This window comes from Jaculus jaculus, chromosome 3, assembly GCF_020740685.1.
Source record: "Jaculus jaculus isolate mJacJac1 chromosome 3, mJacJac1.mat.Y.cur, whole genome shotgun sequence".
In the NCBI taxonomy this organism is placed as follows: Eukaryota; Metazoa; Chordata; class Mammalia; order Rodentia; family Dipodidae; genus Jaculus; species Jaculus jaculus.
In genome coordinates this window covers 32,390,330-32,462,418 of record NC_059104.1, presented here as the reverse complement: position 1 = coordinate 32,462,418, position 72,089 = coordinate 32,390,330, and the positions used below count along the sequence as shown (strand labels likewise).

At 39.7% G+C, this 72,089-nt stretch overlaps 1 protein-coding gene and 1 pseudogene across 1 annotated transcript; one reads left to right on the top strand and one right to left on the bottom strand.

The window, feature by feature from the left end:
* Positions 1-31,400: 31,400 nt before the first annotated feature.
* On the bottom strand, positions 31,401-59,624 carry Ednrb (endothelin receptor type B). The gene is made up of 8 exons (XM_045145781.1): positions 59,376-59,624; positions 58,232-58,756; positions 36,892-37,004; positions 36,569-36,773; positions 35,442-35,591; positions 34,800-34,933; positions 33,926-34,034; positions 31,401-32,327 (listed from the first exon to the last, which is right to left on the bottom strand). The coding sequence occupies exons 1-8, from the start codon at positions 59,607-59,609 to the stop codon at positions 32,193-32,195; spliced, it is 1,605 nt and encodes a 534-aa protein (XP_045001716.1). The 5' UTR covers positions 59,610-59,624; the 3' UTR covers positions 31,401-32,192.
* Positions 42,837-43,323, top strand: LOC105944434 (annotated as a pseudogene).
* Positions 59,625-72,089: the final 12,465 nt, after the last annotated feature.

The following is a 72,089-nucleotide window of genomic DNA, read 5'->3' as shown; positions in this document are numbered from 1 at the left end:
CACTATGGATAGTATGCTTACTTATTTTTAAATTGTTTTCCCATTTGGTTGATTATGTCTATTGATTTTTTGGGAGACAGACTTTCATGTATCCAAGATTAAATATCCTCAAGCTTGTATGTAGCTGAGGCTACGTTTTAATTCCTGATCCTTCTGCCTCTGCCTCCCAAGTGCTGAGATTATAGACACGAGCCTCAATACTGGGCTGTTTATTAATGCTTCTTTACTGGGAGTCCACATTGATTGGTGACGTTATCAATGCTTTTGTAAAGTGAGAAGTAGTAGTATGGCTGATAATTCGTTTTGGGACATGCTTCAGCTAGTTCTGTAATACCTACCGAGGAATTTGACTAAAATAATTTTAGTAATTGACTATTCAGTATCTCTTAGATAGCTTTGGCATAAGAGTAGAAATATAAACATTATATCGCAATTATACCAATAATAATTTTAGTATTATCATAAGCATCACCTCAGCAATTCCACAGCAGGTATACCTGGCTTTTGTTCTCTGCTGTACTTCCCTGTTGACAATTTAACTTCATAGCTTTCATTCTTTCCCCCTCACTTTATTAAATGAGTATGAGTAGAGCCTAGATCTTGCTCTGTCTCTGCACCTCATCTCAATTCCCTCCTTTCTCTTTCTCTCTTCCCTCCTTTCTCCTTCTCCCTCTCTTCCTTCCTTTCTTCTTTCAATCCTTTCCTCCTTTCTTTAATCTCCCTCCTTCTCTCTCTCTCTCTGGGAAGATAATCATGCTTAGAGGTAAATTAGTTTAATAGTAAAAATATATACTACATGTTATGTTGCTTGTTTAATATTTTAATATTCATTAATTTCTTTTATGTTTCCAATTTATACCTTTCAGATGCTAAGAAATATGAACACATAAAAGCAATCCTGGGGATGACACATGTTTCTTCTGTTATGTGTCAAGAGCTTTCTGGGGACTTAGCTGAGTCTCAGTGTTTAAAAAGTGATCTAATCATTCCTGAAACAAAAGCACATACTATATCCTCAGAAGATGGAATGCAACAATAGTAAAACACAGGCTCAGCATTCATAACATCATGTGTCAGTCCCACCTGGATTGGGACTATTTGTTCCTAAAGAAATCATGCAGAATAAAATCTGAAGTAAATGACTCTGGGGGGAGCTGTATGCAGAATTCGTATTGCAAATATTCTTACAATGTTGGTTCTGAATTTTTTTATTTTTATTTATTTATTTGAGAGCAACAGACAGAGAGAAAAAGAGGCAGATAAAGAGAAAGAATGGGCAAGCCAGGGCCTCCAGCCACTGCAAATGAAATCCAGATGCATGCGCCCCCTTGTGCAACTGGCTAAGATGGGTCCTGGGGAACTGAGCCTCAAACCGGGGTCCTCAGGCTTTCACAAGCCAATGCTTAACTTCTAAGCCATCTCTCCAGCCCCTGGTTCTGAATATTTGAATTAATCCAAAGCCTAAGTACTGAGATGTGGATCTAAAAGGGAGCTCACAATGGGAAAACAAAGACTCATCTAGGAGATGATTGAAACTAAGTTGAGTTTGTGTGATCCATCCATAAGGACCATATTGTCACTGTGATGGGGGATCTTGAATGTCAACTTGCCTGGATTTAGAATCACCATAGAAACATAACTGAGTATATGTATGTGAGTTCTTCCACTCAGCTTATTGTTGCCAGACAAACACCACACGAAAAGCAGCATATAGGAGGAAAAGGTTGATTTCAGGCTTACAAATTCCAGGGGGACACCATCAGTGTTGGAAGAAACAGGCTGATTTCCATAGATCCATGCAAAGAGATGCCACCAAATAGCCTGCATCACTAAACACTAATAGTCAGAACTCAAACTTCTCTCTACCCACGTTAGGGCTGGACTCAAGATCCACCCCTAAACACACCTTTGGTCTGGACTCCAAGATCTACAATCAGTGACATATCTCTTCCCCTGTACAGTTTGTGTCCTGGAGACTCAAGATTCAAGCCTGAGTCTATGGGGCCATGCATTTAAACCACTGTAAGGATGTTTACGGCACTGCCCTATGGCCCCAGATTGCTCGTTGAATAAAGAGAGAAAGACCTGAGTGCCATCATTCACGTCTCTCTGCTTTATGACTGTGGATGCAACATGAGGAGCCATGACTTCTGCATCATAATGGGCTATATGCTTCCTTAAGATGGACAGTGAAACTAGCTGATGAGTTCTAAAAGGTATTAACACCTTAGTTTCATTCTTAGAGATTATGGCTTAACTGGTTACGGTGAGGTCTGGGTATGGAGACTATTAGCAGCCCCCCAAATCATACTAGTGGACATGCGAGGGTGAGACAGACCACTTAGATGTAGATCTGATCAGTACTGCAAAACTGATAATTTATGCATTTATATTATAATTTTTAAAAAAATAATTTGTGGGGATCACTCAGTAAAGCTATTGCTCTGTAAGATGAGGGCTCAACACCAGTCTCTGTAACCCACATAAAAATGCCAGGCTCCATGTCAATTGCCTGCAATCCCAGTGCTTGAGGAAAAGAGCAAGAGAAGCTCTGGAACTCACTGTCTAGCCAGTCTAGCCTAATTAGTGAGCTCCAGGCTAATTAAAGTCCTTGACTCAAATACAGGTCAGTGTCATAAGTGGGAATGACCACCAAGGCCTTTACTTGCACAGGCACATACATGAAGGTGCACCTGCACACACTTATGCCCTCACACATACAAAAATGCAAGCATGCACATCACACACACACACACACACACACACACACACACACACACACACACACACACGTACATGCACATGCACACACACAAAAGAATGTATGTGAGTTGCAATAAATGTTATGGTATGAATAAGGCAACTGAAATGAATGCAAGACAAGTCACAAGTACCTTTCAGCTCTCACTTGACACACTTTGGAGAGTATTTGAAATATTCTTCCCTTATATCTGAGTTGTGCTCCATTCCAGACAGCAGGTATTTTTAAAACAGAGAAGACCTTTATTGAGCATGAAATGCTGATAATTACTGAAGCTACCTGAGACATTTAAAAGATACTAGCAAGCACTCAAGATAAACTTATTGTCTCATCTGGGCATTAACTTGAATTCAAAGTCCCTGGCAACTAACCCAAAGAGGAAACACATGACACAACTTTCTTTTATTGAATGAAGAAGCATACCAAGCTGTTCTTTAGAGATGACATATTTTTGGAACGAAATTGTAAATGGAAATTTCCTGGAGTGACTGTCATGAAAGGTCTTCAGCCAAAGCCTTACAAAAGACACTGGCACACTACTGAAAATGAATGCTTCTTGTAGGGACCTGTTCCGAATGCAGAGATCACATCCTCCAAGTAGGTCAGGGAAACACATTTTAGCCAGATAAAGAACTGAGTCCTGAGAAGAGACTTTTCATTCTTAGCCTATTTTATATATAAATCAGCTTTCCCTTAAATTAGTTTTTACGTGTGGTTTGTGAATTTTGGAAGGTCCTGGATATTACTGAGATCTGATTTGCACAGGTGCCCCAATGTTCTAGGAGAATAATTGTAAAGACTTATGTTTCCACTTTGACACAGTTTCTTAGTGACTCAAAGTTCATTTTTCTGTCCGGGGAATACTGTTGAAAGTAGAGTGAGAAATACAGAGGGAAAATGCTACTTCTAAGACATAAGGATCTCACTCCTGCCTTAGGGCATAAAGAGTACAGAGCAGAGTGGTCATCTGGAAGTATGACGGGAGACCTTACTAGGACACATGTGCCTGAGAGCGTACCTTTTGTTGTGATCAGTATAGAATATCTTGTCTATAGGTATCAGAAAGAGAATTCATTTATGACATAACTTTTACTCAGAACTTGATAGAATGAATTAGGCAAGAATTTAACAGACAAATTTGTTTAGGAATGAATTAGTTCCTTCAGTTTTGTCCCTGCTGGAGTGCAGTCAGAAAACACCCGACCAAAAGCAGCTTGTGGGAGGAAAGGGTTTCTTTTGGCTTTAGACTCAAGGAGAAACTCCATGATGGCAGGGGAAAATGATGGCAGGAGCAGAGGGTGGACATCACCTCCTGGTCAACATCAGCTGGACAACAGCAGCAGGAAACTGTGCCAAACACTGTCAAGAGGAAGCTACTATAATACCCCTAAGCCCACCCCTAACAATGCACTGCCTCCAGGAGGCTTCAATTCTCAAATCACCACCTGCTGAGGACCTAGAATTCAGAATACCTAAGTTTATGAGGGATACCTGAATGAAACCACTATATTCCCTCAACAGGTCTGTTGGTAACACCTTGCTTGTCTGGTTGCTGGTGGGTCTGTGTTAATTGATTCAGGAATCTTCTGAGTTTGTGAGTAACTAGATATACTGAGATTAGTGGTAGAAAACTGTTAAATTTTCTTCATAAGGAAGAATAAGAAAAATAAATGAATAATTTCCACCACTGTGAGGGTTCATATTGTGCATCCTTGTGTTTCTAAATGAAAGTTTGTAGTGTCAAGTGATTTAACTTCTTTTGCTACATCTATAATGTGGAGATAAAATTTGGATTAGATGATAATTATTTTTTAGAATAATTTATTTTTTTCAAGTGTTTTACATAATTTTTGTTTGTTTGTTTTTTCAAAACAGGGTCTTGCCCTAGCCCAGGGTGACCTGGAATTCACTATAGTCTCAGGATAGCCTTGAACTTATGGCAATCCTTCTACAATTGTCTCCCAAGTGCTGGAATTAAAGGTGTGCACCACCATACCTGAACTTTATATAAATCTTAATCTACAGTAACCACTCAATAAAATGTAACACATTCCAATGGTCCTAGCTACTCAGGAAGCTGAGGCAGGAGGATTGCAAAGTCAAATCCAATCTGATAAACTTAGGTCTTACCTAAAAATACAAGGTATAAAAGAAGGATGGAGAGTTAGCTCAGTTTTGGAGTTCTTGTAAGCAAGCATGTGGATCCAAGTTCAATCTTTAGTACATAGAGTTAGAACACACACACACATACATACATACACATACACACACACACATGCACACATGCAAAGAATACTCATAGAAAGAGAGATGCTAGTTACTTTATTTTTTGTAGTTAACATAGTTACTGCCTTTACCATCACTTCCTCCTCATGCTTTTTCCTCTTGATCTTCATCCTTAGAGTGATAAACTTTTCTCAGGAAGGAAACACAAAAGGTAAACAAGATTCCTATATCAATATGATTGAAGGATTGAGTTGGGGAGATAAACATTCTTCATCATGAAAAGCATAAATGTATTATGATAAATATTTGAAACAGTACATGAATTTTTCAAACCTAAACTATGAAACATCAAAGAAATGTGTGTTTGCAAAATTTCCTAAATGTGAGCAACTTCATGTTAAGCCTCAAAACTTTGGAGGTTATATATATCTGGTGTCAGTGGAATTTTTCTGGAAAACTTGGGCAAAGACATATTACAGCACTTCTCTAGGGTAACTTGCATCTTAAATACGCTCTTTCTCTAGAAGATGCAAGCACCTTTGCACTTCCTACTGTGAGCAGTACTATTCCAGTCTGCAACAGTAGCATTGACAGAGTTCTTGAGGAGACATCTCAAGAAACAGCTGAAAAGCCTGGACACACATGCAAAATCTTGTCATGTTGATAAAAACTTCTGCAAGGAGACATCTGCTGGTGCTCTATCTTCCTGAGAACAGCTGGAAGAAACCATCAAGTTCTCCACCATCAAGCTAACCTCAAGGCCAGCACAGGAACAGCAGATAGAATTAATCCCGAGACATGGTCCTCCCAGAATTCTGCTATACCTCTGATACTTAGAATGTCACTAGAAAGTGTGAGTGTGAGTGTGCATGTGTGTGTGGGTGCATGTGTGTGTGTGTGTGTGTTTGTGTGTTCGTAAAGGAGGGGTCTGAGGAAAAGTTAAATTGGGATTTATGAGGGTTTTGTCTCATCATCATCAAGGAGAAGGACTGAGGGTGTCTCAGGCACATCCCTTAGGTACCAGGTGCCTGAGAATTTACAGTGCACCCCTGAGACAAAAGAGATCCAATGGTTAAAAAAAAAAAGGCAGTAAGGCTCTAGGTTGGCCACCAAAACTAGATGGTAAGACCCTATAGCTGAAATTTCACATGCTTGGGCTGCAGTTCACTGAGAACTCAATCTGGAGCTGAACTGGAAGCCTTCTCCCTGTTGACTAGCTATCAGGGTGCTCAAAATATATGCAGTGCACAGCCTTTGGAAGGAGAAACATCATCAATGGTCTTAATGAGCAGTGGACCCTGTAAGCTGGATGAATGACCAATCAGGCCAAATCTACCAACTGGTGCAATGATTGCATATCTGTTTGGGAGGAAATTAATTATTCTCAGAATGGATTTGAGGTCTGCTCCACATGGAGACAATTCATACCTGATACTGAAATTCTAGTAAAAAACTGGCTAAGGAGGTCATAATACCTAGAGGGGAAATTACTACTGTTGTCTGGATAAATGAATATGTTATTATCACCAAACTGCCCTCTAAACATTTATGTTTATGCCCATATGTTAATGTTACTCTCAATTTTTATTAGAGAAATGTCTCTTTTCACATGGTGGTGACCACTGGGATGGCTCAAAACTAGCCAAAGTGCTGAGAAGAAATGACAGTGGAGTGTTCAACAGCAAGTGTGACATTCCTATCACCACCTCCAAGGCTCAGGGACCATTGCAGAAGATGTAGTGGAAAGAATATAAGAGCCAAAGAAACAGAGGACATCCTGTGCCCTGGTCCAGGTTCTCTGCACCAGATGGTGTGTGGGCAGGTGTGGCATAGAGTGAATAGGCCAGATTCCTGCTTCCCAGCTCCTCCAAACTCCCTGGACACCTGGTCCCTGTGTGGACTCTGGAATCAGGCCTTTTGCTCTAGTATCCTGACTGGTCACTGCGTACCAACATCTCTATTCTCCTGAGTCAGAGGGTACAAGAATGAAATTGAGGACTTGAGAAGATGAAAAGATCTCCTATGCTCCTGGATAGGTAGAATTAATATTGTGAAAATGGCAATCCTATAAAAATCAACATATAGATTTAACATGGTACTAATAAAAATGCCAGCATCAGGCTGGAGAGATGGCTTAGCAGTTAAGCGCTTGCCTGTGAAGCCTAAGGATCCCAGTTTGAGGCTCGATTCTCCAGGACCCAAGAGGGCACATGCATCTGGAGTTCATTTGCAGTGGCTGAAGGCACTGGCATGCCCATTCTCTCTCTCTCTCTCTCTCTCTCTCTCTCTCTCTCTCTCTCTCTCTCTCTCCCTCTTTCTCTCTCTGTCACTCTCAAATAAATAAGTAAAAATGAACAAAAATTTTTTTTAAAAAAATGCCAGCATCATTCTTTACAGAAATTGAAAAGAAATATCTCAAAATTTATATGGAATGGCAGCAGGCCTTAGATATCCAAACATATCCTCAGCCAAGAAAACAAGTCTGGAGGTATCACTGTCCCTGATTTAAAGCTATATTACAAAGCCAAACAAAAACAGCATAGTACTGGCATAAAAACAGAAAAACAGACCAATGGAACAGAATTGAAGATCCAGACCTTAGGTCAAGTAATCACAGCTGCTTGATCTTTGACAAAGGTGCCAATAATGTACACTGGAGAAAAGACAACGTCTTCAACAAATAGTTTTGGACAAACTGATCATATGTAGAAAAATGAAAGTAGACCCACTCATTTCGCCATACACAAAAATCAAGTCCAAATGGATTAAAGACCTCAATATAAACCTGAAACTCTTCAATTACTGGAAAAAAATATAGGAGGCACTCTCCATGACATAGGACTCAGAAAAGACTTCCTAAGAAAAACCCCAGTAGTCCAGGAAATCAATCACTTAACCAATGGGATCTCATGTAGCTAAAAAGCTTTTGCACAGACAAACATACCATAATCAGAGCCAATAGATTAAGCACTGAATGGGAGAAAATCTTTGCCAGCTATACAACTAATGGAAGCCTACTATCTAGAATCCATAAAAAATTAGACACTAAAAAATAGAATCAAACAACCCACTCCAAATTTGGTTGAAGAGAACTGAATGAGGAATTCTCAGAGGAATAATTACAAATGGCTAACACACACTTAAGAAAATGCTCAAAATTCCTAACCATTAGGGAAATGCAAATTTAAACAACTGTCATATTCCACCTTATCCCAGTAAGAATAGCAAACTTTAAAAAAATCAAATGAAAAGAAATATTGGCAAAAATGTGTAGAATTAGGAACACCCATTCACTGTTGGTGAGAATGTAAGCTGGTCCAACCACTATAGAAATCAACATAGAGACTCCTGAAAAGGACGAATATGGAGTTATAAACAGACCCTGTAATTCCCTCACTGGGCATTTACCCTAAAAGCTTCATGTCTCAGTTCAGAGATATTTGCTCAACCATGTCCATAGCTGCTCAATTCATAATAGGTAAGATTTGGAATCAACCCAGATGCCCATCATTAGATGAATAGATAACCAAAATGTGGTATATCTATACAATAGCATTCTACTCGGCAGTAAGAAAAAAGGACACAATGAAATTTGTAGAAAAATGGTCAAACTTGGAGCAGATCATTCTAAGTATACTCACACAATCACAGAAAGACAATCATTGCATGGTGTCACTGTTCTGTATTTCCTAACCTGGATCAGCCCGAGTTGCTGAAATATTTGAATGGTGTCTCAAGGCTTGGACATAGGGAGGGTAGGGCTTGAGGGAAGGGGAAGGGTGGAGAGGAACACAATACTGATCCCAAATTGAACTGGTACCATAGAATCCTATTTCCTGGAAGTTAGACTAAAAGGTGTAACCCTCAAGAGGACTTTAGGGGGAGCACCTGATTGAAGGGCCATGGAAAGGGTGAGGTCAATCCTAACCTTAAATTTCTCCTATTTCTCTTTGTTTTCTGTCTTTTTCTTTCCTTTGGTTCTGGCCTATAATTCCCTGTACCAGGATATGGTTTACATCCACAACAACCTGTTGATCAGAGAGATCTACTTGATCTCCCAAAACAAACAAGACAGACTTCTGTCAGAGCACTTGATTACCCATCAGAGGTTAATGGTAGATCCTACTGCTAAAGACTCCATGTGCTGTTGGCATGGACCATGAAGAGACCTGGTTGGAATCTGGAAGAGAGCCAGTCCACAGACAGTCAGGCCATCTAGTGTTGGAAGGTGATATATGAGCTACCCGGGAAAAGTGGCCAAAATCTGTCTGAGCATCTCAAAGTCAAACAACCTGATGTGATGCTCACACAAGTGCAATAGTGGCACACAACCATGCTGGATAACCAACTGCTCTTGGGTTGGCTAACAGATCCATTCAGTGGAAAGGAAATTATATGTGGAACTGGGAAACAAGTCAGAGTCATATCCAGATAACGACTGCTTTCCATTGTCAAGCTCCCACTAATCTTGGGCTGTAAGATGGCCTATACCCTTTAAAGTCTCTCTAAATTAGTAATTGTTATCCCATTTAACTGGTGCTGACTTCACTTTACATTGGAGAATCTGCTTCTCATTTTCAGGTGGGAGCTAGACCTAAAGAGATAAACAACCCAGTGCACTTCACCGAGGCCCAAGCTGAAACCACAGAGGAATTGGGGAAATGTGCAGGAGTGCTGCTTTCTTAGTGAATCTTATATCAGCACAAGGGTGAAGGAGCTAGACACTGAGGACACTCAACACTTACCAAAGCAGAGATCAAGAGGCTCCTAAGTGCTCATCACTGAAGTAGACTTAAAATACACCCAATATGGCTCAGGGAATTTTATGGAACTGGGGCCAGAAAGATTGTTAGAGCCACAAGTTGGGGCATTTTGCAGAGAGACATTGTCTTACCTCCATAACTGACTGCTGTACCATAATGCATACCCACAATCCCCATGGGGTTGACCTGCATCCCCAGTGGGGAAGACCTCTTCAGAAAAGGGGCAGGGAGGAAGGAAACGATGGTACCAACCTGTGTTGTTTACATACTAAGTATGTCCATATCTAATAAAAAATTATTTTAAAAGGAGAATATGGGCCTAATTTGTCAATGTGTGCTTCAGTAAACTATGGAAACTATGGAAAGAAATTCAGGAAACAGGTGAATCCAGCCAGGAAGGACTCATAAACTATTGCCAAGATGATAGCAGAGGGAAACACATGTTAGCCTGTCCACCAAGCCACCAGTCCTGATCTGCTTAGAAGTAGAATAGCTGCAAAGCAGTAATAGAAGAGATTGTCTGGTACATTTGACTACATTCACAGGATTTTTGTAACTCTTTGGCAGCATGTAAGGATAGATGAATGATGGACACATAGAAAAATAAGCAAACAATGAATAGAAAAATATGCATTCATAACTGCATATTTGGTTATAAGTAAATTTGGATATAAGAAATTTACCTCATGAAAATAACTGTTTTAAGCAAAACTGTGATATATAATAGTTACATATAATGTAAGATAAATAAACAATTAGAAGAAAAGGGTGCTTGGTGGTTACTAGGTTAAAAAGCTAATTCTGAATCTTCCGTAGTAAAAATGAAGCATCCACTTTAGGATACACTTGGGAATTTGTCTAGGAAAGAGGAAGGTAATTTTATCCTAGCAACCAAAGGTTCCACTTGTAGAGAAATAATTCTTCATGATTCCATATGCAAACACCAGAATGTCCACAGAAGTATTGTTTGTTTCAGCCCTCAAATGGAAACAACTCAAATTTCAACAGCAATAGTTTAAATGACTTACTTTTATGCCACATCTATAAAATGGGATGCTCTCCAACAGGTCGTTTAACCTTACCATGATAAATATTTTGGTCCAGCAAATTTTCATCTCTATTGTTCCCCCACACTGTAGCAGCATCCCCAGCCCCTATCCACTAAACACTACTGCATCCTCACAAGTTGTGAAAACCAAAACGATTCCAGGCATTGTCAACTATCTGTTAGGAAGAAAACATTTCATTGCAAAACTAGTTTTCCACAGTACAATTGCATTAAACTGAGGCTCCATATATGACAAAACCAACCTATAGTTTACAGAGATGCATGCACCATTGATAAAAATATAAGAAAGGAAAGCAAGAAATCATAATACAAATACAGTTGACATTCTTAGGAGATAAGGGACAGGTGTGACTTGGTAGACATACTGATGTCCTTTTGCCTTTGGAGTAGTATTCACTATGATTATTCATATAAATTTATATAGTTCTTTTATATATAGAGAAAACATAGGTATATTAGTATATCATACAATGTATTTTATATGACAAAATCCAAATTATTTCTTTAAGTTTATGTATGCCCTTTCTGTATATTTCATAATTTAAACAGTGAAATAATTATAGGAAGTATATAGCTACATCTAACTGAAAACTTGAGAAACAGTAATTTAGTGCTTACAAAACCTGAGGACCCAGGTTTGATTCCCCAGGACCCACATAAGCCAGATGCACATGGTGGTGCATGCATCTGGAGTTCTTTTGCAGAGGCTGGAGGGCCTTGTGTGCCCATTCTCTCTCTTTCTATCTGCGTCCTTCTCTCTCTCTCTCTCTCTCTCTCTCTCTCTCTCCACACACACACACACACACACACACACACACACACACACACACACACGTTTGCTTCTTTCTATCACTCTCAAATAAATAAAATAAAATAAACCTTGGATTTCCTTTTTAGGCTATTTTGATCCAGGGCCTATGTATCTGTGTGTATCTGTAGCTGGCCTAGAACTTATTGTGTACACCAGGCTGTCCTTGGGCTTTATGTAATCCTCCTGCCTCAGCCTCCCCAAGTGCTGGTCTTATAGGTTTGCACCACACTACTCTGGTTAGCATATGGTGTGACATTTTAATACATGTTATATCATGTGCTTTCTTCTTTTATTATTCCCCTCACTGGCCTCCATAATCCCTTCCTTTTCCTCTAGCTAAAGGAAGGGAAGGCTGATTTGGGGTCAAGGTTAGAGAGATGCAGCCCATCACAGAGAGAAGGCAAGGAGGCACAAGTACAAGATCGCCCGTGTCCTCAGATAGAAAGCAAGATGAAGACGAATCTTGTCACTCAGCTAGATTCCTCCTTTCCCTCTTTTTATTTAATCTAGGACCTGCCTCCATTCAGAGTGGGGTTTCCCTCCTACTGGAACACCCTATACATGCCAGAAGCAAGTATCCTACATGAGACCTCTGATCAGGCTGACAATGAAGATCAACATCACTAACTTCTCTTTTGTTTTTACTTGGCAACCTGAATACTTAGTTCTCTAATGTTAATGTCACTAGATGCTGATTTTTTTTTTCAGTGTAGGAGTTAATGTAGATATTAACTCAAGGAAATTAAATAATGCCTCTGTAATATTATATTTGAATTGAAAAGATAAGTAAGAACCCACAATGGGTTTTCTCTTAAAAATGTTCTATTACTATCCACTAAAATAGTCTTCCAACATGATAGCAAGATACACCTCAACTTCTACAACCTTTGGTTTCTAAACAACATTTGCCACTGGAAACAAAACAGGGCTATTTGGAGAAGTAGATGATTCTAGATCTGTGACAAGAAATTTGCAAGATGTGTCTGGAACCTACTGTGGTATCAGAAAGTAAGTAAACTATCAAAGACTTCTAAGGTTATGTCAAAAGACGTAGGAGTGGGCTAGAGAGATGGCTCAGCAGTTAAAGCACATGCATCTGGAGTTCGTTAGCAGTGGGTGAAGGCCCATTATCTCTCTCTCTCTACTTCTCCCTGTCTCTGTCAAATAAATTAAATGAAATTAAATTAAAAGAAAAAGATATAAGCCAACTTGAAGAGATTCCCACTGGCCAAAATAGGGACATTTGAGCATCAAAGAGAACAATTACTGCAATGAATCAAAGCATGCCGAGCTTATCAGTTCAAAAATAATATGACAAACCACCAAATAACACCAGGGCACTTTGTTAATATTTTTATGATTACACTTGTCACATGTTGGCCTATGTAAGTGACTTGGAATTAAACAGCAAGTTCCTACAATTACCCTTTTTTAAAAAAAATTTTATTTATTTATTTGAGAGTGACAGACACAGAGAGAAAGACAGATAGAGGGAGAGAGAGAGAATGGGCGTGCCAGGGCTTCCAGCCTCTGCAAACGAACTCCAGACGCATGCACCCCCTTGTGCTTCTGGCTAACGTGGGACCTGGGAAACCGAGCCTCGAACCGGGGTCCTTAGGCTTCACAGGCAAGCACTTAACCGCTAAGCCATCTCTCCAGCCCTCCTACAATTACCTTGATGAATTCATTATTGTTTCACCTCAAGAATGTAACCAGCCACAGCTCTGTTAGAGCACTGACACAGTGTCTAGCAGAACAAATTATTTATGCTCCCCCTGTCACATGACCTTCTTGAGAGACACAAAGCATTGGCAAGATTTCCTAAATCCTTGAAGTATAATAAAAGGGCTACATGGCTTCACTTGAGGTTAACAATAAGAAAACATTGTCAACATTGAAGGAGAATAGGAGAAGGGTAGCTTCTTTTGGATAGTTTCAGTTAGAGATTAAGGACCACAGAGAACCAGCAGATGCCATCTTGCCCTGGCACAAGAATGGAACATCCAAGGTAAATGTACATTGCAGTACACTATCAAGATGATACTAAGATGTAAAAGTTCACACTTACCAACTAGAATGGCTTTAGTAAAAAACACACAACAGAAAATCTTGGTAAAGACATAGAGAATTTAGGACTGTCATATACTGCTGGAGAGAATGTCAAATGGTGTAGCCACCTTGGAAAATATTTTCGCAATTTCTTAGAAGTGTGCACATATCATTTGAGTGCGTCTAAGTCAATCCACGTCATACCTATCTGAAAGAAATGAACATAGATAGTCACGTAAGGATTTGTATAACACATCCATGGCATCTTTGGTCGTAATATCCTGAAACTGGAAACAAGTCAAATATCCATCACATAGATGGATAATCCAAATGCAGAATATCCATGCACTGGAATTCTATCACTGGGAGGGAATGATAAGTGCTGCACATGGATGAACTTCAAAGACATTGTGCTAAGTCAAAGCCAGATTCAAAATCCAGATACAAAGACTACTTCCTACATAGTTTGATTTATATGAAATGCCTAAACCTATATGTGATGGCCCAATCCTGTTGTTGTCAACTTGATCAGATTAGGAATCAACAAGAGACATACCTGTTGGGCAGATCTGTGAGGGCAGGAAGGACTGATGGAGGGAAGAGTGGGCGGTCCTTCCAGTGGAGGGCTGTATTTAAAGAGGCTCTAAGAGGTCTGCAGAGATGGCTTAGTGGTTAAGCGCTTGCCTGTGAAGCCTAAGAACCCCGGTTCGAGGTTTGGTTCCCCAGGTATCACGTTAGCCAGATGCACAAGGGGGGCGCATGCGTCTGGAGTTCGTTTGCAGAGGCTGGAAGCCCTGGCACGCCCATTCTCTCTCTCCCTCTATCTGTCTTTCTCTCTGTGTCTGTCGCTCTCAAATAAATAAATAAATAAAATTATTTAAAAAAAAAAAAGAGGCTCTAAGAGAACACAAGGCCTTTTGCCTGGCTGCCTATGCCACTAGTTGGTACACGCATCTACCCTACGGTTGCTCTCCTTTGCAGATGCTGGAACCCAGTTTCATCAGCCTTCTAACACGGGCTGAAGACTAGCAGCTCTCCAGGAATCCTCAGGCCTTCAGTGCCAGGTTGAGACTGATGAGGTATCCGGCCTTGTAGACTGAGCAGCTACTGGGCTCTTATGCTGTCCAGCCTGCAGAAACAGCTGTGGTTGGACTGCCCAGCCCATTTCCTGTAAGCTAATCTAACAAATCCTCTGCATAATGTATATTTATTCTCTCATACTGTTCTTCTAGAGAACTCTAACAAACGTACTATATAAACAAAAAGTATGTTGGTGGTGGTTTAGGGACTAATGGATGCTGTGTATCTTCCTGGTTGTGGTAGAAATGTTCTCTAAATGGATTGTGGCATTGGTTGCACAATTACAAGTTTTCCTAAAATTGTCAAATTCCAAACTTAAGTCAGATAACTTTTGTACTGTAAATTGCATCACCATAAAGTTGTTCTTAAGAAAAAAGAGTCATATTGCAGAGATTTTGTACCACAATCCAAGGTCACATCAATTAAAAAAAAAAAATCATTTTGTCTTTACTATGTACCTTTCAGAACAGTTGTGGATGGACGTGAAGTTGGTCCTGGTAGGAACAGGCCTGTTTTTCAGCTGCCTTAATAGCGGCAGGTTCTCCCACTTCCTTACAGTGCAAATGCTGCCTGAGAGCCCAATAGGGGGCTGAGCACAGATGCAGAACAGGTTTTTACTTGTTAGTTTGTTTAATACCACCATGACCTACTTTTCACACCCTGACTAGAGGCCAGATCAAGTCCATGCCCAGCCTCTACCCCTTGTCCTGCTCTGCCCTACTGGCCTCAGGGCTGGCCAGGCACTAGACAACTAAGGACAGTTTCTATGCCCTGGAGCCTGATATTATTCAAAGGAGTCAACTTACAGGGTGCCTAGTATCCAGGAAAACCTCACTAATTGGTCATAGGGAAACTGCTTCTGACTGCTCCAGCTTGCTATGGAAGAGCAGTTCACTGCATGGGGCCTGCCTGGTGGCCTTGTCTTCCTTATGGCTAGATGTAAGGAAGTCCCTCATCTGGCCAAGTGTCAGTGTGTTATGTCCCACCAAAAGGATGTTTAAATAGTGTGAAACCAGAGTCTTGGTCCCCGAGGAAGAAAGGAGATATCATCATGGGACCTCAGTATGAGCAGGACTTTAGAATGAACTTCCCAAATGTTAATTTGCATCATGAAATCAGTTAGTCCAGACAAGTCTGGAAGTATCTGCACTTGATTTTCCTCCAAAGTCAATGTATCCAATTATTCTTTCTGAAATACTTACTGATTGCTTGTTTATTCTCAGACAAAAGGATAAGTAATTGCAGAGCTGACTTTTGACAAAGAGCCTAACAATGTGTTCTTTTCTGCTTAAAAGACTCACTACTTTCACAGGAATTTTGTTATATGTTAGGCTTTGGACAAAATGAGAAGTCACCGAAACGATGGCAACTGGAAATGTGTTTTCATGCCTATAAAATTCAAACATGAACTGTAGACTTCCAACCTGACAAGCAAGTTGATTTCCTTTGTGACTGACTGATGAGCCTGCAAGTGAGGGGTGAGGGAGAGTTTGGATAATTAAAAATATTCTTCATCCGACCTCCTTCTGACTTCCCAAAGGCTGGATGTTATGGTTATAAGGTACGGGTTGAGCAAGTGACATTAGTGTTTCCAGATTTTCTCCTATAAACTCTTGAATAAAAAAAAAAAAAAAAAAAAAAAAAAAAAGAAGAAGAAGAGCAGTGTGACGTACTTCAGTGCAAAGGAATGTGTTGTTTACTCTCTACTTAAATTTGCCTGGGACACAGTTTCATGGTCTCCTCTCACTGTGGCCAGAGCGTCAACAGGAAAAGCACCTAGATGGGAAAGTGGGTATCTATCAGAAGTGTGTCCTTCCTCACACACCTCCTTTCCTCCATCTCAACTTGTGCATATGGAACTGTTCTTTACCCCTTTCAGACTAGCTTCCCCACACTCATTTATGTGATGTCAGGAGATAGGGGATGATACTGGACGTCAGGATGCTCAAAGACCGAAGTGGCCTTGGGGAAGTTAAAGATCTTAAGACCCATGGAAGTAAGGGCTACATTTACAGAGGTTTATTTTCCCCATCAGATAAAATTCATTTACATCACCACATACAGAAATCATTTGCATTTCCATGGACTACTGAAAATCCATTTAATGAAATTATCATGTAAAGTTTCACAGAAAAAAAAAAAAAAACACAACAAAACAAACAAACAGCCAATGCAGGCTTAGAGCCCTCTAGACCCTTTACTGGTTTGTCAAGTGCTATAGCATTTTATGCTGGGAAGAAAAGAGGGTAGGGCCATAGAATGAGGACATGATAGGGTTAAACTTTGAATAGTTATTACCCCCCAAATTTCAATGCCAAAGGGCATCACTGTCTCATATGAAGAAAAAGCATACCACCATAGATGGGTGGGTGTGTGAATTTTCCATCTGACAGAGAAATCAAGTCCTGAAAGAATGTGGCCATGCACAGTTTGGTTATCCAAAATGCTTCTTTGAAGACAGTGGACAGTGAAAGGCCTTGGGCTTATGTTTATCCATTTATTTGTACAAACACTAAAGTATTACTATCACTGAAGCAGTTAACATAAAAAATTTGGCATAACACAATCATGCATGACAGAGACCCAAAAAAAGTCATGTTATTTCTATTTACAACAACTTTATTGCCACACAAAATTTGAAGTTGAATAAAAAAAAAAAACTCTGAAAGAATGTAAGCTAGAGAGAGTGAGAATTTATAAATCATTTTGTTTTTGAAAATAAGTTCTGTGCCTTGTCTATGAAATTGGGCATAGTAGGGCATGAGCTGGTGAACACTCTGGTGTGCATCTTTCAGAATTAGAAAAAAAAAATAAACAAAAATATTTGGATTTCATCAAGAAAGCAAACACTTTCGTTATAAATTATTTATTTATTTATTTGTTTATTTATTTATTTATTTATTTATTTGAGAGCGACAGACACAGAGAGAAAGACAGATAGAGGGAGAGAGAGAGAATGGGCGCACCAGGGCTTCCAGCCTCTGCAAATGAACTCCAGATGCGTGTGCCCCCTTGTGCATCTGGCTAACGTGGGACCTGGGGAACTGAGCCTCGAACCAGGGTCCTTAATTTTTTTATATGAGGCATATTAAGAAGGCATTGACCAACACATAGGACAAATACTTGCAGTAGGATGAGATGGGACTCTTCTGGTGTGGTCACATGGGGATCTGCAGAATCAAGTTTCTCCAATGTTTGCAGAACAATAATTCCTACAATGCTACCAACATCCTGAGTTGAAAATATAAACAGAATAATTGTCCACATGTACCCATTCACCCCCAACAATGTGTGTATATTCTCATGGAAAATATAAACAATTACATTTTGAAAAAGACACATTTAAAAAATATTTTGATTACCTAAAAATCAGAAAATTATACATGAACTAGCTTGTATAGCATCATGACTTTCATTCTCCACAAAATGATTAATGGAAATTGGTCAACATGTCATACACAGAAATAAGTAATATTCAGCCTTGACATGGCAACCCTCCATGAAAGAAAGAACATTGTGCTTTCTTTGAGGCCTGAATTAAATATGAAATATACAAGGAGAATGATATCAGAAGAGACAGTTGGTGAGCTGCAGGTAACAGGTAATAAATATCTCTGCTGAAGACAGATAAACAGAAGTTACTTTGCAGCATTCCTTTGAAGGTAAAATGATTTTTGTCCTTTCCCCTGTCGAGTTTCAGTGTATTCTGATTTTGATTAAAGTTATTAGAATTATACGCTTCATATTAGGAGGCCCACACTTTTACCCTTGGGGTATAAAAGTTCATATTTTGTATAGCCATTTTAGAGAATACTTGAGCCAAAGTCATCTTCTTGATTCATTTTAGACACTCATGGAAATCCTCAGTTATAGCAGGATATTATTCAGATTCTCTTGAGCCCAAACACAAAGCCTCAATGAAAATCAAAGTTTACCTCAGTAGGATATTATAGACTTTAATTTCCTTTCAATTCAGATGTACATAATATTAAAACCTCAATTTAGTCATGCAAATATTTTCATTTAAAAATCATGTTTTACATTTCCTATTAGGAGGCTTTTATTGGATGGTTGTACCTGTTTAAGTAACAGTATTCATGTAATGCACGTAATGATGACCTGAAACAGCTGGAGCATAAACTAGTTGGACTCATGGGGCTCCAAGGAGGGAGTGAGTCCTATGGACAGTCCACACCATTCATAACTCAGCAAAAGTGCTTGACATGATCAAACCTTGGTGAAAAACCGAACTCCAAGTACAGTAGAAAGAAGAGGTCCTGGGATGGAGAAATAGTTGAGCGCTTGCCAGCAAAGCCAAAGGACCCAGGTTTGATTGCCCAGGACCCATATAACGCTGAATGCACAAGGTGAAGTTGGTTTGCAGTGGCTAGAGGTGCTGGCATTCTCTATTTGTCACCCTCAAATGAGCAGTAAATAAGTAAATAAATTAGTTACTGAAAAACGAAGAGGTCTTTCTTTGGATCAAAACTAAAGGATTAAACTTGTCATCCACACAACACACCTCTCCATGACAAGAAACTTGCTCTCTCAAAATCAGAAAGGATTTGATGTGAACAAGCATCGATAAAGATTCCTAACATCTGAGAAAACGTGAGGCAGATCATCCCATAACTCCAGGTTCTTCATCATGTGCCCTCTCACCTTAGATATGAACACTGTTGCCTGTTTATTTTTTTTTCTTTTAAATGACAACTTCCAGAACTATAGACAATATAACATGATCATTATCCCCCCCAAACACTCCCCTTCCCCCCCCCGCTAACCTACCCTCCACTGAATCCTTTCTTTGTTACAGTTAGTTTCTCTTCTATGATTTTTTTTTGTTTGTTTGTTTTGGTTTTTCAAGGTAGGGTCTCACTCTGGTCCAGGCTGACCTGGAATTAACTCTGTAGTCTCAGGATGGCCTTGAACTCATGGCGATCCTCCTACCTCTGCCTCCCAAGTTCTGGGATTAAAGGCGTGTGCCACCACTACCCAGCTCTTCTCTTCTATTGTGATTCTGTCATTTTTGTTTTCCTCCTAATCTGTAGGTCTTGTGTAGGTAACATCACCTACTGCAAGGTCATGAATGTCAAAGCCACTTTGTGCCTGGATGACAGCATTGTAACTCCTTACCTTTCTTTGTTTTAAAATTTATTTTTATTAGATACGGGCATATTTAGTATGTAAACAACACATGTTGGTACCATCCTTTCCCTCGCCCCTGCCCATTTTCTAAAGAGGCCTTCCTTGTTGGGGATGCAGGTAAACCCCATGGAGATTGTGGGCCATGCATTGTGGGGCAGCAGTCAGTTATGAGGGAGAGGCAGTGTCTCTGTGAAAAATGTCCAACCTTGTGGCTCTAACAGGCTTTCTGACCCCTCTTCCACAAGATTTCCTGAGCCATGTTGGGAACATTTAAGTCTGCTTCAGTGATGGGCACTTAGCAGCATCTAGATGTCTGGTTTGGTAGGTGTTGAGTGTCCTCAGTATCTTTCTCCATTTACCTCCTCAAGTCCAGTTCCCAACTGAAAAAGAGAAGCAGATCTCCAACGGAGAGTGAAGTCATCACCAGTTAAATGGGATGACCATTATTAACTTAGAGAGAATTATAAGGGTTTAGACACTATTATAGTGTAAGGTTAGAGGGAGCTTGACAATGGAAAGAAGAATCATTATCTGGATATTATTCTGATTTGTTTCCTTTCCACCCAGTGGATCTATTAGCAAATCCAAGAGCAGCTGGTTTCCCACCATGGCTGTGTGCCACTGTTGCACTTGTGTGAGCATCACCTCAGGTTGTTTGCTTTTGAGTCGCTTAGACTTTGAGTTGCTTGGACAGATGTTGGCCACTTTCCCCTGGTAGCTCATGTAGCACTTTAGCACTAGATGGTCTAATTATCTGAGGACTGGCTCTGCTCTGGATTCCATTCAGGTCTCTTCTTCATCCGCATCAGCAGCGTATGGTGTCTTCAGCAGTAGGGTCTTACCATTAACCTATGGTAGGTAATCAAGTGCTCTGACACGAAGTATGTCTTGTTTGTTTTGGGAGATCAAGTAGATCTCTCTGATCAACAGGTTGTTGTGGATGTAGACCACATCCTGGTACAGGGAATTACAGGAAAGCGCCAAGGGAAAAGAAACAAGCAAAATCCAGAGAAGAAAGAGGAACAGGAGAAACTTGAGGTTAAGTTTTGTCTAACTCTTTCCAGGTCCCTTCGATTCAGATGCTGCCTCTAAGGTTTGCTTGAGGGTTCCACTTTTTAGTCTGATTTCCTGGATATGGGATTCTATGGTACCAGTTAAATTTGGGTTCAGATTTTGTGTCTCCCCCCACATCCTTTCCCTTTCCCCAAGCCCTGCCATCCTATTGTCCAAGCCTCAAGATGTTGTTCAGTTATGTCAGTAATTTGGGCTGACCCAGGTTAGGAACTGCAGATGAGTGAGATCATGCAACAATTGTGTTTCTGTTATTGTGTGAGTTCACTTAAAATGATCTGTTCCATGTTTGACCACTTTTTTTTCTCCAAATTTCAAGGTGTCATTTTTTTCTTAATGCTGAGTAGAATTCCATCCTGTAGTATACCACATCTTGGTTATCCATTCATCCAATGATGGGCACTTGGATTGATTCTACCTTATAGCTATTATGAATTGAGCAGCTGTAAACATGGTTGAGCAAATATCTCTGAACTGAGATGTGGACCTTTTAGGGTAAATTCCCAGTAAGGGAGTAACAGGCTCTGTTGGTAACTCTATATTCATACTTTTCAGGAGTCCCCAAGCTGATTTCCACCATGGTTGTACCAGCTTACATTCCCACCAAGAGTGAATGAGGGTTCCTATTTCTCCACAGCCTCACCAGCATTTGTTTTCATTTGATTTTATAATGTTTGGTATCCTTACTGGGGTAAGGTAGAATCTCATAGTTGTTTTAATTTGCTTTTCCTTAATGGTTAGGGATGTTGAACATTTTCTTAAGTGTGTGCTAGCCATTTGTAATTCTTCCTCTGAGAAGTCCTTATTTAGTTCTCTGCCCCACTTATAGAGTGGGTTGTTTGATTTTTTTTTATTGCTTAATTATTTTAGTTCTTTGTAGACTCTAGATATTAAGTTTCTCTCAATGTTATGGCTGGCAAAGATTTTCTCCCATTCAGTGCTTAATCTATTTGCTCTGCTTATAGTGTGTTTGTCTGTGAAAAAACTTTTTTGCTTCATGAGATCCCATTGGTTGAGTGCTTATTTAATTTCCTTAGGTACTGCAGTTTTGTTCAGGAAGTCTTTTTCCAGTCTTTTATTGTGGAGTGTGCTCCCTATTTTTTCTTCCAGTAGTTGAAGCATTTCAGGTCTTATATTGAAATGTTTAATCAATTTGGACTTGATTTTTGTGAAATGAGTGGGTCTAATTTCAGTTTTTTACATATGGTCATCCAATTTGTCCAACACCATTTGTTGAAGATGCTGTCTTTTCTCCAGCCTACATTATTGGCATCTTTGTCAAAGATCAAGTAGCTGTGGTTGCCTAGCCTAAATTCTAGGTATTCAATTCTGTTCCACTGCTCTATGTTTCTGTTTTTATTCCAGTACTATGCTGTTTTGTGACTGTGGCTTTGTAATATAGCTTTAGATCAGGTATGGTGATACCACCAGAGGTGTTTCTTTTGCTGAGGCTATGTTTGGATATCCAAGCCTTCTGCCATTCCATATGAATTTTGAGATCATTTTTTCAGTCTCAGTGAAGAATGATACTGGTATTTTTATTGGCATTGCATTAAATCTGTATATTTATTTTGGTAGAATTGCCATTTTCACAATATTAATTCTACCTATCCAGGAACATGGGAGTCCTTCCATCTTCTTAAGTCTTCCTCTATTTCTTTCCTGAGAGTTTTTATGTTTTCATTATACAGTTCCTTCACCTTTGTTAGTGTTATTCCAAGGTATTCAATTTTTTTTGTTGTTGTTATTGAAAATGGGACAGTCTCACTGATTTCTTTCTCTGTGTTTTTGTCCTTTGTATGTAGAAAAGCCACTTTTTTTGTGTGTGCATTGACTTTGTATCCTGACACTTTGCTGAAGGAATTTATCACCTTTAGAAATTTTGAGATGGGGACTTTCAGGTCACTTATATATAGGATCATGTCATCTGCAAATAAGGCTAACTTAACTTCTTCCTTTCCAATTTGAATTCCTTTTATTTCTTTCTCCTGTCTTATTGCTTGGGCTAGAACTTCTAGTACTATGTTGAAGAGCAGTGGTAAGAATGGGCTCCCCTGCCTTGTTCCAGTGATCTCAGTGGCAACTCCTTGATTCTTCCACATTAAGAATGATTTGGCTGGAGAGATGGCTTAACAGTTAAGACATTTGTCTGCAAAGCCAAAGGATCCAGGTTCGATTCTCCAGGACCCATGTAAGTCAGATGCACAAGTGTGTCTAGAATTCGTTTGCAGTGGCTGGAGGCCCTGGTGTGCCTATTATCTCTCTCTCCCTCTTTCTCTCTCTCAAATAAATAAATAAATAAAATATATTTTTAAAAAAGAATTATTTGTGCTTTAGGAGCTTTATATCTAGCCTTTATTGTGTTGAGATATCAACCTTCCATGCCTATTCTTTCCAGTGTTTTGATCATGAAGTGGTGGTGTACTTTGTCAAAGGCCTTCTCTGCATCAATTGAGATGATTTTGTGGTTCGTATGATTCAGTTTATTTATGTGGTGTGTTACATTGACTGATTTCCATATGTTAAGCCATTCCTGTATGCCTGGGATGAAGCTTACTTGATCAAGGTGGATAATGCTTTTGATGTGTTGTTGAATTCAGTTTGCAAGGATTTTGTTAGGATCTTTGCATCTAGGTTCATTAGGGATATAGGCTTATAGTTTTCTTTCCTTGTTGCATCTCTGTCTGGTTTTGGTTTTAGGTTAATGATAGCTTTATAAAAGGAGTCAGGGAGGATTACATAGTCTCTGATTATATGGAATAGTTTGAGAAAAACTGGTTTCAGTTCTTCTATGAAGGTTTGATAGAATTCAGCTGAGAAGCCATCCAGTCTTGGGCTTTTCTTGTTGGAAAGATTTTTGATTACCTTTTCGATCTTCATGGATGTGACAGGTTTGTTTAGGAGATTAATCTGCTCTGAGTTTAGTTTGGGTAGGTGGTATATGTCTAGGAATTAATACATTTCTTCCAGATTATTTAATTTTGTGGAGTAGAAGTTTTGGAACTATATCCTGATGATTCTTCCAATTTCATTGATATCTGTAGTGATCTCTCCTTTTTTGTTACTGATTTTGTTAATTTGAAACTTCTCTGTTTTGTGCTTGATCACTTTGGCCAGGGATCTGTCAATCTTTTTATTTTTTCAAAGAACCAGCTCTTCATTTTTAAAAATTGTTTTCCTAGTTTCCAATTCATCAATTTCTGCTCTGATCTTGATTATTTCTTTCCATCTGGAGCTCTTTGGCTTGAATATTTCTTGAATTTCCAGTGCCTTCAGGTGGACAATCAGGTTATTGATTTGTGGTCTCTCTGTCTTTGTAATGAAGGCATTTACAGCTATGAATTTTCCCCTTATGACTACCTTCATTGAGTCCTGTAAGTTTTTGTAGTATGTGTTTTCATTATTATTCAAATCTAGGAATTATATAATTTCTTCCATGATTTATTCATTGTTTAAATGTATGTTATTTAGTCTCTAGGAGTTGGTGGCATTATTGATGTGTCTTTTGTTGTTAATTTCTAGCTTTAAAGCATTGTGATCTGGCATGGTGCAGAAAGTAACTTCAATCTTCCTGACTTTATGAAGGCATACTTTATGGCCTAATATATGATCAATTTTGGAGAAGGTTCTGTGGGCTGCTGAGAATGAAGTGTAGTCTGTAGAGTTTTGGTGGAAAGTTCTGTAGATATCCTTTAGGTCCCATTGATCTATGATGTTGTAGAGCTCTATTATTTCCCTGTTGATTTTCTGCTTGGATGATCTGTCTATTGAAGATAGTGGAGTATTGAAGTCTCCGACTATGATGGTGTTGGTGTTTATTTCTATTTTATTGTTGAGTAGATTTTGTTTTATAAACTGTGGTTCCTCCATGTTTGGGACATATATATGATTGTGATGTGGTCATGTTGGATCATTCTCTTGATGAGTAAGAAGTAACCTTGCTTGTCCTTTTTTTTATTACATTTGGTTTGAAATCTATTTTATCAGATATTAATATAGTAACACCTACTTTTTTTTATTTTCTATTTGCTTGGAATACCATTTTCCAACCTTTCACCCTTAGGTCTATCTTTAGTGGTGAGGTGGGTTTCTTGAAGACAGCAGATAGAAGGGTCCAGTCTTTTGATCCATGCTGATAGTCTGTGTCTTTTGCTGGGTAAGTTAAGACTATTCATATTTAAGGTTATTACTGTGAGGTTTGAATTAGTCCCTGCCATTATGAGGTGCTTTATGTGGTTTGGTGCTTCCTTGTGCTATGTACTGTTTTGTTCCTGGTCTATTTTGGGTATTGTGATCTTCTTCTTGTTGGCTCCTGAGATTGGTTGTTTGACTGTTCTGTGTAGAGTATTCCCCCAAGTATTCTCCGTAGGTTTGGCTTTGTGTTCATATAATTATAGAGTTACTTTTTTCATGGAAAGTTTTTCTTTCACCATCTATTATGAGGGATACTTTTGCTGGGTAAACTAGCTTGGGATGGAAGCCATAGATTTTCAGACTTTGAAGTGTTCCATTCCAGACCCTCTGGCTTTCAGGGTTTCCATTGAGGAATCTGATGATATTCTAATGGGATTGCCATTGTATGTTGTGAATTGCTTCTCTCTTGCTGCTTTTAACATTCTCTCTTTGTTTTCATTGTTAATGGTTTTAACTATGATGTGTTTTGGAGTTTCTTCTTTGGTCCTTCCTGTTTGGTGTTCTGTGGGCTTCTTGTATCTGGATGGGCCTCTGTTTTGCAAGATCTGGAAAATTTTCTTCAGTAATGTTGTTGAGTATGTTTTGTATGCCTCTGGTCTGGATTTCCTCTCCTCTGGTATGCCCATGGTCCAGATGTTTGGTTGTTTAGAGTGTCCCGCATTTCCCTCATATTCTGTTCACTTGATTTTTTGAACTTAGCAAAGTTTTTGGCCTCCTGATCAATTTCTTCTGTCCTATATTCCAGGTCAGAGGTTCTGTCCTCCACATGAGTAATTCTGTTAGTGAGTGGTTCTAGAGAGGTTTTCATAAATTCTATTTGATTTTGGTTTTCTGTTGTGATGTTTTGTATAGTATCCATCTCTTATTTGAGGTATGATTTCAATTTGAGTTCTGATTTTCTTTATGCTTCTTGTAGTTCATTCTTTCATTTGATCAAGTCTTCATTAAGCTTAATCAACCAGTTGAGGTCTTCAATTTATTGACTTATCTTCAATTTATTCATATCTCTTTGGAGTGTTCTAACATTTTCTTCCATCAAGTTAAGCCTACTGTCAAAAGCTGAATGCTCTAGGAAATGGTGCTGATCAATTTCATTGTTATGTTTGTTGGTTCTTTGATAGTTTGCTTCAAGATCAGCAATTTATTATTTTTTTCTATCAGGGTCTCATTGGTTTCTGTGTTTTCAATTTTGGAATGAATTTCTGTTGATTTCTCTATGATTTCATTGGACGCTTCTGTAGTAGGACTAGGCATCCTCAGTGGAGATCTCTCAGTTCTCAGTTTTCTGATTTTCATTGGCTTTTTTGCATTGTTGTCTACCCATTTTAAGAAAACTCTTTATTTTATCGAGGAGAAAGCAAGTTTGTGTCTTTATGCTCATTCACCCTCTGACTCAGGTGAACAGAAATGATGGAACTTAGTGTCCAGGCAAGATACCAGAGCAAAAGGCCTAATACCACATCTCATACAGGATTCCGGACTCCCCTAGCAAGGCACAACGGGACCTACCAGGACCAGGGAACTAAGAGGAGTAAGGGAACAGGGATCTGGCCTACTTCTTGCTGAGCCCTCCAGGACATGGCCCACTGCAGGCAACCTAGGCTGGGAGGTGGGAGGAGCCCACACACTGAATGGGCATGGAACTCAGACTTGGGATGTTGGGGGGAATCAGAGATATGTCTGGCTTACTCATTCCAGACAGTTGAGCCTGCCCATACACTGACCTTGCAGGGAACTCAGACCTAGGTTGTGGGAGGAGGTAGACATGGGTCTGGCCTACTCACTCCAGACTGCTGAGTCCATCCACACACTAACTGCACAGGGAACTCTGGGTGTAGACCCTCTTATATTATAGCCCAAGATTAGTGGGAGCTTGACATTGGAAAGCAAAATCGTTATCTGGATATGATTCTGACTTGTTTCTTAGTTCTAGATATGGGTTCCTTTTTTTTTTTTTTCTTTCTGAAGGTAGGGTCTCACTCTCGCCCAAGCTGACCTGGAATTCACTAGGTAGTCTCAGGGTGGACTCAAAATCTCAAAGATCCTCCTACCTCTGCCTCCCAAGTGCTGGGATACTTTAAGGGATACTTTTTCTGGGTAGAGTAGCTTGGGTTGGAAGCCATAGCTTTTTAGGCTTTGAAGTGTTCCATTTCAAGCTCTTCTGGGTTTCACCATTTCCATTGTGATATCTGATGTGATTGCCTTTGTATTTTGCGAATTGTTTCTCTCTTGCTGCTTTTAATACTCTGTGGTGGTGTGATTCAGGTGTCCCTCATAAACTTACATGGTCTGGATGCCAGGTTCCCAGCTGATGGATATTTGGGAATTAACACCTCCTGGAGGGAGGGTATTGTTGAGGGCAAGCTTATGGGTATTATAGCCAGTATTCCCTTGCCAGTGTTTTGCACACGATCCTGTGGCTGTTGTCTACCTGATGTTGGCCAGGAGGTGATGTCCACCTTCTGCTCATGCCCATTTTTGCCTGCCATCATGGAGTGCCGCCTTGAGCCTGTAAGCCAAAACAATCCCTTTAATCCCACAAATTGCTCTTGGTTGGGTGATTTCTGGCAGCAATGTGAACCTGACTGTGACAGTAATGTTGATAGTGAGGAGTGGTGTCATTTGTTGCTAGACACCTGTCCTTGGTTTTTTGGAACTGATTTACAAGAGGAATGTGGAAAGATTTGAAACCTTGACCTAAGAGATGCCTTGCAGTGCTGTAAGGGAACATTGGCTATAATACCCATAAGCCATATGCCCAACAATACACTCCCTCCAGGAGGCATTAATTCCCAAATCTCCATCAGCTAAGAAGCTATCATTCAGAACACATAAGTTTATCAGGGACACCTTAATCAAACCACCACATTCCACCCCTGGCCCCCATAAAGTGATAAACATCCCTGGTCTCTGTTCTTCCCCATAACTGGGGTTCTAGGCATTTGTGGCCATATCCAGCTTTGTACATGGATTTGGGGAAATCTAACTTGGTGGTATATAGCCTGAGAGGCTCTCATGCTAAAGTGACAAGTGCTCTTAATGGCTGAAGCACCAGTCCATTTTCTGCAAATTATACTGCTTCCTCCATTGTCTGAATATATTCTAGATTGCAAACCATGTCAAACTATCTCACTGGTGGCCATTGAGGAAAGAAAGCAAAAATTAAGATTTTGGGTTTGGAGTGATGTCTCAGTGATTAAAAGTGCTTGCTTATAAAGTCCAATGGTCTGGGTCCAATTCTGTAGTACCCACAGAAAGCCAGACACACAAAGTGATGAATAAGTCTGGAGTTCACTTGTAGCAGCAATAGGCCCTGGCATACCTTGTTTCTCCTTCTCTCTCCAAGTACATACATGTAAAAAAAAAATAAATTTTGTCCTTCATGCACATGGTTTTTCATGCTATAACATTTGCTGACATTTCTTATTAATGTCTTCTCTTTTATTTATGTCTTTGTGGGTTTATAATTGTGGATATATTTAGTTTTCCATTACTTCAGTGGACTTTTAGCATAAGTAGAAAACAATGCTTAATCCATTATCTTCACAGCTGCTTAATCCTTCTTTACTGTGAAGTGACATGATGTATTAGTTAACCATTATATTGCTGAATGATGCCACATTCACACATACAGACTGCTTAGCTGATATTTCTAGTTGCCACTTTTAAATGTCACCTTTCCATTCCACTTTACTCAGCCTCTCAGCCTGCTCCTTAGCTTGAACCTACTATGTCACAGTACCGTCTTCCTTACTCCACCCTCTACAAATGTCACTTCTCTGCCCACTCCTCTTATTGATGATCCCAGTATTTTATTCTTTCAGTTCTCTTTTTTATCCCCTTTCCTATATTTTTCTAATGTTCATTTACGTATTTCTCTTGAACATATTTGGATTTGACAACATTTGCATGTATGTAGTGAAATCACTTGAGTTTGGGACCCAAGTAGAAGCAGGCAATTTCTTTGTTTTTATAATCACCTTGTACACACAGCACACAGGTAATTTTATATATATTTAGTGTAGCTTAGCTTTGACTATGATCTGTCACATGATGCTATCATGTTGATGATAGTCAAAATGTTTTGAATATTGGAGAATTTGTTCAGATTTTCTGAGTAGGCTTCCTCAACCTGTGGTACTTTCGCTGCACCCTACACAGAGTCAACAGTAATGAGTCCCCAATCTCACTTCAACCTTGTACTTTGCTGCAGCACGATGGGGTTAAATACTGAAAGACGTGCAAAGCAGTCAGTCAAAGAAAGAAAGACATAAGGCCTAGAAACTACCAGTCAATCAGCCTTGGAAAGGTGAACTGCGCCATGGGTCCACTATTCCTCCCACAATGAAACATAACAACAATCAGGTTTGTGGCATTTTAATTTAACAACTTTCATATTTCCTTGATAACCATATGTTTAACATAAATAATGTACACTTATAATATCTTTATTTTCTTTAATACATGTAACCAGGATTTAATGAATTGGTGCCTAAGCAGTGAAAGATAAGCTGTTTTTTGAAACTATTCGAATTTTTATTGGTTTTATTTACAAATGAGGTGTCTGTAACTACACTGGTTGCCACTTAAAGTGACCACAAAAAAAATAACATATAGTTATTTTACATGGTTACATTTCAGTTTTATGTTAGGCACAGCATACCCATGTTTTGTTATAAATGGTACACCTTTGGCTGTTATAAGTTGTCAGTACTGGAAGGTGTTTGAACACATGCCAATATGAGCAGTAGGTGATTTAGGAGAAAATAGGTTAAGATCACTGACAATTCTTTTGAACTATCATAACCTTGTTAACACTATTTTTATCTGTTGCTATATGAGATAGTTCTTAACACTAGAAAATATAGAATAAAGTTAGACAGTAGCACCTTTTCTTTTATTGGTTTTCATTATGCAAAGGCATTATGTTTGCTTCTTACCACCTTTGATCCATATGCTATGTTTTTGAATCAAAATTTTTTTCAAAAATCTACTGAATTAAATTTCATTTCAAACAAATATTGCATGAATACTCTGCAGTTTTATAATTTGGCAAGTTGATTACAGTTCAAGATTCTGACATGAAGAAGGAAAAAGTGTTAGGATATAAAGGAGGAGGGTATTTGGATGTAAAAACTGTATGCGTTAATAAAAATGATTTAAAACAATAGGAATTAAAAGCATATCTCACACTGTGAAAACATTAATGACCCACAGTAAATTTAGAATCGAAATTCCAATGTCTTTTAAGATGAAAAGCATTTAAAGGAATGATTGGGAAAAATCAGTAAATAAAAACCGTGGGTAAATGTATCAACAGAATTGCTAGGAAATGTGGATTACCTATTGTCCTTTCTTTTTGACCACCTTGTCATATTTGGTTTCTTTATTTTATATCATAGTGGATTCTGGCAGAAAACAACATTCCTAGCTTATTTTGAACATGTGGCCTGGCTTAATAAAAGAAAAGGGGGGAAAAAAAGAGGAAATTCTGGTATATTTTAAGATGGGGTTAAAGCTCTTGGGCCCAATTTGTTCCTGAAGTCACTCTGAGAACACTGCTCTGTGTTTTGCTGGAACAGAATCAGGACCTTTCGCACTGATGTGACGGGCAATGACGAAGGCCAGGCTGAGAATGGGAATCATCCCCCATGGGTTCCTTCCACCCCTCCTCATTTCCTCTCGCTTCCATTTTCTCTTGTGCATACTTTCACACACTTTTCATCCGGAGTTAACCTAAGGCACTTTGCTGAGGAGAATTAAAAATTAGGCAAGAATGCAGCAAGTGAAGAGGGTTTTATAGACCTCCAAAGCAGTTTGGCCTCTAAATAACAGAACACCACGTCAAAACTGCCTTTCTATTGGTTACTTACAAAAAAAGGATAAAAGTTAGTAACAAGCCTCCCAGGTAGTTGTTAAACTGAGTAACTCATGCGACTTTAAACATAGTATTTAAGCTATGATTTCTTAGAGACTGTTTCAACTGCAGGGGTGGTCAGGGGTAGTGCCCCTTTGCTTCTCTGCGATGTGGACACTGCACCAGGCAGTTCACATTCTGTCCACTGTGGAGTCACTGGCACCCCTCCAGCTTAGAGCTATGAACACTGGGACCTGCCCTCTGGTTAATCACCTACGTGTAGTGCGTACGGCCGAGCATTTATAGAGGATGGTACTAAACTATTAGGATTTAAACCTTAACAATTAAAAACATGGATGTTTGAATGGTCCTTGAAAAATATCATAGGGAGTGTTGTGTTATTTTTTTTTTTTTTTGGTAGAGAATGTCAATGGATGAGTTTAGAAAAGGCCTTTATTCACAACAATTCAAACCTTCCCTTTCTCTTTGTGACATTTGATTTTATCTGAATGCAAAAAAAAAAAAATGTAATGACTTCAAAAGCTTGGTCTGATTTCTTTTTTTTTTTTTTAACACTCTTTCCTAATTATTTAAATGTTCCTAATGTCCAAAAGAATGCACCTGCTACATTGCATTCACATGTTCTATTCTATTAACATCTGGCCAATGGTGTGTTGATTAACATCTGACCAATGGTGCAGCACTGTTCATAATAAAAGCTGTTTTTTTTTGGTTGAAAGATAGTTTTTCAAATTTCAAATTGAGCAACTGAAACTTCATTACAAACTCTTTTGCAGGACACATTTTTCCTTTGTTTACGTTCATATGATTCAACAATAAACCTCCTCAGCAGAAATTCTGAGGTTTTAGATAAAAGGGCATGTGAGTACGCTGGAAGCTACTAAGAGCTTTGTCGAAGTGCTAACTGTAAAAAAGACATTAAGTGCTGTACATGATGAGACTTCATAATTCTCAGCGCTTTTCTTATGTTGTAAACAGCTCATAAAATGTCAGGTGTAACTGTGTTAAAAGCAATCCCTCTCACATTTTTATAGTTTTGTGCAAGGATACAGCTTTTCACTTAGATTTGGCAAAGGTTTCATTTTCTTTTAATGACATCTGTCCAAAATAAGGAAAATGAGATGCAGTGAATAATCCCTCTTTCAAGATGAGCTGTATTTATTACTGGAACGGAAGTTGTCATATCCGTGATCATTGGCTTTGAACTTTAAGCACGACTGCTTTTCCTCCAAGGACTGTTTTTCTTCAAATGACTGGCACCAGCAGCATAAGCAAGACTACAAAACAAAGTGACTTGTCACATGCCCGCATCAGTCACAGTCATGCTGCCTGTACTTGGCCTACACTCCAGCTTGACTTCTCAAGTCTAGGAGCTCTTGGCCCATTTCTAGCCATGCCTTCTATTTTCCCCCTTAGAAACATTGGTGGCATGTGCTATTTTTTTTTTTTTTTTTTACTAAAAAGCACAGAGAAGGAAAAAGTCATATGATTAAAATTTTCCAGCAGAAGTATATTCTTTTTAAAAACATATATTTATTTATTTGCAAGTAGAGCAAGGAGAGAGAGAGAGAGAGAGAGAGAATGAGAATAGGGATGTCAGGGCCAACAAACTCCAGACACAGGCACCATTTTGTGCATCTGGCTTTATGTGGGTAGTGGGGAACAGGCTTTGCAAGGAAGTGTTCTTAACTGCTGAGCCATCTCTCCAGCCCAGAAGTCCACTCTTAATTCCTTACATTTGTTCTTATTTACTTGATAGACACTCTTATTATGTGTGATAAGTGTAGAATGTAAAACTTCTTCCTTTGCAAACAAAAGTCTTATCACTTTCATGTTTGTATATGGGTTGGTATTTAAGGGTTGGAATAACTTTGTTCTCCCTTGATTATGCCAGTACCTTTTTCACTGATTCTACTATTACTCTGCTGGTTTTCAGTTATACTTTCTTCCATGCCTTTTCAATATTGTTATGTAATAAGGATACAAATGTCTTGGTTTTATTCATCTAACTTCTCCATTGGATTTTTACAAATTCTAAAACATTGCTCATTCTGTTTGAATCTATGATAATGTACATATATACATATACATATATGTATGTATATATATATATGTATATATACACACATACATATACATACACATACACACACATATATGTATAACTTTCTGTTGAAGAAAATGAGGGGCTTTGTCTTGATAAACATTCTTTTACAACCCTAATGGCTGAGTTGGAATATGCAAAAACCTTTTTTTTAAAAAACTATCTTGTTAAAGGAAGTGAAGTTTTGACTTTTCAATAATGGAAAATGGCTTATTCCTATGAAAGGGGAGGAGTATTTTCATTGGTGTGGATGCTGAAGGAGTGAATGGATTGATGTTATATTGCAGATAGAAGCAACATAGTTCTATATATAGAAGGTTGGGAAAGATGATATAGAATTAATTCAAATTACTTTTGTGACTTTCTATTCTTACATTCCTTATGACAATGAGTTAACTCAGTAATAACACAACTTTTAGCTGAATAATCAAAATCTACTAAAATAGAGAAACAAGGCACTCAGTCATATTTAGCTTTAGTCTGATTATGTGACATCTGTTAGATATCAATGTATGCAGTTTTAATCAATTTTCTGAGCAATTTCACTAGTATAACTGATTAAGGCACAAGGGAGTGACTAATTAGGATGTAAAGTCAAAATATTATCTATAGTGATATGCATGTAAAAGTCATATTAAAAAAATTGTGCATGTTGTATGTAATACAGGGGAATCTAAACAGCAACTTGCTTGCTCTCTATTAATGGTTTTATAAAGGCAATATATGATGCTAGATTGCAGTTTTTTTTTTTATTTTGGAATTTTCTCTTACCTTAAAACAGTTTTTGAATCTTTTGCTCACCAAGTACAGAGCAATTGGATTAATGCAGGAATTCAGTGAGGCCATGTTGATGCCAATATAGTCCAATACCAATAAAAAGCTGGGAGAAAGAAACACAACTTGTCTGTAAAAAACATATGCTGCTTTCTGTATTCTTTGTAGACAGTAATGTTATGAATTAAAAAAGTTCCCCATAACCAACGGTTTAGATTTATCAATAATTTTCTCTTTCTCATTCTGTTTCTGTCATTTCTGCTATTCTCCTTCACCTTTCCCTCCCATGTCTGACTCTCTCTTTGAAAAGAAAATCTCATCTGGATGTGCTGATGGCAAAAAAAAAAAAACCCCACAAAAACAACAACAAAAACCCCCAAACAAAAAATAAAACAAACAAACAAAAATAAAAAAACAACAACAAGGATTTATAAGTGCAATGAAGAGTCAGATCTGATATTTTCAATCTTGTCACTCACTCTTCATTTTGATAACTCTTTGACCGTGCTCCCAGGGTCCCTGTTCCTCCCTCTAGAACAGTAGTGATTGTAACTTTTGAGCCTTAATTGCTCCCAAGATCAGGAAAGCGGTACTCTCCCTGTCTGAGAAAAGAATGGATGGGAACACTTCTGAATGGCACTTACTTATACAATGGTTTCTCTTCTTCCATTTTAAACTTAATTTTCAAAGTTAGCATACATAATGGGCTTAATCGTGTCATTTACATACATGTATGTCATTATACCTTGTTCTTATTCATCTCTCTCTCCCACTGCCCTCCCCTGTCTGCGTGTCTTTCTCCTGCTGGTCCTCTTTAGTCTTCCCCCCACTTTCATGTCACAAGCCCTCCATGATATTCCTCCTTTCGTACCTTAAAAGTTCACATCTATGAGGATCATTCGGGTCATAAAGAGTGAGCTTCAAGATCCTGCTGAGGTGAAGGGGAAGCCAACAGAGAGCGAAAACAAGGACCAGGCAGAAGACGGTTTTGGCCACTTCTCGTCTCTGAAACAAAACCACAGGCCTTGAAAAGTGACCTCTTTGTATTCACATCACATGCTCTTCCCATAGGATATTTAATGTTACTTACAAAAGTCAGTGGCATTTGTAAAAACTAAGGAAGGCATTCTTTCAGTTAAATAGTTAATGTGAATTAGAACTAACATGACCAAGGATCTGTCTTTGAAAAGTAAGGGATCAGTCTGGCCATGGTGACTTTTGCGTGGGAGGTAGAGGCAGGAGGATCAGGAGTTTAAGATCATCCTTGGCTATATAGTTAGCTTGAGGACAGCCTGAGCTACATGAAATCCTATCTTAAATAACAATATAAAACAAATGTGATAGTTCTCATTAGATATTTTTAGGTCATGTATAATATCTCTAAATAAATAATCTGAAAGAAGAAAATGGAAATATAGTCTGCTGTTTAATTTTGGTTTATTGTCATCATCATCATATTTCCTTCACAATCACAATTATGGCCATGATACATCAAATGTTCACACCTTCTTACCTGCTTTAAGTGATCATTTAAAGCGATTTGCATGCCACTCTTCTTTCTCAACATTTCACAAGTCATCAGTGTATAAAAAAATGCAGTAATGGCTAGTGGCAAACAGAAGTAGAAACTGAATAGCCACCAATCTTTAGCTGTCTTATAAAACTATAGGGAAGAGAGAAGTTTTATGATTAATATTCTTCTGTTTAAAAATCCTGCTATGCCAAATGTTTAGCTTAAAAAACAAAACATATATTCAAAGAACAATTCACTCCTAACATAGATCCTATTTTATACGTCCTACATGGAATCTCTCAGACCTAATTAAGTGTATACATTAAATGAAATAAACACTACAAAATCATTTTAATTCCTTAGGACAATATAGTGCAATTATAATTAATATTTCAGCAAATGGATAAAATTGAAATATTTGTTAAATCAATGATGCATCTTCACATAAGCAAGTTATCTTTAGTCTATTCTCATTGTGAAATGCCACATCTGGATAAGTAAGTACATTGTAGTGTTTAGTTGAATTTTTCTCTTTTGCTCAGGTATGTTTAGTGGAAAAAATAAGTGTCTCTGAGAGCCAGAGAGTTATTAGAGAAAGTATTGATCATGATTCTATTTCTGTGTATGCATGTGTACAAGTGTATGTGGGTAAGCGTACATGTGTGTATGCCTGAAGGAAGAGGTCATAGGTAAACGTCTGTTGCCTTCCTCAATTGCTTTCCACCATGTTTTTTCAGACACTGTCTTTCATTGAACCTGGAGCTCATGTATTTGGCTAGACTAATAAGCCAGCAACTTCCAAGGATCCTTCTGTCTCTGCTTCTCCAGCAGTAGGACTATAGATATGTACCTCCATACCTGGATTTTCCTTAGATGCCAGGGATCTGAACATAGGTTCCCAGGCTTTCACAGCAAACTGTTCTCCAACTGAGCCTTCTCCCTAGCTCATGACCCTGGTTTTTCAGCTTGGGCTATTAATCATGGTTAACCCACAGTCTTGGGATATGTACCCTTTACTTATGCCAAGGACGGTCATAAATCAACAGCTTTCCAAGAGGGGGTGGTGGCTAGGGAAAATAACTAAAAATTCATCAGGCAAGAACAGAAAGGAGTAAAGGGAAACTTACCTGCATGAAGGCTGTTTTCTGAACTGGATGAAGCAGGCAGGTTCGTAGAGGCCTTCCTTTGTAGTCTATTGTAATCATATCGAAGCCTATAGCTTCAGGGACAGCCAGGACCACAGAGACCACCCAAATTAAAACAATTTCTACTGCTGTCCATTTTGGAACCCCGATTCCCTTAATTCGACTCCAGGAAGCAACAGCTCGATATCTGAGGATGCAAACAAAATTATTGGTAAGCTGAATTACATAGTTGGTTTTTTTAAGTAGCATAGCAAATAGCTGTATCGTGTTTAGGATCTTCTTGGCTTAAAAAAAATCACCATTACCTGTCAATACTTAGAGCACATAGACTCAGCACAGTGATTCCCACGGAGGCCTTCTGGATGAAGGGCACCAGCTTACACATCTCTGCTCCAAATGGCCAGTCCTCTGCTAGCAGCTGTGTTGAGACATGAAGTTCCGTTAAAGGGGCCCTCTCTGAAATGATGCATTTCCTAATATAGAGTGATTGCAGGCATCGTCAAGACAATGAATTCCAGTTCTTCTCACATTCAACCACTCTTTTAAAAAGCACCAGCAGCAGTCAATACATGCAACAGGAGGGTATGTTGGCCAAAAGTAAACGCAGTCAGTATGTGAGTACTCGTAAGGTATACATGACGTCTTCATCAGGATCTTCTCTAGGGCCACCTGGGGCCAGTTGCCTAGTGTCTCCAGTGAGTCTCAAAGCTCAGGCCATGGCCAAATCAAAATGTGGGGTAAATAAAAACAGATAATGAATATTCATTGGTGGAAGAGACTCAACTCCTCCTGTGGAATGGCACCTTTTGGAGAGCCACATGTATGCACACATACTTGTCCTTAGCTGTAATTAACAGAATAGTGACTCAGGAAGAATAGCCGCAGCACTCTGACCACACCAGGCACACTGCAGCTTCAGGGCGTTTGGACTGGGTCCTTCCTTACTCTGCACAGCTCTTCTCCCACAGCCTGACCTGGCTTCCCTCACCTCTTTCAGGTCCTGTCAGATCTGCTCTTCCCAACTTCACAGATTCCGATCCTATAGTGTCTGGCCCAAGCTTGCCATCACTGTCATCCTATTCCTCTTTTCTGTTTCTGCATAAAGATTACTAACTCTTACTGCATATAACACATACTTTTTTTTCTTATTTAGTTTTTGCTGTCTGGCTCCCAAGAGTATCAGATAGAATATGAGTTTCTTACTTGCCTGGAATAGTGTCTGACATGGACCAGATGCTTTGTAAATATTGATGCTGCTAAAATACAGATACTGAGCAAAATGGAATTGTTCTCTCTCTCCTCCCTCTCTCTCTCTCTCTCTCTTCATACACACACACACACACACACGCACACACACACATTTGTGTGTGTGTGTCTTTGTCTGACTTCAGACTACATCTCCATCCCCTATTAACTCTGGTTATTTTTTTCTTAGGACAAGTGGGTTTGTCTCACACTGGCAAATGAATCATGTAAGGTAAAACATCTGGTTCTAATGTTCATGAGGTTTTGAAAATAAGAAAAAATATGTCAAATCTATGGGTTTACAAAAAAAATATTTTGTAAAAATAACCTTACAGACGTAAAGGCTATTTTGAAACACAATTGGGTGAATTTGCCCTTTTAACAGTAGATTCCATTGAGTCTGTTAAGCTGGGTTGCTTGTTCTATAACTACAATGGGATCACAAGCTAAAATGTGTGCCTTATTATGAATGTAATTTGAATACTGATCATAGGCCAACTTCATTTCTAACTTAGACACTAAAATGTACACAAATATATGGCACAAATGTTGGCAGGCTTAACACATATGTACTTAATGTGGGGTCCTGGAAATAAACAGATCCAGGCACATTAACAGAGCCGTAAAAGAGCCAGGTTTAAATAAGTAAGTGACAAATATCAAAAAATAAATAAGAGTGGTTGGGCCTGGATATCCTCTTCTGAAAGCAACTTCTGCTAATAAACATCATACTTTTTGTTAAGGAACCCCAAATATAAAATAACTTGATTATCATATAGGTATTAACAAAACAGACCTGTAAACTATGTTATGACTTAGGGATTAATCAATGAACTTATAGGTTTACTTGTTAATTCACTCAGTCAATGTTTATTGAGTATTCACCATGAGAGCAAGACTATACTGAGTATAGGGTCCTTATCAATGAACAAAGCCAACTTCCTGTTCTCCTGGAGCTTATACTGTGGAGAGAGAAGAGACCAAACACACACCAATACCTAATACGGTGTTACAGGGAAGAAGCTCTATCCAGAGAGGTCTTGATGGGGTTTCAGGTGTTTTCTTGATAACATCTCTGCAGAGATAACATTTAAACAGAGACTTGAGGAAAACAACAAAATAAATCATGCCAAGAGCATGCTAATTAGAGAAAAGAGAAAGTGCAAAGGTTCTACCTTCAGAATGATGCTCTGGCGAACTGGAGATATAGGAAGAGGCATAGAAGCTGGAACCTCAGTTCAGCTTAATGACCAACGTAATGAACAGGAAATCAAGTTCCAGGAGTTTGAAAGTTGCTTTGAGGTCATCCATTACAGAGTGAGGAAGGAATAGGAAAACAGCATGCTGTTATCTTTCAAAGGTCACATTAGCTGCTCAGAATGTGGCCAAAAAAGGGCCATTGGTGAGAACTAGTGTGAGAACTGGATCATGTTATGCCCTTTTAACCAAGCCCTCATAGTGAAATTAATAACATTTTTTCTTTTGCAAGAGGCTTGGGCATTTCTCCCTTCCTCATTAAAATCAAAATAAAACAAAACAAGGAGGTCACATTCTTTCTTTCAACTTGTCAAGCTGACTGGACTTTGGACATATATTCCTTATTCCAATTTTTATAACTATCAGTGACTATTGATAACTATATCATCATTTTTTTTTGGAGAAAAAGGAACTAAGGAGGTTACAGGGTGATTTGCCAGCATAATTTTCAAAACAGTACATTGCTCAATAGTCCACCAGATGTCCAGTGTTGTTGGTAAGTCTGAAAAACCTTGATTTTACCAAAGCTTGGGAAGCTACCAGTTCACTTCTGTTATCTTTTCCCCTTATTTAGAACACAGTTATGCTTGCTTGGGGGAGGTGGATTTGATGCATTATCCTTCAGGGAAAAAATTTCTCTAAGCATCAGTTGCTTCATTTTAGGTTTGGCTTTTGCTCCATGTCAAGCCCTTGAATATGATATAGTTTGGTAACCAATTAGGGAGAGCCAGCCAGGAGTTTTGTGACCATAGTGGTCCAAAGCTGATACCAGATTTTGATATCTGAAGTATCTCTGAAGCTTCTAGATTTGTCTTGGTGACTTCTCAAGATTTTGTTCTATAAGGGAAGGTACAAAATTTCTTGGAACAGTGAAACTGCTAAGCTTCAAAGGACTAATGAGTTGATCCAGTATGTGAGCAGCCTCAGTACTAGGGCCACACAGAATTCTCTTTCTTCCCATTTATACTTGGTTTCTTAGGAGTCATATAAGTCATCTAGATAAAGGGTCCCTGGTTTTGAGAACAATAAGGAATGGTTAAATTTTTGTTCTTCCTCTTTCAGGAATCAGTTGTTTACATGATGTGCTTTGTCTATCTCTGTGTGATGGGCAGCTTCAGTTTGGTTCTGGGTTATCCCTCTAGTTATCATTTGATTGGATTATGAGAAGAATAAAAATAATCTTCCTATAATGTTGCATAGGCACAATGTACATTTTTGGCCCAGAAGCAGGACCCTAAAAATCATACTATTTGACAATAAGAATTTCTTTTTAGGGGCAGGAGAGATGGCATCACAGTTAAGGCATTTGCCTACAAAGCCAAAAAAAAAAAGACCCCGGTTTGATTCCCCAGGACCCATGTAAGCCAGATGCACAAGAGGCACATGCGTCTGGAGTTTGTTTGCAGTGGCTTGAGGCCCTAGCATGCCCATTCTCTCTCTCTCTGTTTTCTCTCTCTCTCTTTCTCTGTTCTCTCTCTCTCTCTGTCAAGTGAATAAATAAATAAAAACAAAAAAATTTAAAAAGAGTTTCTTTTTAAGTTAGAAGGTGAATTGGAGGAAGTCCATTATGCAAAAGGAATTGCTCAGTGAAAATGCAAAGTTTTGGTTCAGCAACCTAAAGCCCAAAGCTGGTCCACCCTGACATAAAATGGGAGAAAGATAAGAAAACAACTTTAAATGCTTTAAATTTGCCAATGGCCCTGCCACAAATTCCTCAACTAGTGGCAGGAGCTGTTGTGCCCCCTTATAAGGAATCTCTCAGAAGGGGGAGGCAGGGAATGCTTAGAATTTAACTCTTTGTACCCATACACAGACCTGGTTTGGCCAGGGTACCACTAATACCCAGACAGAGCAATGTCTGCTATAGCTCCTCATTGGAGGATTGATATCAACTGGAATAATTTGTATGTATTTCTCATTGCCTACTCCAGATTTACCTAATCTTTAGATTAAGATGATCCCTCACTCAAACACAGAAAATTTGCATGCCTTCACTTTTCACTGACGTATTTTGCATGTGAGTATGTGTGTTTGTAATGTAGTGTGTGTATTAACGTGTGTGTGTATCTGTGATGTGGTGTGTGCACATGTATCCCCATGCACTTGCCTGCTGCTCAGGGGAGGGAACCAGAGGGAGAGAGGAAGAGGAAGGTGCTTGCTTGCAGTGGCTAGAACAGAATGTGGGATACCCAATTCCATCACTCTCCTACCCATTCTTGTTTGAGAGGAGTCTCTTACTGATGTTGGAGACTTGCCTTCATCTTTTTTCTACCTATAATTCCTTTGGATTGATATTCATGTTTTCATGGATTTTATGCTACTAGCTGAATAACACCAAATGGTTCTTGATAAAATAAGACAGGAAGCCAAGATACACAACTGACCCCTGCTAGGCAAACAAACAAACAAACAAACAAACAAACAAAAATAATGCCCTTACTGCAAGAAAGAAGTACACAGGATGAAAGACTGCCCTAAACTGAAGAAGTCAAGAAGTTGGATAAATAAGATAAGAATTCTACCAACCAAAAAAAAGCAGAAATGGAAAAGTTTTCTTCCTTTATTTCATCCTTCCTTCCTCCCTTCCTTTATTCTTTCTTGCCCCCTATTTATTAAAAAAATACATTCTTGTTACATATTAATAGTATAAGTTCATCATACAAATTAACTGGACAAATCCACACTGATATTTCCTCATGGTGTATGACTACAGTTATACACATTATGTCCACCCACCCTTTTACCCATGGTCTCCCTCACTCATGACCTCCCCACAATCACTCACCCTAGTCACTAACAGTCCCTCTCAATTCTTTCTACACCTTTTTCCTTTTCTCACCCCTAGTGGACACTATTCCGTCCTGTAATCCTACAGGTTCACTTATTGTTGTCCACATGAGAGATAATGGGGCTGCTTTTGTTGTTGGCTAAAGAAGTACCTAGGGTCTTAGCATCATGCATCATGTGAAGCTATGCACTGCAAGCACACACTCTATTAGAAAGAGAGGGAAGATGAATCATAATTTAAAAAGGACCATTTCAAGAATCTCCCAAGAAGCCAACTTGACCGTGAGAAAAGGTACTTAGTGCTTATTGTATTGCTCCAGGTAAGGTTTGCAGCTGACAGCAGATGTCAATTCTGCTCCCCTGAATTAATGAATGGGAAGACGTTCCCGCCACCCCCACTAGAGGGCAACCTGTGAAGAGCTCAGTATTTGGTATACTCAGAATCAATATTCCTTGTAGTATAAATCTCTATCTAATCTGCAAAGTCTTATCTCAAGGCTCAGAGCTCAAGTGAGACAATCTTTCATGGAATCTGTATATTCCAGTAAGATACTTTTTTCTGGGGGCTTTTGAAGAAATCCTATGGATATGAACATGTCTGGATAGCTAGAAAATAAGGGAAAGGTATTTACTGGCTTATCTGTCTACACCTTTTTATATCTACTAGTCCCAAGAAACTAAGTCCTGGACCAGTTCTCTAAAACTTCTCTCAGGAGGCTGGGCATGGAGCTCAGAGTTACAGCGCGTGTGTAGCAGGCACAGAATTGGGCTTTCTCCTTAGCGCTATAAATGAACAAATGAGTGAATGAATGGAACTGTGAGAGAGTCTTAAGCATCCACCCTGATAGCAAGAGATGCATTTTATGCAGTAGAACCTTCTTTCCCTGATGTAGATTTAGGTGTATTAGCATTCTTTCCTCTCTTCCCTTTAGTGGCCATTGCTGGAGTGGCAGCTGTCAAAATGAAGTTTAATCCCTTTGTGACTTCTGGCTGAAACAAGAACTGGAAAAGGCATTTCAATGCACCTACCTTCCCTCATTTGGAGGAAGATTACTTCTTCCCCTCTTTCCAAAGAGCTGAGGCAGAAGCACAATGTTCGTACAATGCCCATCCGAAAGTATAATGAAGCTCAGACTGTGTGAGGACAGTAGAAGAGTCAGCAGAATGGCAAAGTAGTCCACATTTACAGGAAGAAATATGCCCCCTACATTAAATGAGCACAGAGGACAAAGACTCATGGCACGACTGTCCATGTGAGCATTCACCCCAGCAGGGTGGTTATCACCAAGCTAAAACTTCCTAAAGACTAAAACTGCAGAAAGGAAATCTTGGAACAGAAAGCCAAATCTTGCCAAGTGGGAAAGGAAAAGGGCAGATACGAGAGGAAACACTTGAGAAGACGCAGTAGAGTCATCTTGTATAAAGCTTTCACTGGATGCTTTGATTAAATAATTCTAGTCATTTATTTTAAAAAAGGAAAGAAATATATCTATCACCGATGGTAGCTAATGAAGTTATCTGGGCCACTTTCCGTCAGTGATAAGGAGCAGGGCACTTAACTAAAGTAGTGCACAGTAACTGGGTGGCTCTGAGGATCTGCTGGCAGAGGAGGAAGGCTTCTTGTCGTGAGGAAACTTCCCACTGTGGTTATATCAGTACTACTGCTGAACTTGAGGCTCAGAGGAGATGTGAAGACAGTTAGGTAGGCATCTCGGAATAGATGACTGGTGCTCAGAATTATTTCCTGAACACCTAAGGGATTTAAGTCCATAATTTTTTTTTTTTTCCCTGTGGTGCCTTACACGAGAAATGTAAATTTTACTAATTTTATTTATGATTTGTGTGATCACTAATTCTGCTTTAGAATGTGTTCAATAAAACAACTGCTCAAAGATCTCAAGCTATAGTTTTACAGAGCCCTGAATTCACCCATGATACTCATAAATATTTCAAATTTCAGATAAAATAGTTTCATTCCTTCTTGGCCTGATGTAGCGTGGTGGCTAATCCTTATTTCCACAATATAATAGACACCATGGATTTGTACCTGAGCTCCCATGATGCAATTAGTAAAATGTTTTCTCTTGTAAGAGGTTTGGACCAGTCTCCTTCTCTAGTTAAGGCCGAAATATACCAGGCAGACCAGAGCCTGGACTCATACGTCTGGTGCCAATTCCTGTGACTATCAATTGTAATTGATTACAGTGTTATCGTTATTACTAAAGAATGAGGTAACACACCAGTGGCCTATTGGTGTCAAGAAGTCTGAAAACTTTGATTTTTATTAAAACTTGTGAAACTACCAGTTTCCCCACCTTAGACTCCCCTGGCTATACCATTTGCTCTCACATGACTCATACTCACACTTGCTGAGAACAAGTGAATTTGCAGCCTCGTACCGCACCTTTTTGATTAGTGCAACAACCATCTCCCCGCTGAGCATCAGTGTTCAGTGTGTTGCTTGCTGAACATCTGGCACACAAATCTGATTTGGGGGTTTTGCTGACATGTCGGGGTTTGGGGAAACAGGAGATGATGTACATTTTGAAGTTAGAGACAGCCAGTAGCATCTGCTGGTGGGTTTCACACAGTACACTCAGAACCTTCTTTTGAGAATGATGAAGCCATCTATGTCGAAAAAGTGTGTGTAACTTGACTCTGAACCAGCTACAAATTCAATTTGTTTTAAAAGAACTGTTAGTCAACCCCAAATAAAAAGGTCCTAACTAGTTGTACAGACGCTGGTAGACCCACTTTGGTATAAATTGTTCAGATAATATTTTGCCTAGCCATTCTCATTGTCTTTAGGTGACTCAATAATGCAAAAACAAGACTAGCATATATCTGCCAGCTACAGTGAGGCAGATACTATACTGAACATTTTATACTTATTGGCTTTCCAAAGCAATCTTGAGATGTAATATTACTCTTGCCCCCATTTTAAAGGGGAGAAAGCTGAGGTACTTAGTGGTTTATTAACTTGGTATGTTGGTTTTTAAATATGTTCACGTATCTTTTAGCTCTTTGGTTTTCTTTTTAAGTAATTTTATTCATTTATTTGCAAGCATAAAGAGATAGAGAGGAGAAAAAGAAAGTGAAATGCATCTGGAGTTCTTTTGCAGTGGCTAGAGGCCGTGGCATACTCCCCCGCCCCCCCCCCCCACCTCTTTCCCTCAAACAAATAAGTGAAACCTTCCCTTGAGTGTCGGGTGGCCTTGCTGATTTGTTTGTAGTGAATCAAATGTGGCAAACATGATGACGTCTGTGACCAGTCGCAGACATACAGCTTCCTTCTGTTCCGCCTGGGGTCACTCCCTCTGGGACAGGCCTGCGGCTATGTCCTGAGGACATTTAAATACTTTCATGGAAAGACCAACATGGCGAAGACATGAGGCTTCCTAAAAACAAGGAGCCAGACTGTTCAGGTGGTGTGAGAGAATGTTCCAAACCTTCAGACCAGTGCAGGGCCAGCCAATTCCCTTGAGCACTTCTGCAGATGTCTCCCGCACCAGAACCATCCGGCCGCTGCTCCTGACTTTCTGCCCATAGACATAGAGTGAGATAACTGATGGGTCCAGTGTCCAACCCATGGAATTGCAGTGTACTTTGTTCCTCATTGGATAACCATTATGCTTGCTTTGGTCACTCTTTGAAGTAATACATCCACACCCTAACCCAGCTGCTCTGACTCCAGAGTCTATGATTTTAATCACTATAATACCTGCCAAATAGTGTTTTGGAAAAGCTAGCCTTATTTGTTTTTTTAAAGATCTGCTTAGCATTAAATAAAATACCTTTTAAAGTCATAGCTATGTGCCAAATAATAATGAAATATTTACCAACAGCTTAAGATTTTTCTCTTAATCACTTAATGTGATGACTATCTTTAGCCTCTGGGAGTTGGGGTAGATTAACATTTCTCAGTATAAGTTAGCATTTGTGGTGATGGGGATTGAGGCAAAGGCCTTGGGCATATGAGACAGGTATTCTACCATTGAGCTATACCCTCAGCACTCACCTCGACATTTGAATCCATGGACTCCGTAGATTACTTTCATCAGTGTGATGGACATCATCCAATCTACTAAGGGTCTGAATAGAACCTCTGTTCCAAAGTGAAATTTACCTTTTTATTGTTTTTGTTTCCAGGATGCTTGCTTGACCTGGGCTTCTCTCTCTTTTTCTTTGGCAGTTGTGTGTGTGTGTGTTTTATATACATGCATGTGTGTAGATGTGCCTACCCCAAGCTCATGCATGCGGAGGACATCAGATGTCTTCTATTGCTCTTCCATCTCACTTTCTTGAGACATAACCTCTCAGTGAACCTGGGGAGTGCATTGTTTTCCAGATACATTGGTTGACCAACCAGCCCTAGAAATCCTGCTGTCGTCACCTCCCTCAGTGCTGGGGTTACAGGTACATGCACCCCCACCTGGCTCTTTATGTGAGTGTCTGGGATTAAATTCAGTTCCTCATACTTATATCACAAGCTCTCTTACCCACAGAACCATCTTTTCTGTCCATGGCTGATTCTTCTGCTTCTTGGGCCATTGAGTTTAGGATGCATTACACCATTGTTACTCTTGCATATGGCAGACATGGGACTGTTCAGCTTCATAATAATTTTAGTCAACTCCTCATTCCATCCATCCATCCATCCATCCACAAGCAATTACTAACCATTTAACTAACCCCTTATTCATTTATCTCTTCTACTAGAAACTTACGACTATGCCTAGCTGTTTTATTTGAATAATGTCCAAATATTTGAATATTTTCAAAAAATTGTGTTCTGTCTCAAATTATTTCCAGATATGTTAATATTGCTATCATGTAGGTACAGCTATTAGAAGAATCAAGATGAGTGAGTGTTCAGGCTATCAAAGGGGAACCCGGAGGCTGGCCAATAAAAATGAGCTCTGCCCTGAATCCAAGTTCTGTTTTGAGGTTGGTATTGTTTTTGGCTCAGTCTAAAAATTGGATTATGGCTTTTCATACCACTGGGAGGCCTGCAGCTCAACCTCTGACCCAAGCTATCACAGACGACACGAAAACATAAACTGAAAATTGTAACACTGCTGTTTAAGTTCAACATAGAGATAGTAGGGGACCTAATCATAACTGAGAGATTACAACTGTCCAGAGTGCAGTTCTGAAGGGAAAGGGACTGCTTAAAGGAAAATGTTGCCATTCATCAGCTTTCGGCATCTCACGCTCTCAGCTCCAAACTGGATGCTCTGGTTCTGAGAGGCCAGAGAAGATGAGGGGAAGAGAGCACACTGCTGCCTCTCTGATTCTGCAGAAAGAAGGTTCCACAGTGTTTTTCCTCTGCAAAGCTCAACCTCAGTCCCTGTCTGGGAAGAAGGCTTTGTGGAGACCCCATAAAACCCAACGTCCTGTGACAGGATCCATGCCCAGTTCTGATGCTCCTTCATCACCCCATGTCCTATAGTCTTTGGGCAAATTGATGCTCAGAGCTTATTCAGGACACAGAGACATCAACTTCTTCCTTAGTGTGAAAGTCCTAATTGTGGAAAATCTGTGAAGTTTTGTCAGAAAATCATTTCAACCAAAATGCCGTCTTTAAAGTTTGGTGATAGAATGTTCTTGGCACTTTCTAATGTTACTTGGAAATTCATTCCTTCACTAATCAGCAGAAGCAGATCCACTTTAATGCAAGAGGAAGCCGTGTTAAACTCCACAAGGATGTCATTCTTTATGTCCTATTTTATTTTCCTTTGGATTTTATTCCCGTGAATGAGAATAGCTTATGGGAACAACTTAAATACTGAAGACAAATCAAATATGCAATCTAAAATGGTCAGTCTTGGGCTGGGGCTTGCTGCTCAGTGGTTGTGTGTATGCTTAGCACCTGTGAAGCCCTGGAGAATTCAAGCCCCAGCATCCCATCCCACTCTCCCACCCCCAACAAAATTTAAAGTCTCTGGCTACAAAAAAGGATATTAGTTAGAGTTCAATGTTGACATTGTGTTCTTTCTACCTAAATTAAACCTATAGGTCCCTTTACAATTTAAAGTTGATATATATTATCTAATAGTTACCACCATGGCCAGTTGGCAAATCCTCCTGTAACTGACACTGGTTTTTGTCCCATTTTACTCAATAGCTTTTGTCAGAGAGAGATTCAACTGGCATCACATTGTGATGCTTGTTAGACAAAAATGATACATTAAGCTGGGCATGGTGGTGCACACCTTTAATCCCAGCATTCAGAAGGCAGAGGTAGGAGGATTGCTATGAGTTTGAGGCCACCTTGAGACTACATAGTGAATTCAAGGCCAGCTTGGGCTGGAGTGAGACCCTACCTCAAAAAATAAAACAAACAAACAAAAAAATGATACCTTAATGTCAGTCTTGGCCTTTTCCTCCCCAAGGCTTATACTGCTTCCATAGTCCATTTCTTTCAGATGATACAAAGAAACAGACACAAAATTGCAAAAACAAACAAACAAACAAACAAACAAAACACATATGACTATATTGATTAGAAGGCCTCTACTCAGATTGGCCACAGTTTTATAACTTTATGTTGCATGAAAGGAAGAAAGGAAAGAGAATCCAAGTAAGTCAGCTTAATATTACCTAAGAAAACTGTTGTAGGGCTGGAGAGATTTCTCACTGGTAAAGATATCTAGCTGTAAAGCCTAAGGACCAAAGTTCAGTTCCCCAGTATCCATTTAAAGCCAGATGTACATGCATCTGGTGTTTGTTTGCAGTGGCTATAGACCCTGGTGCGCTCTCTCTCTCTCTCTCTCTCAAATAAATAAAATATTTAAAAAATAGAGTTTAAAAACTGTTTTATATTGTAGTTTTCAATTTTCTTCTGAAATGATCAATCACATGAATAGGGAAAAAATATTCTTTCAGAGTATTATAAAAATACAAACGCTGTCCAACTGGGAGATTTCATTTCTCCTTTTTAATCAAAACTACATTCCTGAGAAATGAAATGGGGGCTAATACCCTGCTAATACCCAGCTCATACCAAAAGGAATCAGGCTCCATAAAGCCAGGAAATGCTAAAGTTAATCATCTTGCCTTTGTAAATGTTTTCTTGCCTCATTAACTATACATACCTTTTTATTTTTTCATTTTCAAGTTAAGCATATACACTGAGTCTTCACTGTTATTTGTCTAAGAATATTTTACAACATATACAATGCCCAGTCCAGCGCCTGGCACACTGTGATCCCCCATCAAATGTTTGAATTAAAAAAAATAAGTGAATGAATTAATGCATTTGATCATAAGACACCTCAATGATATACCTTGTCATGAACAGGTCAGACTCATATTCTAAATGTATTCCTTAAGGAATTAAATGTCTATGCATTTTCCCTTTCTATTTTTTTAGTGCTGTTGGTCAGATCTTCTTTTCACAGCACCCAGAATCTGGGGTGAAGGTTTGGTGATCAGCTCTGTTCTTGTTGGGATTTTGACCTTGCAACCATGGTGGAAAAGATGAGAGACAAAAAAAATCTCCTCTCCTATGCTTCTTCTCCGTTACTCATACTTGTCAAGAAACTGACTGATAGAAAACAGATCCTACTGTTTCTCACTGTCTAACTTGACCATGTGAGGAGCTGTGGTTGCTGAAAGGACTTCAGATTGGGTGAGGGTAGATGCAGTTGTTGTAAGAGATGGTCATTTTAGAGGGTGTATGAGCCATGTATGAATGGAAGACAATCAGTCTTTTCCATCTCATTATGAATTGTGACCATTTCTTTCAAAGGACTGGCATTACAAAGGTACATTTACAGTATAAACATCTAAAGGACAGGATGGAATGGTTGCATTTCCCAACATTGGAAGAGGATGTATTCTGTTCTTATCTCAGTTTCCTGTAGCAGATAAGTCTTTCTGGGTTTAAACTCGTGTTTTAAGAAGATAGGGCACCCTTTTTCATTGAAGGATTTCCAAGTTAGAAGTCTTTTCATTCACACATAGAAAGAGTTTAAGCTCAGCTTCAGGTTAGGTAAGATTTTTTTTAATTTTTATTTTTTAACCCATATAGTACCCACGCCATCAGGGACAAACATACAATTTCAAATTCCACTTTACATCCATCAAAATGCACTTAGTCACTTAAACATTAGCCTATGGTTTAGAAATATGTGAGTTACAAATAATGTCAACTTGTCCCCTAAGGATACCATATAAGAGAAGCACAATATGTAAAGTCCCTTCACCCTGAAGTTGTGTATAGCAGAGACCTGGGAATCCTATGCACATTCACAAAATAGAGCATTCCACTACAGAAAGGTTCCTGTGACTAACTGGAATATGATGTTGTCCTTTTGCTGATAAATTAAAGTTCTTGTCATAAAATCTCTGAGAGAGGAAGAGATGTAAAATATCAAAACATATTTCTTAGTTGACATTAAACTTTACCTGAAACCTAATCTATTGCTAGTATCATGATGTAATTTATCTTAAGTCTATAACAGGCCAGTAAAGAAACATATCACTGAGGTGAGGGTATGGCTCAGGGGTCAAATGCTTGCCTGGCATGTACAACGTCCTAGGTTTGAATCCTGGCATTTCATTTTTTAAAAATAATTTAATTATTTAGTTACTTATTTATTTATTTGACAGAGAGAAAGAGGGAGGAAGAGAGAGACAGAGAGGGAGAGAGAGAGAGAATGGGTGTGCCAGGGCCTCTAGCCACTGCAAACGAACTCCAGACGCATGAACCCCCTTGTGCATCTGGCTAACGTGGGTCCTGGGGAGTCGAACCTGGGTCTTTTGGCATTGCAGGCAGATGCTTTAACTGCTAAGCCATCCCTCCATTCCAGCATTTCATTTTTTAAAAACGTGGATTACTACTCTCTTATTATCTGAACTTAAAAAATAATCCATAGTTTGTGCTTATATTTCTTTGACACATTACATAATTTGAACAGATACAGCTAAGAGACATAATACAATCACTGGGTTCTCTGTTACTTTGTTTTTGCTTTTTAAGGTAGGGTCTCTCTCTAGCCCAGGCTGACCTGGAATTCACTATGAAGTCTCAGGGTGGCCTCGAATTCATGGCAATCCCTCCTACCTCTGCCTCCTGAGTGCTGGGATGAAAGGTGTGCACCACCACCCCCAGCTCACTACATTTATTTGTCTAGCCGAGAGGCTCCTAAGAAGATCCCTATGACACCTGAACCAAATTCTATGGCCTCGAGGCTCAGAATCAAACTCTGTGACCGACTGAACTCAACAAAACTTCACACTTGATGCTGCACTTAAACCCAATTCTATCTGTGCAATGGCTTGTGGGACACTGATAGGCTACTGCCAGACAGCCTCTGAGATATGGGATCTAGAAGCCCTTTAAAAAGCAGAGATGGGGAAGAGGTAGTATACGGAGCAAACATCCTGAACTTAGTTTTCCTTCTTTCTGGAAACCACTGTGGAAATAAAGTGGGGAAGGATATTGCAGGAGGGAGGAGGAAAAGGTAAAACTGCTTAGGAAATGCTTTAGTCAACTTAGCCAATCCATTTCTGGTGGAAAAAATGATCTTTATCTGTCTTCTTACTCCATACTCACCACCCCTCATTCTACCACAATGGTTTAGTAATTTTTTTTATCTGTTTTTTTTTGTTTGTTTCTTTTAGCAAGTCTAAAGGACAGAGAAATAACTCTAACATAAAAGCATTGAAAAAAAAAGTCTAAAATTAGCTGTGATTTGAAGGTATGTCCATACAGCACACTGAGCTATCCCCAAAAAATAACCAACCTCTCCATGACTTTGCAAAGCTCTATGGGAGACTTTTCCACATCATAAATTACATCTAAAATCTTATTTCAGCTCAGAGTTTCTCTGTCAACATATTTTAAAGACACTTAATCATTCATTAACATTTGACATGTTTCTCTAAAAATAATCAACTATAGCATATTAGCCACAAAAGATAACCTTATATGGTTTTTCTTAGTGAAATGAGGAACATGGCTCCCTGGCCCAGAGACAACGGGGTTTGCCCATGTTATCTGTTTGTACAACCATGGAAATACCTTCAATCTTGAACAACTCACTTTTAACGAGCAAAGGAAAAGAAAATGTGATACCTTTGAGAGATAAGACTTACACTGCTGAAAGACATATTACCTGACTTTTAGAGGCCTCGATTTATGAAGTGGCCAAGTGTCTGACCAAAGTCAAATACTACAAGTGCCACAGGCAACCTGGGAAAACTTTCCCTGCACAGAGCCAATGTTTGCGAGCTGTTCTGTTACAAGAATCTGTAACCAACATGCAAGGCAGTCGTTTGAGACATGAAGCCCTCAGTGTCTGCTGTCTTTTGTGATAACCAACATCCTCTAACAGACAGGATCAAGCTTTCCACTTCATTTTCATTTGAATGTCATAAATGTATGAGGGGGAAAAGGCCATTGATCTTATGATTGATGAGTGACATCACTTTATTTATTTATTTGTTTACAAGCATTACTGTTTCTGGCTGTTGTAGGCACTGTGTTAAATTTGCATAGGAGTCTTTGTTAATTGATTTCAAATCACTCAGAGATAATAGCCATATCCTTTATTAGCACTTTTTCAAAGACAACAATCCACATGTGTTTACTTTATACTCCTTAATCTCTTCTTATTCTTTTTTACTTTAAATAAATGAGTCTCAATGGAATAGAAGTTTCATTTTGACTAGTGACAAAAATGCTTTTGTCACTAAAATATCTTTAAATATCACTAAGATATTATTGAACCTTTTCAGTGGCTTGACTAGACATTAGAAGACTGTTGTTAAGTTGGGAGAAGTTACTTTTCTCTTACTAATGCCCTTAATTCTATTGCTGTTTATGCATTACTTTAGTTTACTGATAGGAAAATCAAAAACTACAAAAGTTGGGCTGGAGAGATAACTTAGTGGTTGAGGCATTTGCCTGCAAAGCCTAAGGACCCATATTCGACTTTCTAGTACCCACCTAAGCTAGATACACATGCTGACACATGCATCTGGAGTTTGTTTGCAGTGGCTAGAGGCCCTTCTGTTGTGCCCATTCTCTCTCTCTCTCACTCACTCAAGTAAGTATATAAATAAAAATGAAATATTTTTAAAAACTGTAAAAGATTAAATTTAATAGTATTCTTTCAACTTTTACTTCTAAATGTGAAATTAGTTAATTATACACCATATTGTTTCATGCCACAAGTAGTCTAGGCAGGATAGTGAGAATGAGGAATTTGTCAGAAATATAACTTGATGGTATCATAAACAGAAAATGTCTGATTACTTGCCAAGGTCACCTCATTCAAAACTTGTCTTTGGGTTCAGTGAAGCAATTCCTCATTTGGACATGCCAGCATCTACTCCATGTAAACTAGTTATACGTTAAAGATCAGCAATTTGGCTTCATGACTATGCGCAGCCTTCTTGGTGACTTACAAACTCTCATTTGCCAAAGCCCTCTAATGGCCATTTTTCAGGTTTCATTAACCCCACGCTCCTGATTACATTTGAATCCTTATCACACTAGTTAATACAGAAATACAGTCTGCCATATCAATTTACAAGTAGATTTAAATTTTTTCTTCAACTTTCTTACCCATAAAAGAAGCTATATTTGAGAATTACATGGACTCAGTTATCCATGTAAATACAGCACAAGGAGAGTGACGTTTTTTCAAAATTATTTTTATTTATTTATTTGAAAGTGACAGAGAGAGAAAGAGGCAGATAGAGACAGAGAGAGAATGGGTGAGCCAGGGCCTCCAGCCACTGCAAATGAACTCCAGATGCACGCGCCCCCTTGTGCATCTGGCTAACGTGGGTCCTGGGGAATCAAGCCTTTCACCGGGGTCCGTAGGCTTCACAGGCAAGCACTTAACCACTAAGCCATGTCCCCAGCCTGAGAGTTATGTTTTTGAATAACATATAGAACTAAATTAAATGCTTATTGTTTGCCAAAAAAAGTTCAAATTTCTCCCAGTTAACCAATTGAGTGTTTTTAGATATCACTGTTAAACCAAACCAGCCAACCAACAGCAACAACAAAAAAAATGCCATTGTATCCAGAAACACCCTCATTTTTACTTTCTACACACAGCTTTGCCATCTATATTACTACATCATGGTAGTCAGATAATAGATGCTCATATGCAACAAACTAGATGCCTTCACTGATTTCTGTGAATGTAAGAAGTATATAGTAGATAGGTGTGAGCAAAGAGCAATTTAGCCCAATACCAGATATTTAAATAATTATTTATTTTATTTATTTATTTATTAGAGACAGAGGGGGAGAGAGAGAGAGTGACAATGAGTGCGCCAGGGCCTCTAGCCATTGCAAATGAACTCCAGATGCATGCACCACCATGTGCATGTGGCTTATGTGGGACCTGGAGAATTGAACCTGGGTCCTTAGGGTTTGTAGGCATGCACCTTAACTGCTAAGCCATCTCTCCAGCCCAATACCAGATACTTAAACACTGGTTTTGGTTCAAGTGTATATATGTACCATGTAATATTGAGCACAGTGACTCATAAGAATATTAGAGATAGATATTTGTGCATGTACATTTATATGGAGGTGTTATTTAAAGTATTGATCAAGCATGAAGACTAGACATATAGCTTAGTGGTTAAGAAGCTTTCCTTCAAGGACTAAGGACTCAGGTTCAACTTCCCAGGACTCACGTAAGCCAGCTGCACATGATGGCACATGTGCCTGGAGTTTGTTTGCAGCAGCTGGGGCCCTGGTGTGCCCATTGTCTCTCTATATATATCTGCCTCTCTTTCTTTCTCTTACTCACTCTCCAATAAACAGTAAATGAATAAAATATTTAAAAAACAAGAGTTCAACAATAACTTTGGAGCACAGTGTGGTAATATCTACCAAAACTGAAAATCCATACCATTTGATTCAGCACTTCTAGCTTTAGACATTTACTCTTTAGATGTAGTCATATGTGTGTGGTATTTGTATTCATGTTTGTAATGAGAAAACTTGATAAAGTACGCTCAAAACATCAATTTACATTCTTGATGCAATATATAGACACACACATTCTAATAGCATTTAGTATTTGCTCACTGTGTGCCAGGCCCAGTGTCAAGTGCTATTTATCTATCTACTTATGTATTCACAAATTCATGGGACCTTGCCTACCTCTGCCTCTCAAGTTCTGGGATTAAATGCATGCACCACCACACCTGGCTTCACTTAAGTATTCTTTATGACTTACAATACCCGATGTTCTGAATTTCTAAATGCATATTTAAAAATAAAAACCTACCATAGCTTGGGTCACTTCACATAAGCATCTCTCAAATGTGGCTCCTAACTTGTAACCTATCTAAATTTGCATACATAGAGGGCAAAGCCTATCCAAGGGCAAAGACTATAAGGATAACATGGTAAACAAGAGTGAGTATAAAAAGAGGAGTAGGAAAGGAGTGAGGAAAGGATGAAAGCACACACATGACATGTAAACAGAAGTGGAGAAGAAATGATGGCTAGAGGAGGACTAAGGAAAGGGGAGGGGAACAAGAATCAACTAAAACTGTTTGAAAATGCCAGAATGAATGATACCTTAATCTCTGTATGGTAATTGAATAGGGTAGGGTAAGGTAGAGTAGAATAGAATAAAATAGAAACAAAATTTACTATAGTGTTACAATTACTGAGAGGATATAATGACTTTTAATTAGTCCTGAGTTAGGCATTTTGGAAAACAGGATCTTTGAAATAATTTCACATGTATTGTTGATATTACAGTGTACAGACTATCTAAAGAAGACCGAGGGAACAAACCTTAGATGCATCCTGAAAATGCTTTGCAACTATCTTACCATCAAATAACTCCACCAATGCACACCTCTGGGGTCTTGGCAATGGTCAAGCTGGAGACAGCCATGTTGTGGCTGTAAACAGGCAGTGGGATGGGGAGAACCACGGGTTCTAGGGCCAGGTGGCTTGGGTTCAAGTTCAGTGCCATCATTACTCATGGCGTGATATTGGGCAAGTCACTTCTTAAACTCTCTAATGTTTAATTTCCTTAGGTCCAAATCAGGGATGATAACAATACCTCTTCTGTAAGATCATCCCAGTCATTTAATGAAATAAACCAAGTACCTAGAATCTGATAAATGGTGGCATTGTCATTACGCCTCAAGCTAAATGAAAGCAGCAAGGTCAGATCCCATGTTGGAATTGTAGCAGTGGAAACTGATTTTATATCTTGGGTTTCTTTCTGACCAGTATAGACAGTTAAGTAATTAGATTCATAATGACTCATCAGTTTATTTCAGAAGTAAATACCCAACTTTTTAATAGACTGGATAGCTTCAGGGGAAGGTCGTAACTTCCTACGGAAATAATAGAGGAACTTGAAAGGAACTCTGCATGCTCAGTTGGATAGTCTCATTTATCAACAAAGTGTATTTGACCAGACAGAAGGTAGAAAGCCCTGGGAGAGCTGCTTGACATTTGGTCTGGAAGTCATACAAGGGAAGGTGTGCTCAATCTACCTCCCACACTGGTCTTCAGTTGCTTGCTGATTTAGGGAGATTTCTAGCTGGGTCAGATGTGCAAAGTTGATCAATACCTCCCTAAACAGAACTTGCACAAACTTCTATGCACACCTAGAAAAAAGAGACTGCAATCTCCCTTTGATGAGAAGTCTTGTTTAACTTCTTTTTAAAAATTTCACACCTCATTGTGGAAAGTTTCTCAGTTGAGTTTTAATGAACTCAATTGAAATATGTGTAGCCACTGCTATGTAGGGAGCTTAATCTGTGGCTCCTAAATAAGTAAATGGGTTAAAAAAAAAAAAAAAAAAAAAAAGCAAATGGATCACTTATGATACTATTTGAGTTGTGAGGATCCCAAAGGGGCTCATTTTCATGCTATAAGTCTCCAGGCTAACCCTCAGAGTTTGTCATAACCAACCACTGTTCTGGATGTTAGGATTTCTTCTATTTATTTCTCACAGTACTTCCCCTGGGGCCTGGATCCTAATCTGTGCTCAATCTCTAAGCCTCAGAAATGTCTGGAATTCCCTTAAAATGTGGCTTCTGGAATTAGGATTTCCAGAGATCCATGAAGGGCTGCCTTACCCTAACCAGGTAGCCACTCCTACCGCTGAGGTGGAGGCATCCCCTAGGGCCTGTTCCAGCTCTCCACACCATTTCTTCCTCTTGTCAAAGCCAGGGCTAGCCTCTGGCAAGCTCGTAAAGTGTATACTCATTCTCTTACGTTTCTGTTGTTTTTATGTGTGGCATTCTATTACTGCTCCTGAAAAACAGATTTAAATATTTCCACAATTCTAAATGTTTCCAGCTCTTTCGGTAAGTTTTTCTGCACAGCCCGCATCCCCAGTGGGTGGCCACTAACAACCTTACTGTGGGATTGAGGAAAATGAGACCTAGAGGCGCTGGCACGTGTGCAGGGTCCCACGGTGTGGCTGTTTGTGCCCTGCCTGGTTCTTGTGACAGCTGTGGAACCCACACAGTAATGTTAACTACTGAACCTATTGTGGATGTTGAGTGCTCCCTGGTCTTGTCCATGAAATAATCGAAGATGCACAGTCTTAGGGCTTGCACTTAGAAACCTGACAGATTTGAGCCTGATCTCCCCCTCTGACTCACTGAGGAACCTTCAACATCCTATTAGTCATGTGTGAAATCGCTGAACTACTTACTACCTCCTCGTGGAGGGCTGGAATAGATAACGAAAGGAGATCGTCTAATTCCGGGCTTAGACTACCACAGGCATCCCATGAAGAGTAGCTAAGACCACGTGCTTCAAGGAACTGTATTTTACCTATAGGCCTGGGCCTCTTCTTTCAAGTCATGTGTTTCTTAATAACTCACCGGAGCAGGTCCTCAAAACAAAGCTTCCCAATGTTAACAGCTTGTGAATGACCTGGGCATCTTAAGATGCAGATTCTAATTCTTCAAGTCTGGGACAGCCTTGCATTCCTAACAAACTCTCAGGTGATGCCTATACTGCCAGTACATGGAGCACAGTTTTGAGAGGATGTATCCAGAAAGCTGGACTTCAAGACTCAGGGTTCTCAAGTTTTACAGTTTATCATATAGAAGGATTTTTTTTTTTTAAATTACAAACCATGACAACTTGTAGCGGGACTCCAAAATTTTTAGTTTCTAACAGGTCTCTAAGGACAGTAATGTTGCGGGTCAGGAGGTTACACCTATCCAAGGTTTGCCAGAGGGCTACTGCAACCCAGAAGGAAATCTGGTTCGGAGAATCTCTCACTTTTAGGGGATTAGCCTTCTCCAGGGAGCTCCCTCCAAGAGGCTGTCTCCTCTCCGGCTTTCCCGCCTGGCCCCTCCCACAGTCTGGCAGAGAGGCGCGCTTACCTTGTAGATATTGATGGGGATATCGATGAGGATGTGCAGTACATCTCCCAGAGCCAGGCTGGCAATTAAAATATTGGGACCATTCCGCATGCACTTGTTTTTGTAGATGATTCTCAGAAGCGTGGAGTTCCCAATGATGCCCAACACGAACACCAGGCAGGACACAACCGTGTTGATGTATTTAAAAGTCTCCTTCATTTCAGTGCGTCCTTGGCACGGGGGAGGGGCGAAGGGTCGCGGCGGGGCTTCAGCCATCTTTCCTCCTTTGGGTCCCTGCGCAGGTGCTAAGGAGCGTGGCAGACTGGAGTTGGAACCTCTTGGCCAAGCGGTCTTAGTGGGTGGTGTCATTACCTCTTCGGTCCCCAGAAGCGATGGAGTGGCTTGGACTGGAGGGAATACTTTTTCTTCTCCCCAGACCCCCATCACGCCCAAGGCAAGCACCAGCGCCACCAGGGCGCGTCGGCACAGGCTGGCGGGTAGCTGCATGTTCCTGCTTGCTCCGGTGACCGCTCGGCTGTTTTCTGTCTGGAGACCGGAGGGGGAAAAGAAGACAGGACACTTTTTAGTCACCTACACCGCAGCCACACCTCTGCAAATGCCTGCTCGGATCCGCGCCGCGTCGTCGCCACTGCCCGCGCGCAAGAGTAACTTAAGTTTGCGCGCCAATGGGAAACTTGGGCACGCGCCACTCGCCCTCGCGCGTCCAGTCTCTTTTTTCTGACCCGGATCGCTGTGGTTTTCTTCCCCTACGCCTGGCTCAGGGCTAGGTCACTAGCCGTGGGGGAGGAGCCTTCTGGAAGTGGGTGTGCCAAGGAGGGAAGGCAGGATGTCCCAGTTAAGCTCTGAACACTTTTGCGTGCCTGGAGGGAGCAGATGCATTTTAGCTGAGCCTGGGAACTGGGGAATCCGTGCACCTTAGAAGCCAAGGGCATGGCCAGTCGTCTTAGCTTAAATCGGCATTAACTTGTCCTTTCCAGGTGACTTGCAACCTTCCCGAGCCATGCAACCCAATCTCATTTTAATTGGCTGGCATGTGCATAAGTTTTACTGTTTTAAAATCCTAAACTACTCAACCACGCGGAAACCCCAGAGCAGAGATCGTCAGTCACTGATTTGCAATCAAGTCCAAGCCAGAAGGGTTTACCTGGTGGGTGGGACGCGCCAGGCGCCGAGTCTCTAGCTGGGAATCTCCAGCCCTGGACGCAGAGCTCCCCTCCCGGCGCGCGCGGGGCTCTGCGGGGCTGCAGCCGAGCTCACCCGCGCTCCCGCTGCTGCTGGCCGCTGGGGCTCTGACGACACGCTGAGAGAATGCCAGACAGCGGAGCCTCCGCAGCTCGCCCGGGGTCGCTTCGGTCCTCAGACAAGTACTTGTATTCATCCGTCCCTTCCCCAACATCAATCACAGGCCGGGCTCCTCCCGCGCTGCGGCGACCGTGCCACAACCTTTCCCCTTGGGCGATGCCTGGACAATATCAGCCCGAGCTGCCCGCCCGCCAGAGGGGCGAGGGCAGTCCCACGAGGCTGTTTATTTGTCCTGGAACTTGGAGCCCAGCGCATCCCAGGACGCTTTGAGGACTGGAAGCTACAAGGAGCCTCGGAGTTAAGCAAGGGGATGGGGACTTCTTTTACATACATGTCCCTTAGGGACATGTAAGAAAGATCTGCTCGGTTTGGGGGCTCTGCTTTTGCAATATTTTTGTTTTGCCCTAAAGTTTCATGTCAACAAGGGCCCCAACCGGAAAGAGCAGGATCCTTTCTTCTTAGGGAGTCTAAATAGGCCCCCAGAGAGGCCTAAAATTACTCCTTCCTTCCTTGTCCTACGTCTTGAAGTGTCATCCTCAGGCTACCAAAGGGCTCTACCATGGCTATCAGGGACTTGATCCAGGAAACATGAAAACAATAACTAGAGAACACAGTTGCAAATTCAGTCAAGCAGAGCAATACGGCTCCTTTCTATCGGTTCTTGAGCTCCAATCATGTGGCATAGAAGCAAAACTTGATAGTTTCACCCCCAGTTGTGTAAAACTAAGTCATTTCAGGCAGTGAGGTGAATGGGGTGTGGCACTGTTAGCATCAAAGTCCAGCGTTAAATAAAACACAGAAGAAATTGTTTCCAACATCAACCTCCCCATTCCTCAGCTGTTTGATGGTGTAGCCAGGGCTCAAATCTAGGCTTTGGGGGTCCTGTCACCTACTTTCTGAGAAAAGGGAAGCAGAAAGTCACTTTCTATTTTACTTATTTTTATTTCTTTTCATTTATTTATTTGAGAGACAGAGAAGGAGAAAGAGGCAGATAGAGAATGAGCGCTCAGGGCCTCCAGCCACTGCAAACAAAGTCCAGACGCATGCACCCCTTGTGCATCTGGTTTATGTGCGTCCTGGGGAATTGAACCTGGGGTCCTTTGGCTTGGCTGGCAAATGCCTTAGCTGCTAAGCTATCTTCCCAGCCCCTCATTTTCTATTTTAAAAGGTGGACTTTAAGTGTGAAATATAGTTAAGACCATGATGAAGCAGTAAGACTTAAGGAATGAGAACTATGGTCTGGGTGTGAGTGCTAATTCCAAATCTGGCTATTTTGAAGGCAGTCCTCCCTGCCTCTGTGAAAACAGGCCAACAAGCGTCAATTGCTTCTCAGTGGAGGAATGCTATGCGTGCATATGGGGTATGGATATTTTACTCTGCTTGCTCCACCAAAGGTGGCTCCCACCCACCTTAAACTTTCTTCCTTTTTATGTATAGTGCTCCCTAAAAAAAGGTTTCTCTCCTCTTCTACAGTACCTCTCCTCTCAGCATTTCCATTAATGTTCCATGTTGCGTGGATGTTCCTTTCAGTCCCCACTGAAGCCCACCTCTTTCCTGTTGTCACAGCACTTTTGGACTTATCACTTGGACTTGTAGAAACTTACTGAGTCACTGTGAATTTCATGTGAATTAGTTACTTCAGCTCAGGGACTGAATTCAGTGTTGTTTCCATGCCATCAAAATGTCCATCATAAGTTGAGCTCAAGCAACACATTTTAAGCAGGGTGTGGTGGTGCACACTTTTAATCCCAGCACTTGGGAGACAGAGGTAGGAGGATCACAGTATGTTCAAGGCCACCCTGAGACAGCATAGTGAATTCCAGGTCAGCCTGGGCTAGAGTGAGACCCTACTTCAAAACAAGCAAACAAACAAACAAAAATATGTTTTAAGGGTTGAGAAAATATCTTAGCTGTTTAAGGCATTTGATTGCAAAGCTACCAGCTCCAGTGCAATTCCCAAGCTGCCCACGTAAACCAGACACAGAAAAGTGGTATAAGCATCTGGTATGCCTTTGTATTTATTTGAAAGAGAGAGAAGAGAGCAAAAGAGAATGAGAATGGGTATACCAAGCCTCTAGTCACTGCATACAAACTCCAGATGCATGTGCCACCTTGTGCATCTAGCTTTACATGGGTACTGGGGGACCAAACCTGGGTCCTTAGCCTTCACAGGCAAGCACCTTAACCACTATACCATCACTCCAGCCCTAAAAAAAAAAAAAGAAAAGAAAAGAAAACAATTCCATCTTCAGGTTGGGATGATGGCTCAGTGGATAAACTGCTTGCCATAGAAGCATGAGTCTTAATCTCAGATCCCCAGAACAGATGTAAAGGTCAGATGCTGTACCACTAGTGTCTGTTGTACCAGTGTGCCTCAGTTGAGCAGCATGATGCAGACAGGAGGACCAGCCAGAAGTGCTTAGCCTAGCTAGCCCAATGAGCACAGCAATCAAGCAATCAGAAGAGATCCTGTCTCCAATAAGATGGAAGGCAAGGAGTTAAACCTGAAGCTGTCCTTTGACCTGCACACACATGCCACGATACCTAATTTGGGAATTATTTTAAAATGAGTGAATGAGTAAAGTTTACAAAGAACAGCGAGTTAAACTGAGGTTGGTACAAAGGAGAATATGGGGGCTGGAGAGCTTGCTTAACAGTTAAGGTACACTTGCCTGCAAAGCCAAAGGACCCAGGTTCAATTCCCCAGGGCCCACGTAAAGCCAGATGTACAAGATGGCACATGACATGTGTCTGTAACTTGTTTGCAGTGTTGAGATGCCCTGGTGTGCCATTCTCTTCTTTCCCTCCCTTTCTGTCTCTCTTTCTCTCAAGTATATAAAAAAAAAATTAAGATTTTTTTTTTTTTTTTAAATAGAGAGTATGTGACTGTTGGAGGCCACTTAGAAAGCAGATCTTGTCCAAGTAGCTTTATCCTTTTCAATGTCTTTGCTTGTGCCTTGGGCAGTCCTGACAGGGACACAGATCTGAAACTTCTTTCTGATTAATTTTATCAGCACTGTGTAAATTTTATCTGCATATGTGAACAAAAGTGTCTATACCAAAGTTTAAGGATCTTTTTTTTTTTTCCCCACACTTTTGGGGCTGAACTAAGTTTTATATTTTATGCAGTATTTACTCAGGGAGGCTACATAAGTGTGAGAAATGTATACAAAGTAGCTTACATGAAGGCACACAAAATGTTCTGTGAAATCTGTCAAGAGCTCACTAGGCTAAGATCATCTCTCATATTCAGAAAGTCAGCGGTGGCCAATGTCCTGATATCTCTTTTAACAGCTGCAACCAGAAAGTGCCAACATCAAGGCTGAATGCATTTCAGAATTCATTCTTCAAAAAGGTTTGCCACAGGGAGCTTACTTGGGGCAAACTCTTTCCCCTAGTAAGAGAGAAAAGGAAAAAAAAAAGTGCTTTTAGCCACAAAAAAGTGAATACTTTCATATAATCATCTCGATATGAATGTGTACTTTGAAACCTATTTTGAACTCTCTAAATCATGAGTGCTGAGGGATAAGATATGTGAAAAAAGCAAAAAGAGTCGGTTCAATTTTTTTTTTTTTTCCCACATTCCCTGAAAACCAGATCCAGTGATCAAATGGTGGTTGAAGTAAGCAAAAGGATTTAACATGCCTGCATAAACCAATAGCAAACAGTAAGAGCATTTCTACCTTTTGCATTTGGGATTAAGAGACTGTAGCAGTTGTGCAAAGCATTTTGTTTTGTTTTCTGAGGTAGGGTCTTGCTCTATCCTAGGCTGACTTGGAATTCACTATGTAGTCTCAGGATGGCTTTAAACTCACAGTGATCCTCCTACCTCTTCCTTTCCCAGTGTTGGGATTAAAGTATGAGCCACCATGCCTGACAAAAGATTTAAAAAAAAAAAAAACAAAAAACTGTAGTATTTTAGGGGCTGGAGAGATAGATCGGTGGCTAAAGGCTCTTGCTTTTCAAGGTTGAAGATCAAAGTTCAAATCCTCAGCACCCATGTAAAGTTGGACATAAAATAGCTTATGTGTCTGTAATCGCAACACACTTATAGCAGTGATAAGCAATGTCAGGAGAATCTTGAAGCTCAAAGATCACTTGTCTGGCTGCACATGTGCCATTGCATGCATGGGCCCATACATATACATTTGATAATGATAATAAATAAATCAATTATTTAAAAATTGAAGTATAACATATTCAGCCAAATAAACAAGGGTTAATTACACAGTTTGAAAAATTTTGAGAAATAATGCATGCCTATACATACCTATGGGCCATTTTCAGTGGGACAAGGTCTTACTATATACTTCTGGCTGGATTGGAACTCACTATATATATCATGATGGCCTTGAACTTGGGACAGTCTTCCTGCCTTTATCTCTGTCTCTCTCTTTAAAACCTTTCTTTATTTTTTTCAGAGACAGAGTGACAACGAGAGAGAGAGTGAGAGCAATAGCGAGAGAGAGAGAGAGAGAGAGAGAGAGAGACAAAGAATTGGCTCACCAGTGCCTCAGCCACTACAGTTGAACTCCAGATGCTGGTGTCCTCTATTGGGCATGGGTGATCTTGCACTTGCCTCTCCTTCATGTATCTGGCTACATTAATTAAAGGATAATCGTACTTAAGTAATTTTTATTTCCTTTTTTGTTGAATTTAAACATAAATCTCAATAAGAGAAAATGCATATAACTTGGTCTGTGAACTTCAAATTATTCACTGAACTGTTTGTCACAACTTTAAAAAGCCATTAGGAATTCTAATCTGTGCAGACATATGCTGTCTTTGTGAATGCACATGCTATTTATGAACCCTATTTTCAGTCATTTAATCAGAGAGAAAGCTCTCATGATTTTAGGTCAAGATAATTTAATCATATGTAAAGTAGTCTTTTGAGTGTGTGATTTTAAATGTTCTGTCATTTCTCACGAGTTTATATGTTTCTTCTGCAATTTTCACCTTCTTTGTTTTCATTCTTTTGCTATCTGAATGAAATATCCAGAGAGTTTTGAAATAGTGAAAGGAGGTTATAAAGAAGAACTTTTGCAATCCAGTAGAGAGTAAAGGAGAATTCTGAGATTTTTCTTTTTATAAAATAGAATATCCTAGGAGACATCAAGAAATAGAGTTTCCACTTCAGGCTTTAAACAAAAAGAACAATTGTATTTATTCAACCAAACATTTTAATCGCATTTCCACTAATTCTTAAGCTCTTATACAGTAAATCTTTTCAGTCAAAATATGGTGCCAGCCACTTGTGGTACATGCTTATAATCTGAGCACTCAGAAGGGTAAGGTAGGAAGATTGGGAGTTTGAGATCTGGATGAATATATGTCAAAACAGCTCTCCTCAAAAATCTGTGAATATAGAGAAAAAAAAAATCTCCAACATCTAGTTGTAGGAGAATAGAATTATTGCACCCAAGTTTAAAGGGGGACGATGATTTCCCTGCAAGTTTTATTTACCATAAATTAAACAAACAAAGTGATCTCAGGAATGGCACATCTTTGGCAAGATGAGGGATGCCTGGGGCTTTCAAAGTCATAAGATTTGCTTTCTTTCTTTTTTATTAGACATGGACATATTTAGTATGTAAACAACACATGTTGGTACCATCTTTTCACTCCTCCCTGCCCCTTTTCTGAAGAGGCCTTCCTCATTGGAGATGCAGGTCAACCCCATGGAGACTGTGGGTCATGCACAATGGGGACAGGGAGGGGAGATGTCTGTGCAAAATGTCACAACTTGTGGCTCTAACAATCTTTCCACCCCATTTTCTGCCAAATTCCCTGAACCACACTGGGAGCATTTTAAGTCTACTTCTGTGATGGGCACTTAGGAGCCTCTGGATCTCTGGATTGGTAGGTGTTAACTGTCCTCAGTATCTATCTCCTTCACCCTTGTGCAGATAGCAGATTCACTAAGAAAGCAGCAGCCTTGCACATTTCTCCAATACCTCTGTGGTTTCAATTGGGGCCTGGGTGGAGTGCGCTGGGTTGTTTGTCTGCTCGGGTCCAGCTCCAGTCTGAAAAAGAGAACCAGATTATCCAACAAGGAATTCTTTTTTTTTTTTTAAATTTAATTTATTAGTTTTCTTTTCAGCAAATACAGGCACTTTGGTACCATTGTTTAGGCTCATCCATGACCTACCCCCTCCCAATGGCCCCTCCTTGTTGATGTGAATGGGTCATGCATTGTGGAGTTAGCCCACAGTTACTGGTACGATAAATGCCTCTGCATATCATGACACAACATGTGACTCTGACATTCTTTCCACCCCCTCTTCCGCAAAATTTCCCTGAGCCATGTTGGGTTCATTTTTGGTCTGCTTCAGTGATGAGGTGTTGGGGGCCTCTGAGGCTCTGGCTCTCTGATTTGGTAAGAGTTGATTTTTCTCTGTGTTGGTCTCTTTCCCCTTTGTGCTGGTATCCGGTTCATCAGGAAAACAACACCCTTGCTTGTCTCGCCAATTTTACTTAGTTTCAGTGGGGCCCTTTTGAGGTATGATGGGGCAGCTCTCTCCTTAGGATCTGCATCTATCTGAAAAAGAGAAGCAGATTCTCCAATGGAGAGTAAGTTAGCACCTGGAATATTGGAATAACACTTATTTTTGATAGAGAGTTTAATATGTGTAGGCCCTCTTGTAGCCCATGATTTATGGTAGCTTGATATTGGAGAGTGCGCTTATGTTTGGGTGTGGTTCTGACTTGTTTCCCAGCTTCAGCTATGGGTCTCATACCACTGAGGGGATCAGTTAGCCAAATCAAGAGCAGTTGGTTCCCCACCATGGCTGTGTGCCACTATTGCACTTGTGTGGGCATCATACTAGGTTATTTGTTGCTAAGTAGGTTAGACCATGAGTTGCTTGGACAGATATTGGTCATTTCCCCCAGTCACCCATGTATCACCTTCTGGCACTAGACGCGCTGACTGTCTGGGGACTGACTCTCTCCTGGCTTCCAGCCATGCCATTCCATTTTATGTGTCAGCTGCGTATGGAGTCTTCAGCAATAGGGTCTTACCACTGACCTTTGCTGGGTTATCAAGTACTCTGACAGAAGTCTGTCATTCTTTTAGGAAACCTTGTAGGTTTCTCTGATCAAAAGCTCACTGTGGATGATAGCCCCATGCTGGTCGTGGGGGTTACAGGTCAGTACCCACTAAGAAAATGAGGAAAAAAATAATATACAAGAGTTAGAGAGGAGAGAGAGAGGGAGGGGGAGAGGGAGGGAGGGAAGATGTAGAAGATTTAGGTTAGACTTGATCCTACCCTCTCCAGTGTCTGTGGTTCAGGTGTTTCCTGTGAGGGTCTAGTGAAGGTTCAGCCATTTGGTCTGCCTTTTAGGAAGTAGAATTTTATGGTACCATTGCCATTTGGGTCTAGATTAGTGTTTCCCACCCCTTTGGTGCCCTCCTCTCCCTTCCCATCCATCCTAGTGTCTAATCCATGAGGTGCTTGCTGGGATGTTAGGTACCTTGGGTAGATTCAGGTTAGGTGTTGTAAATGAGTGAGACTGTGTCGAGATTTATACTGTGATTGGGTAAGTTCACTGAGAATGTTCTGTTCCCTGTTCAGCCATTTTTCCTCAAATTTCTTTGTGTCATTTTTTCTTACTGCTGTATACAATTCCATTGTGTAGATATACCACATCTTAGTTATCCATTCTTCTAGTGATGGACATCTGGGTTGATTCCAGCTTTTAGCTATTATGAATTGAGTCGCTACAAACATGGTTGAGCAAATCTCTCTGGCCTGTGGCTTGAAGGTTTTAGGGTAGATGCCCAGTAAGGGAATAACTGGTTCGGTTGGTATCTCTATAGTCAGCTTTTTCAGGAGTCTCCATATTGCTCTCCAAAGTGGTTGTACCATCCTACATTCCCACCAACAGTAAATGAATGTCCCTGCTTCTCCACATCCTTGCCAGCATTTATTTTCATTTGATTTTTTGATGTTTTCTATCCTTATTGGGGTAAGGTGGAATCTCATAGTTGTTTTAATTTGCATTTCTCTGATGATTGGGGATGATGAACATTTTCTTAAGTGTTTTTTTGCTATTCGTATTTCTTCCTCTGTGAACTGCCTGTTCAAATCTGTGCCCCATTTTGTGAGTGGGGTATTTGTCTTCTTATTGTTTAGACTTTTGAGTTCTTTGTAGATTCTAGAGATTAGGCCTCTATCAGTTGGATAACCTGCAAATATTTTCTCCCATTTTGTGGGTATTCTATTGGCTTTGCTTATTCTATGTTTCTCTGTAATGAAACTCTTCAGCTTCATGTGATCCCATTGGTTGAATGACCGTTTAAGATCATGAGCCACTGGGGTTTTGTTCAGGAAGTCTTTTTCCATTCCTATATCATGGAAAGTACTTCCTAAATTTTCTTCCAGTAGTATTCGAGTTTCTGGTCTTACGTTGAGGTCTTTGATGCATTTGGATTTGAGTGTAGTGCATGTTGAAATGTGTGGATCAAGTTTCAGTTTCCTGCATGTGGTTATCCAGTTTGTCCAGCACCATTTGTTGAAAATGATATCTTTTTTCAAGCCTATATTGTTTGGGCCTTTGTCGAATATCAAGTAGCTATAGTTGCTTGACCCAAAATCTGGGTCCTCAAGTCTATTCCATTGGTCTATACTCCTGTTTTTATGCCAGTACCATGCTGTTTTTATTACTATGGCTTTATTCCAACACAGAATTCTTGATCTTCCCTTCAAGATGTAAGCACAGGAACTTGCCTCTTCTCTGTGGAGCCATGTAGGAAAAAAAGAGCTGTCTTATTGCACATGGCGACAGTGATTCTGAAATGGCTTTATTCAAATTAAATAACTTACATAATCCCACTGGAACTATCCAAGGGAATTATCTCCCATGAGGACAGCCAGGGCATACAAAGGTGGCATTAGAGGGAAACTGCTGAGGTGGAAGGTGTCATATAGCTTGTTGAGAGGCAGGCAGCATAGAACAATAGGGAATGTAGAGAGTGAATAACCTTTGGAGTACATGTATAGCAGATATACTTAATATTGTGGTGAAAATACATAAAATTTACTATGATAATCATTCTTAAGTATATCATGCAATAGTGTGAAATGCACCTATATGGTTGTGTACCAAAAGTCCCCAAGCATGTTTCATCTTGCAAACCTAAAACTCAGTTACCCATTAAAGGCCAATTAATTATTTGTCCTTCTTCCTAGCCCCTAGATAACACCATCTTAATTTTTGATTTTCTGAATTTGACATTTAACTACTTCACCAGAGGAGAAATAACTTCAAGATGCTGCTGTCGATGTTTTTAAAGTACATCTAGAAGTGGAATTTTTGGGTTATATGAAAAACTGCTCTATTGCTTGGCATCATAATTGTACCATGTTACAATTAATGCATTAAAATATTATGGAGGTCTCAAGAATTCCTCCATGTTTCTTCTGTAGTGCTGACATAATGTTAACCAATTCCTTCAGTTTTGTTTCATGGGATGTTTGTCTTTTTATGACAGATAGATTTGCTGAATATAGTAATCTGGGTTGGCAGTTATTGTCTTTCAGACCTTTCTTTAGGCTTTCCTGGATTTTAAAGTTTCTGCAGAGAAATCAGCTATTATTTCAATAGAGCTGCCTTTGTATGGGATGCAGCATTTCATTCTGGAAACTTCCAATGGATTCTTTGCTTTATTTAGTATTTTAATTATAGTGTGACATGGGAAGATTCTTTTCTGGTTTTGGCTAAAATACCTCCTGTACCTACATAGGTATCTCTTTCCATACAGTTGGGGAATTTTCTTTTATGATTTTATTGAACATTTGTTTTTGTGCCTGTATCATGACTGTCTTCTCTCTTCCCATGATCCATAGATTTGGTCTTTACAGTGATCTCTGTTGAGCTTTTACATTATGCCTGTGCTTTCTTATTAATTTATCTTTGTCACTGCTGAGTGTCCTGTTTTCAAGCCTTGATCTTTTGTCCTCTCCTTGTTCTAATTTACTGATAAGGCTTTACATTGGGTTTTTAATTGAACTTATTAAATCTTTCACATGTAGTATTTCAGTTTTATTTATTTTGGTTTCATTGAAACTATTTACTGAATTCCACTTTCATATCCTGTATTGGCATCCTTATTTCGTACTTTATTTGTGTCTTCTTGGATTTACTTTTACATACTTAAATCATTATTTTGAGTTCCTTTAATTTAATTTGATTCACTCTTATTGGAGACTATTTTGTAGTACTTTTTAAAAGGGTCATACTGCCTTGATTTTTCAAGTTTTTGCATTGGGGCTTGCATGTGTAGGATTAGGACATTGCTGGTGTTTCTTTAACATCACATTTATTCAGTGGAAGTGTTGCAATGTATTTCTGCGCTATCTTTACTAGGAGTCCTTAGACTCATTTCTGTGTGTTTACCATAAGGATTCCAAGTCACTACTATGCACAGTGGCTAAGTCTTGGAACCAACCTAGGTGTCTTTCATAATCTGCTTCCTGTTGCTGGGATGAACTTCTAAACCAGACACAGTTTACAGAAGGAAGGGTTTATTTGAAGTTTACAGATCAAGGACAAGTTCCATAGTGATGGAAGAAGTTGGCCCCCTTTCACAAGTCTATGCAGAGAGAAATATCACCACCAGTACCTTAAGCAATCAGGCTCCAGGAAACTCAGCCAGAGCTTAAGCACTCTGCATATCTTTAGACTAGAATTCCAGATCGGCTCCCACACCTTAGAGCTGGGCTGTAGCGTCTACTCACGATGACACTAAGTTACAAGCTTGAATAAAACTCCTGAACCTATTGGGGGACAGCCATTCAAGTTACCACAGTGTCCATTAATAGAAGAATGATAAGGAAAATATATGCATGAATTGTTTTAGCCATAAAGAAGAGTAATGTGTCATTTGCAGGAAAACGGATGCAAGTAGGGATAAGCACATTAAACAAATTAAGTTACTCTCAGAAAAACAGATATTGCATATTCTCAAAGTTGTGATTCTTAGATTTTTATATAGATATATAAAATCATATTATATATCTCACATAAAACTAGAAATGAAACTGTCTAGGGGAACAAAAGTAAGATGACAAGAGGAGGTATGGGTGAGATATGTGCTGGAAGTGTATCATAGTTATATGAATCTATCTTTATGCAATCCAGTAGCATGTACAATAAATATATGCCAACAGAGAAAAATTATGGCATAATTATTTTTTTTCATTGACACAGTGTAACTATACTGTGTGAATATTCATTATCAATTCAACTGGATTTACAATGACTTGTCTTTGAGAGCATTTCTAGTGAGGTTTAATTTGGAGAATGTGAGTAATCACATTTTATGGGCCGGGGTACCAGACTGGATAAAAAGGGAAGAAGAAGAAAGTGAACTGAGCACAAGCATTCCTTTCTCTCTGCTTCTTGTAAACAAATATAACATCCCCAGCATGTCCTGCCCCCCCTTCTGTAATGAAATGCATCCTTCAAACCATGGGCCAAAATATGCCCTTCCTTCTTTAATTTGCTTTTGTCAGGGTAATTTGTCACAGAAATAAGAAAAGTAACTAACACACACTGTTTATATTTAAACCAAACCATCTTGCAAAAATTAAGTCATTTATAATACCAAGGGTAGAAAACTATGAATTGTAAACTTAGGAAATCTCTTTATGTTAAGATTAAAATGCATGATTTATTGCCCTATCCTTATTTCCTTGATAAAATGATCCAAAACAAAAATAAATAAATGAGTCACTTTACTTCTAATATAAACTGCTATGCTATGAGTCCTTGTTGATCCTTCACTCTAGAGCTCACATTAACAAATGAAGGCTGCATAAATAAATAAATGCATGAGTAAATAAATATGTAAATAACATTCGAGCTGAAGGGATAGCAGCAGTGCAACGCGGAGGACCTCTAAGAACCCCAATCCTTAGTGGCACACAGCCATGGTAGGTAACCAACTGCTCTTGATTTGGCTAACTGATCTGCTCAATGGATTGAAACCCAGAGCTGGAGCTGGGAAACAAGTCAGAACCATATCCAAAAAACAAGCCTACTCTCCATTATCAAGCTCCTACCAACGTGGACTCCAAGAGGGCCTATACCTATTAAATTTTTTTCTAAAATAACAATTTATCTGGGGCTGACTTCACTCTCTGTTGGAGAATTTGATTCTCTTTTTCAGATGGACGCAGATCCTGAGGAGAGAATCAGCCCATTGCACTTCACCAGGGACCCAGTTGAAGCCATAGAATAATTGGGGAAATGAGCAAGAATTCTCCTTTCTTGGTAAATCTGGTACCAGCACAAGGGTGAAGGAGATAGACAAAAAGAACACTCAACTCAACTCCTGTCAAACCAGATTTCCAGAGGCACAGAAGCTCCCAAGACCTCATCACTGAAGTAGACCTAAAACAAACCCAACATGGCTCAGGAAAATTTCAGAAGAGGGGGCAGAAAGATTGTTACAGCTGCATGTTGAGTCAGTATGCACAGAGGCATTGCCTCCTCCCCATAACTGATGGCTAAACCCACAATATAGGACCCACATTCCCCAAGGAGGAGG

Bases quoted from the DNA above. Each gene is read 5' to 3' on its own strand.
- Ednrb (XM_045145781.1), bottom strand. From the start codon at position 59,609: ATGAATACAAGTACTTGTCTGAGGACCGAAGCGACCCCGGGCGAGCTG. The intron at 58,757-59,375 runs GTAAACCCTTCT...TCCGGTCTCCAG, and splicing joins TGGCGCGTCCCACCCACCAG to ACAGAAAACAGCCGAGCGGT. The intron at 34,035-34,799 runs GTACGAAAGGAG...TCTTTCTCCCAG, and splicing joins CATAGATGTGAACTTTTAAG to CTTTTTATTGGTATTGGACT.